This window comes from Bidens hawaiensis, unplaced genomic scaffold (genome assembly GCF_021521415.1).
Source record: "Bidens hawaiensis isolate Kalapana, Puna unplaced genomic scaffold, B.hawaiensis_p1.1 tig00029381_1, whole genome shotgun sequence".
NCBI lineage: Eukaryota > Viridiplantae > Streptophyta > Magnoliopsida > Asterales > Asteraceae > Bidens > Bidens hawaiensis.
In genome coordinates, this window is record NW_027494871.1 from 67708 (window position 1) to 139796 (window position 72089).

Genomic DNA, 72089 nt, shown 5'->3' on the forward strand with positions numbered 1-72089 from the left:
AGACTTTTTACATTCACGGGACCGAAGAGATCCATGTGAAGTAGTTCTAGAGTACCGGCAATAGAGTTGACCTTCTTGGTGAGATGGGATTTCTTGTGTTGCTTTCCCTTCTTGCATGCTATACATTTGTCTTCAAAGTTAAAACTTTTTAAGGGAACGCCCATCACAAGCCCATTCTTGACAATGAAGTTCATCTTCCGAAGATGAATGTGCCCCATTCTCCTGTGCCACAATTCAGATTCTGATTCGCTTGCTTTCGTCATTAAACAAGATTCTCCCGTGGCCATTTCAGTAGACCTCATATCCATCACATATGTATTTGTTTCACGTGGAGCTTTCATTACTATCCACTCGTCTGGTATCTGGAAACCAGGCTTCAACACGATCGCTTCATTCTTCGTGAAATGGACAGTGTAATCTTTATCACAAATCTGCGACACACTCAGCAGATTGTGCTTCAATTCCTCCACAAAATTCACATTCTCAAGTGTCATCCTTCCATTTGACACTGTACCTCTACCAGTAATTCTTCCTCCGCTTTCACCAGCAAAACTAACTCTCGCTCCCTGAACAGGTTTCAAGTCTTGCAACAAGTGTTTGTTGCCCGTCATGTGCCGGGAACAGCCGCTATCTACAATCCAAAGACTGTGGGCAGCCCTGTTCAACTGTTCCTGCTCAATAAAACAGAGAATTAGAATCTTGGGACCCAAGACCAATTGGTCTTGGATCGATACGTCCCGTACCCTGGCTTTCCAAAGTTAGCATCAGGATAATTCCTGTAAGTCCTGTTAGGAAATCTCCTTGAAGATTGAGTGTGATGCCTTCCAAACCTATGTGAATTGAAAGTGTTATATCTTTTGGTTTGGTTGAAAAACTGAGGTTTGTTTTTATGAAAACTTGAATTAGTTACATTTTGGCATTTTGAAAAGTTTTCATTTTTAGCAGTATCAAACTGATGCTTATTCTCAGTTTTATTTGGCCTCACACCTCTGTATCTCGGCGTCAGAGGGCAATCTGCAACAAGATGTCCTAATTTATTACATCTAAAGCAACACCTACTCTCCATTTTCTTTTCAAATGTTGGTTTGGATGTAGAGGCAGTGTTACCAGCCGTTCGTCTCACATAAGGTGGGACATACGGGTTGAGTGGAGTACTTTTTTTAGAAGATTTATTTTTATCTCCACCAGTGGGTAACACTACCTTCTCTTTCGTCTTACCTGATTCGGACAGCTTATCCGAATCCGATGAGACTGGACTCGTAACAGAAATATTTACACTAGAAACAGGCGAACTCGTTTCGCCATTACTAACAGTTGGTTCTTTACATGTAACCTTGATTGGAACTGTCTGAGGAACTTCGAAATCCACAGATTTCTGAATACTAGGGTTGAAAGTGTAGTTGTGGTTATAAGGTGGTGGCACCTCGTGATAACCAATTCCTCCCCTCTTTGCAGAGGTACCTTGATCACTAACGAGGTGATCTAGAATAGCTGAGGAATTTCGGAACTGCTCGAGTTTTCGGTTCAGTTCCACCACTTTCACCTGGTGGTCAGCAATCTGCTTTTCTCGTTCAGCAATAAGTTTAGTCTTTTCTTCTAAAACCTCATAACTTAGGTCAATTACATCAATTTTTTCAGCAAGTTTAGTTTTTAAGCTTTTGACATCTTTTTCACATGCTTTTATTTTAACTTTGTAACTGTTTTCTCTTGCCTTAGTAAAATGATGATCTTCTTTAAGTGTTTTAAATTCAGCATCTAAACGAACATACTGATCAGTTATGGTAGCAAGTTGCTCAGACAAATTCTCACATTTTGTACAAACAGGTTTAGAACTTACCTCGGAGGGTTGACCATCGTTATCTGCCATGAAAGCTTTCTCCTTACCAGTAGCTTTCTCCTCTCCAGTCATCTTCTCACAATCTTCATTTTCTACCTTAGCCATATTCGCCTGCTCACCAGTTTCATTCGCATGCAGGTTCCAGTTGTATTCACCGGCTTCTCTAGACAACATGGCATTGACTTCTTTACTAATCCCAGTAGGCTGTGCAGACCGGCCTTGACCCCGTTCAACTCTCTCGTTTCTGCATTCTTTAGCAAAGTGCCCATACTGTTGACAGTTATAGCACCTCACTTTAGACTTGTCGAATCCGGGCCTACCACCAACAAACTTTCTCCCCGTCTTATTCATGAAACGCTTGACTCGCCTCACTATCATGGCCATTTGCCATTGCAAATCCATCTCCTCCAGATCATCAGCATCGATCTGGTCATAATCCTCATCCAAAACAACAGGGTCCACAATCTTCCCTTGTATGTAGTTCTCATATGAAGCAATAAAAGATGCATAGACTGCAAACTGCTCTTCAGCAGATTTGACACTCATTGGCATCTTGGAATAGTTATTGCTTGAGGCACTGGGAGAGAAACTACTGTTGGATGTTTGAGGTTTCGAAGCACTTGAACCTCCAGCAGCAAAGCAAACATCACCGTTCATGTTTACTGAAACGTTTCCTTCATGAGAAGAGTTTGAACCTGACTCTCCTTTGGAGTAGTAAGCAGCAGATTCAGGCTTCGAACTTGAGCCTGAGTTAACTTTGGCACCATACATACCAGGGTCTTGAATCTGATCTGTTGATGTCTCTTTACGAACCATATTAAGCTCAAAGGTTCTGAGCTTGTTTACTGCTGTCTCCAAATCACAATTAGGAAAGTCTCTGTCTTCCCTCATCAGAACTGTGTACATTTCCCACTTCGGTGGGAGAGCATCGAGAAGCTTTTCAACTATCTCCTCTTCTCTGTAAGCAATCGAATAGTTGTTTAGCTCTGTCATTAGATGATAATATCGAGTGATAATATCATCCAGAGATTCGTTCTTCAAATATTTGAAGACAGAGAACTGAGTCTTCAACAGTTTAATCTTCGAGGCACGAATACCCACGTTCCCTTCGAATCTATTTTCAAGAGCATCCCAAAGCTCTCGAGCCGATGTATACTTTCTGTAAGTATGAAGGATCTCCTGTGGAAGAGCCATAGTGATAGCTGCGTGAGCCTTGCTTTCGGCTTCGTACATCTTCTTCTCCTCTTCCTCCATCTTGCTGTACTTCTTTATCACATCCCGACCTTCGTATTCCATGGTCGGTGGAATATATCCATCCTGGATGCACACCCACATCTTTGCATCCTGGTATTTAATATACTGAATAAACCGATCCTTCCATGCAACAAAGTCGGTTCCTTTTAACAGCCTTGGGGCCTTAGTGGCTGACCCCGCTTCGACCTCCATTTTCACCAATTCAGAGATGTTAATTTGCGACATCTTCTCAAAAACCCGAAAAATTCATAAATTTGTCCAAACAGTACTAAAGGCGAAGTTAAGAATAACTTCGCTTAAGTGTTAACTTCGCTGGAAAAATTCTTAAATTCGTGTGACTCGGCGAAGTTGAGAATAACTTCGCTTACGGTAAGCGAACTTAGCAGGTAAGCGAAGTTGAGGATAACTTCGCTTAGGCGAACTTATGAGGCAGGCGAAGTTGTGAATAACTTCGCTTAACCTTATATCTTCGCCGAAACCCTACTTTCAGTGACGGCAACTTCGCCTGAAGAACAGTAACTTCGCCCGATGAACACTGAAAATATTCAGATCTGTTGTCGACGATTCTGCAGTTTCCGGTCGTTGTAAAGGCTTGAAAATGACTGTATATAGTGATTAGAACTCAATACGAACAAAAACTCGTCCCGTGAATAGGTCAAACGAGACGTTTTCTACACCCGCGTGAAATCCCGAACCTCACAGTCGAGCCGATGGCTCTGATACCAATTGTAGGTTCCTGGACGGATCGTACACGGGATGTCGCTATCTGCGCAGGTGCGGAATCCCTGCGTAGGTAGATACGAGCGTAGAATACGTATAAAACAAACACACGAGCAATAACCGAAACACGTTATATTGATAACCCGAACACGTGACACGAGGTCACTATTACAGACTCTGACTTGTAAACACGTAACTCTCGAACTAATCAACTGAAACGAAACCTAACCAACCTCACGAACTCACTACAACTGTTACGGTGAACAGTATATATAAACACGACAACTTCGCCTCAGGCGAAGTTGTCCATAACTTCGCTTGTTCAACAAGTTCGCCTGAGCGAACTTGTTAACAACTTCGCTTGTTCAACAAGTTCGCCTGAGCGAACTTGTTAACAACTTCGCTTGTTCAACAAGTTCGCCTAAGCGAACTTGTTGACAACTTCGCTCGTTACATAAACATAAACATAATCAAAAACATAATTACATTACAGACTCGATTACAAACGTTAGACTATGAACTACTGACATACATGTACCAACACCATTCAAAACATTTCATCAAGTAAGAAAAACACTTAGGTGTGCATGCTAGCCCAAAATTTAAAAAGAGTTAAACGGGGCTTCAAGAACTCACCTGAGATCGATCGAATACTTGCAACGAGCTAGGAAGTTCCTAAGGGCACAATCACAAGTAAGGGCCTGTAAATTATACATAACGCGTTACTAAACTAGACTGTAGGAACACTCTAGCCTAATGGGCCGTACAAGCCCAACACTTTGGCCCAGGGCCCAACAACTTGGCCCAAGGCCCAACACTTGGCCCAAGGCCCAACAACTTGGCCCAAGACCCAACAACTTGGCCCAAGGCCCAAAGATAGTCAAATCGGGTCGAATGCGCGTGAAAAAATCTTTAAAACCATTTGTTAACCGAATCAGCCCCGAATGGACCAAATTCCGTCTTAAACCTTTTCATTCATCATAAATATGTCACCCGAGTTGATAGGGTTGACGGTTCCTTTTTACAACACTTACTTTAACATTTAAACGAAAATTCGCGCACCGCCGACTCGATTGACGAAGCACTAACCCCGACAGCCCCGAGCACCAAAAAAATAATTTTTCCACAGCCCTTAAACCTCCCTAGGGCTGCACAAACTGAATCGTTCGGTCATCCGATCAACTAACGCATCAAGCTCAACAATTTGCAATTCTACACCCGGTAAACCCTAGTTTTCGAACTAAAATCGATTGACCGACCTAAACACCTCCAATGACCACGAAATTTTAATATGATGTAAATGCCATACCTGGGGATCTTTCTACACCGGAAACTCTAATTTTTATCCACGGGAAGTGGGTCAATTGCACTCTAGCCGAAATCTGCCCAACGAAAAGTTTCGGCAAAATTGAGCATCAAAACGATTAGGGGTGAGCAAAAAGAGTGTAGGGGATTGTAGTACATACCTTGAACTACCTCTAGGAACTTGGAATCGATCAAAAAGTCGAAGCAATGAAGGGGGGGCTGGAGTAGTCCGATCGCAGGCAGCAGCAGAAGCTAGGGTTTTTTTTTATGTTATAATATCAAACATTTTCATTCTAGCCCCCGAAATTTAATAATAATGCAACTTGGAAGAAAAGTTAAGCGATTAGGCGTACCGTGACGACGTAAAGGCTTCGGAGAAACGTCGGATGAATCCCGAGAATTATACATACTCAACAATCTTTAATTCTTGAAATCGGAATCAACGGGCGTTACAATTGATTACAAATCGTTTGATATGAACCACCGACTATGAAGTTGATTTTGATTTTAGTCGAATTGTTATGATACGTTTTTGGGCTCACCTACGAATAATTGTTTTGATATTGGATTTCATAACATGTTTTGACACGTTTTGCGTTTATCAATTTCGTTATTTTTCTCATGAGAAACGTGAGTGAGTTGAGGCGTATAGATGGATCACGGGAAAAATACATTGTCTTACTACTAAGTGTTTACGGATTGGTCATAAGAATATTGAATTTTTGGAGACGTGTGTATCAATCCTCTGAGAAAAAATATCATCTTAACCATAGTCAAATAACAATTGATTTGTTATGTACTATCAATTATACAAAATGTAGCATATATAATTAGTCAAAAATAAGTAAACTAATATAATGGAATGCGTTGTAACCATCCTTTTAAATGTTGATTGACAACATATTTTTAATATATTTAACACTTAATGCCGTAATGCAACTTTAATTGTTTTTGTTAGCTTGTTATAAATAAAAATGTAGCATAAGATATAATAATGTCACCAACCTAAATCCAATTAAATTATTATGTTTATTTTAAGTGATATGTGATGAATAGTAACTATTATTAAAATATTAAAGTATATTGTTTAGATATTCCTATTGAAATTGTGAATTTTTAGAAATATAATATTTTCTAAAGATATTAACTCTGCATTACTTTAACATTTATTTGTGATATATATATATATGTGTGTGTGTGTGTGTGTTGTGTGTGTGTGTGTTTAGAGGTTTTTTCATGTTTCTATGATTTTACTTTACATTTATTTGTATATTTAAGCTACGTATACAAGAAATATCATGTTGTCGTCTCAAAAATATATACTACAAATTATCTTGTTATTTAAAATTACATGCATTTGTTAGACGATTTCTATATTTCCACTCGTGTCGTACACAGGTTAATAACCTAGTTAAGTAATATATTTACAACATATCTAATCGTAATTTGCAAACAAAACAAAAGGAATAACAAACACAACATGAATGCCACTAACATTTTGAGTTAGATGCGAGTTTCGTCCTGGTCAATATAAGGGCTTCAATCTAATCTTTTCTTGCCTGAGGTCACGGTTTCAATTTTTTGTCATATTAGTTCAGTTGATTAACGTCGTCCCATTGCTTTGATCAATATCTATGTGATTTGAAAAAGAAATGGATTGAAATCGTTATACTTATTTTTGACCAAACCACGTGAACAAAATTTGGGTTACCCCTGAAAAATTCTTCTAGACCCGTACACTGCTTTAAGGCCATGAAGTAGAACACCTTTAGGGTCAACATTACACAATTGACTTTTTGCTCGTTGACCAGAAAGTCAACCATACTCATAAGGGAAGCTATTTATTTTCATTTATTTGATTAAGTAATTTACTTTTGTTATATTTATTTTTAAAAGACAAAACAGAAAGCATAATTATAAACAAGCTTGAAGCACCTTTTTTTCTTCAAAATGCATATTTCATCAAAACAAAAAGAAAATCACATTAACAAACCCCAAACAGCAAAAGTACATAATTTTACTTAATCCATCAAGTAAAATTACGGTGATACATCCAAAGTAAAAACAAACACATTCCCAGGTATGTTCTTGATCTCGGCTATCTGTGCTTGCTGTAGTGCTCACGGTCCCGAACTGGAGACGACTCATATCTCGAACGCCGCCTCTTGAAATGCCTATCATCATCATCATCACTAGACTCGTAATCTACACTAGCGGCAGAGGCAGTCTTGGTGCTGCTCTTCCTGGACACTGCCATGGACCCGCCTGCAGCCGCCTCCGACGAACTTGATGTGACCTTATGTTTCTTGGAAGCTGCTGCAGCGGCTTCTTCCTCAGGGAAGCTGATGCGAGAGAAGACACTCGGCTTGTGTTTCCCATCACTGGTGGCGGTTGCAGAAGCTGATGCTGCAATCGGTTTGGAATCTGAGCTTGGTGGTGCCTGGGAAGGTCTTCTAGTGGAAGACGATTCTGACCGACGGTGACTTTTATGTGACGACTGGTGGTGACGGTCTTCATAGTCATCATAATCATAACGATCACTGGAAGATTTCCTCTTTGAGGATGGGTGTGGAGGAACGTCAACGTCCCGGGAACGGCGGCGATCAGGCGGTGATGGTCTCTCAGTTTTGTGATGGTGACCGTCACTGCTCGGCAGCGGTAATGGTCTCTGAAACCCAACAAGAAAGCAGAAACATATTATCAGTTGTAGAAAGTTCAAACAAAATAAATAGCAGTCAATAATATATTACAAACAATGCATACAGTTTTCGACTTCATCGGAGGACCATCCTCATTGTGGCGCACCTCTCGGTTGAACTCCTTGTCTTTTGGCATTTCTCTGCTGCTGCAACGAGATGAAAGCTAAATTTATTAGTTCTAATTCAAATTATTATTTTAATAATATGGCTTTTCTAATATTATTCAACTTAAATCATGCAATTAGATGAAATTACCTTCCGGTTCCACCACGTTTCTCAAAATCCCGCTTCCGCTTCAACTCGGCTCTCCGGGCTTCAAACTCTTCCCGACTCATGGAGGGGCCACCGCCATTCACGCCCATTCCCAACTCTGCAAGATCCCTGTTACAACATATTTTATGAAAATTAAATACTCCTATTTTATGAAAATTAAATACTCCAGCTATGTCAACAAGAACAAAATAATTAAATCAGACCAAAAATAAATAAATAAATACCTTTGAGGTGGAATAAAAGGAGGCATCATTGGATTCATTGGTACACCAAATGGATCTTGGGGAAACATGCCTCCAAAAGGAACATCCATTGGCCCAGGCCCGTAACCACCCATGTACGGCATGCCACCACCATACGGGCCCATAAATGGGTCCATACCGGGCTGCATCCCGTTCCAATAAGGATTGTAAAGGTTAGGACCTTGAGGCATCATATAGTTCATAGGGCCACCAAACTCCTGTGAGGCCCTCCACTGCATCTCTGCTGCTGCAATAATAATCACAAAAGATTAATGTTACTCAATCTAATTTATAATTGATCATTATAAAACCATTATTATTAGGTATAATCAGAACTCTTACCACCCATAGGCATGCTGTTAACTTTCTTCTTTTTCTTCTTTTTTACTTCAGTAGGAACTTGTTTCTGTTGCACTTCATCATCCACAGGCCGACCACTACCCTGTGATGCAGCTGGTTCCATCATACTTTTAGACTCGTATGTAGCTTCAGAAACATCAGGGGCTTTATTGACTTTTCCTGTCGTCTGCTGAACAGCCTGAACTACAGGAGCCACATTATCTTCAGTGGGGCCCGGTTGTACCTTTGTATCATCTGCGTTTTGTGGTGGCGGTTGCTCCCCCTTGGACTTGGAGGTTGCAGATGGTGATGGGGATGGAGCCTTTAGTTGTGTTGGTGGTGCAAATCTAGCAGATTCCATATCTGAAAGAATAATATAATTAAATAAATATTTGATAACTATTTGTAATTTATTAAAATAATAATTTGGTTGTAACTATAGACCTTGAGCATGATAAGCACTGCCACCATTTTCAGCACTGCTATTATTTGATTCCAGTATTCGATTTATCGTATCACGTAATGTCTTGTTGGGTAAAAGATCATCCGCTAGCACATTTGTTGCACCACACACACAGACTGATTTATCGATAATGTGATCTCGTATACCTAATAAAGATTAAAGCTTCATCATGATTAAAGAAAATAGAGAATTGAGTGTAAAAAACAGAAAATTTAAGGACCAAAAAAACTCACATTTGTCACAAAAACTTTTGAAACAGCATTTGCTTGTTAAAACAGCATCTTTCATAACTTCTTTGCATAAAGGGCAGTGAAGCTCTAGCGGGAGATCACCAACTGTACGGGTAGAAGGCATACCTTCAATCTCCTTCTCAAAAGCAGCTCTGTTACAATAATATTTATAATATATAAAAACATAATTAGCTTATGCATATAAAGTTTACAAAACATGAGGAAAAAACAAAAACAAACATACTCATTTGGTTTCAAAACCGCCACTGCACCACTGGGTAATGCATATGAATCATCTGGTGTAGCCATTAACATAGATTTTGGAATGCCAGTTGGAGGTTTCACTCTCTTGATGTCAAAATTTGGGTCACCGTTTGTAGGACAATGCTGAATGAAATGACCTGTGAAATGAGAATTATATCATCTCATACATTAATAAAAAGCTATGATCCAATATTGAAAATCGCTCAATATAATTGATCAATCTACCTGGTGTTTTGCATCTGTGGCATACATAGCCTGGTGGTGGTGTTTTTCGCTCAAAACCACCGCCCAGACCTGACAAGTTAAGAAATGCATATCAGTTTCCAAATAAATTGCTTTTAAATTTAATGAAAACATAATGAAAAATGTTAGATTGCTTTTAAATCTAAACAATATTACCAAAACCACGAGCCCCCATTCGACCAGCCATTCCACGCCCAAAGCCTCTACCAGCACCAAAGCCATCAAAAGTTTGCCTGCATGTCAACAAGTCAACATCAGTCCCACTTCATGAAATTTAATCATCATATAAAAGAAGCTAAAACACAAAGAAATCTCACTGTTGCCAGTCCAATGCTGGTGTGTCAATTAAAGCCTGAATCTTGCTATCCTCGTCAGCTTTACTAGGAGCAGGAGCTTCCTGAACTTGATTGTTAGACATAACCGGAACAACCTCCGGAATTTCATACAAATCGTTTCCAAATTCATCATATTCTGAACCATCAAGCTACAAAATCCCAAAAAAAAAAATGAATGGGTTATCATCCTTATGTGCTAAATGTATAGTCTTAAATCTGAATAAGTGATCAAGTTCCTAAAATATTACTGCTAATCGAAACTTACATAGTTAGTAACAGAAAACGCAGCCCCCGAAAAGTTACTTTTTGCCTGTTGTGCACTCTCCGTCTCATTAACCGTTTTTGTCCTGCAGTTCAAATCACAAACAATAATTCAACCAATGTTCTTAAACTTGAGTCACATAACATGACCATTAACCATGTGCAGGGTTGATAAACCATGGTTTGGTTCGCGTGACCAAAAGAAGTGGTTGAAGCCAAGCAGTCAAGCCTAAGCCACCAGCAAGTAAGATATATCCAAATCCAATCCAAGTAACAAAAATATTAACTAATTAATTTAAATTTAAAGGTTTTGAAACTATACTCGGCAGGTTCAGTAATTGGTGCTGCAACTATAGGCTTTCGAGGCTGTCCAGGAATTCGACGGATTAAAACAGAGGTATTTTTTGGTATCAACATGTCTTCATCAAGATATTCTGAAATTGCAAAAAAATAGCACTTTTGTGAAATACCATAAATAGATTATAGATCCATTTCACACTACAGTATCATACTAAATTTCACCCAATATGACAGCTCATATCTGCACACTTTATAACATAAATACTACCTAAATTAACACCCTTTACAATTTACATGGACTAATGTGAATCCACTAAATCCAATCCAAACTAAATATTAAAACTACAGATTATCATTTAGCAAAAGTTGACCACTCCTTAACCAATATATTCATCAATTCAGTTAAAAATAAATGTAAATTAACCAACACATAATCTTAAACCTTCGCCCTGCTTGCGGTGCGCGCATATAATGTATATATGTGTGAACCCTCGGGTGGGCAAAAGTAAAATTGCACTAATTTTAACGTTATTTTACTAATCTCGTGAAAATAACGTTAAAAGTGGCAGAAGGTTAATCAGGCATCATGTGGTGGCGTTGATAGCCGAAAGACAATGGTACATGCACCAATCAGCCGGTGTCCCGATGATTGAGTGCTATGTGCCTTATGTCCAAGGCTTGATGCAAAACTACTATCGAGCCGGGGGTCTCATCGGAAGCAGCCTCTCTATCCCTATGGGGTAGGGGTAAGGCTGTCTACATCTTACCCTCCTCAGACCCTACCATAGCTTGGCTATTGGTGGGATATACTGAGTACGACGATGATGATAATCTTAAACCTGTAGGCTACTAAAAAATGCACATTATTAACAAATTTTATTAAAAAAAGACATGTCAACTCAAATAATGATTGTTATTAAACCCTTTAGATGCCACATAACTTAAAATTCACTGTAAATTTCCCAAAAAAACTGTTGAATGAATTCAAGAACATAAAATCGACAAAACCCAGAACTTAAAACAATCACACCTTCATTCGTCTGGGCGTTGGTGATGACCAGATCATAATCAGTGCCCCTGCCCAACTGCTTTGATTCATATATTTTTTCCTTCAAAGAGGCAACTGTTATAAAATGTCCATCTATCGGAATCGAGTCATAATCTTTTGCACTTTTAAACTTGTAATATACTGCCATAATTAATATCAAAAAATTCTTTTTCTTTTTCCTCCAAAAAACTTATCAGTAACAACCAAAAATGCAATACCACTAGTATCAATTTAGGCGTCTTAATATAAACCAAAAATATCAAACGCCTCAATTGAACTCCTAAACACAATAATAATATTATAACAGTACAAAATCAAACTATTTTTTTTGTTTTTCCACTGCAAATCTGCATAAAGCTTCAATCAATCTTCGATTCGTCGGTTTTTCGATCCGACACAACTCTCGGAGACCCTCTGTATCCGATATCGATGAATAATTGAATGATTTCACGAGCTAAAACCTCCAATTCCACGTAGATTCTTCAATTCATCGAATTATTGCAATCAAACAGCTCATCAGAAACCCTAGCTTTCCGATATTAACGAAAAACTGAACGGCTTCACAAACTATCATCCTCTGATGCCACGTAGACTCTTCAATTCATCCTCCTGCACTTGATTCTTCACACACAGCAACAAATCAGCTTCCAATTTCTCAGATCTGGTTTCAAATCGTCAGTTTCCGCAAATTTCGAGAATATTCGTCGCTTAATGTTGTCAATCGCCTTCAATAAGTCACCAATTGAAGATTCGTTGATATTATTTCAATTAATTTCAACGATTACTAGCTTCGATGAAAAATTAGGGCAAAATCGCCGTAACGATGTAATCACAATAGATCTGCTTCCAATTTGTTAGATCTGGTCTCAAATCGTCATATTTCGACCAATTTTCGCGAGTTTTGAGTAAACTGTCCGGATATTCGTCAAAACACGAAATTGAAGTCGGTTTTTAGCGATTGGTGTTGTGGATTGGCTTTGTTGAGTCGTTGATTGGATTGCTGAAGGTAAGCTGAAGGATTACGAGCTTTATGAGGGAAAATTAGGGCAAAATCGCCGTGACGGTGGGATGAGATGAGAATACGCGTAAAAGTTGCCGACTTTGGAAATAAAGAGGGGTGTGCGTACTTTTGGTCCTTTAATAGTGGTAATGTTTACACTTTAACCCCCTATGCTCTTCCAAAATGTACTTTTGCGGTATCTGCATTTCCAGACGAGTATTTCGGTACTCGGTACCCATTTAATATTATGGTTTATTGGTTTTGGTTTTATAGTTTATTGAATATTGGTACCGTACCCGTACCAGTTTAGCCAATTTAGCACCGGTTGTGTACCGGCGCCCGGACTTTGTTTCTCGTACCGGTAACGATACCAAGTTTGGTGAAGATTTGCAAAAAAGAAAAAAAAAGCCATAGTGGAATCGGGCACCATACCGAAATATCTATACCTATACTCGCACCATAAAATTCGTTACGATACTCGGCACCCGATTTTACTGATTTTCGATACGGGTACCGAACCAATCTCATCTCGAAACCCTAATATGATGTACTTGTATTTTTTATTTTATTGTTGTGAATTTTATTTTGAACTAAATTTCTTTAATTTTTTTAACAACATTTGTAACTACCTCAATACCCAAGTGAGTTATCATGAGACAAAATGTCAACCGTCCATACTGATTTTGACGCTACAGGCCTGACGCATTCAGGAACACCTTCAAGGACACCCGTCATTATGAGAAAACCCCTTGAGTAAGATTTCAAACTCGTGACCATAAAGATCCAAAGCATTAACTATCACCCATACCAATGAATGAATCAAACTTATCATCATATTATATGATTTGCTTAAATCATCATTTGTGGCAAATATTCTACAATTTGCGATTAAATAATGGATTATCTTTCCGGTCAATTCTACTTATGGTCATCCTAAATTTCTATTAAGCAGTGATGATTTTGATACACAGTCACTTACAATACTTCATTCATTCTGGTAAAAGGCAAGCGGACAACGAGATCTTACATATAGTATTGAGCCATGAAGGCATCAAATTTGAATTATATTATAACATAAGCAACTAAAGGTGGAATTTCACCATCTAGAACTACACTTTTTCATAATTCTATTCATCAATTGATACCTGGGTTTCTCTTGTATTATGATTAAATCTTGATTTGTTCTTAATCGTATTGTGGCCTTGTGGGCAATTTATAATCACATCTTTAATTGATGAACATACCTTCAATTATGTGTTCATGGCATGATACTCTTCTACATACAATGACTAGAAAAGATTGCATTCGCATAAGCGTAGTATCAAACAAACAAATAAAAAGTAGATGGAAAACTGATAAATTGTATAATGTCTCGGGTCAGCTTTGTTAAACGAGTCTTTGTTCACTGGTTCGAGAAGCAAAGAACCGAACATGTTTTCAAACTAGTTTTTTTTCTCTCTTTTTACCTTAACTCAACCCGGTTTTTGGCGCTACATAGGGTTTTCACCAGCTCAGTTGACTAGGCCCTGGTCGGGTTGTAAAACTTGAACTTAACAAGAGAGAGAAAACTAAAAGAATCATATGTCTGTCAAGATTAAAGACGAAACAACCACAACGTAAGCGAGAAAGAAGAATATGGCTATCTGCATGAACAACTTTGGGTTCTCTCTCATGTTTGGTGATGTCACCGCCCTGTAAAACGAAAAATTCACTCTTGAGTTCACTTTTAAAGGTTAGAAAAAACTCGCCTGCTTTTATTTGTGTTAAACATGATTATTGACACCAACTTACTACAATAATAAGCTAATTTCTTTTATTTAAATTATAATTTTGCATCTGATAGGAATATAAGAATTACCTAGCGATGCGCTGAGAAAACCGAGGGAATGGCATGCTCTGAATAAAGACGATGCCGGGTCCCGTTATGTAAGGCCCCGTTACCGGAAGCCCTACTTTCGCGTCGGATTTACTCATAAACACAGTTCTTCAAATCAGAGTTTATTAAAACTTTTCGCGGAATATAAAACATCAATCATTTGTTACAAATCATTCAATCTTTTCTTTGATACCATAACACAAAACTTTATATTTAAAACATCTTTACTTCTTTCTTCAGATGCCAGCCGTTCAATCCATGCCGTGTGTCATCCTCATGCTAACTCTATAATCAGCTCACCTGCGTGCATACTAAAAGTCAGCTACGCTGAGTGAGTTCTAGTTAATCAAGCAACTTATCATACAACCACTTCATACAATATATATATACGTATCCGAAGACACATAGTCCACTGTCTAACATGCCACTGTTTAACCACTTAATTACCCCTACAGCTTAGCCACTTAATTACAACGGCACGTATAGGCTTTCCCTATCACGCACTCACGCTATGCCACTTAATAACGAAGGCACGTATAGGCTTTCCCTATCACGCACTCACGCTATGCCACTTAATAGCGAAGGCACGTATAGGCTTTCCCTATCACGCACTCACGCTATGCCACTTAATAACGAAGGCACGTATAGGCTTTCCCTATCACGCACTCACGCTATGCCACTTAATAACGAAGGCACGTATAGGCTTTCCCTATCACGCACTCACGCTATGCCACTAACACCCTTACTAGACTCCTGCTACCTCTAACACACTCTACCTCAACCTGCCTTGGTCACACTCATATTAGTTTAGTATTTACGTAGTGAACAAGTCACATCACATCATTCATACACACTATCAACCACTTGGCAATCGCTATCCTTGGCGATACGTGCAATATCCGAAGATCGTTCACGTACCGACAAGCATTATAAATATATACCTCATATAACATCTATAGCATACACTTACCACTTAAAGTAAGTGGATTCACACTTCACATCGAGTATGCACACAGCCCCGAAAACATAACAAGGAAATGGGGCTAGAAACTCACCTGAATACGGTTACGTTCTCCGTTGATTGTAATTCCTTTCTTTAACTGGGCTCGGCTAACTGTATAATATTTACACATATCAATTAACTACTACTACTCGTTTTCGATAACTGCCTTAACACATTTTCCAGTAGGTTATTAATTCATTTTATAAACGAACTTCGCTTCAGGCGAAGTTAAACCTTAGGCGAACTCGGAAACAGCTTGGTTCTGGCTTGATTCGATCGAATAGGAACACGTTCGATCGAATAGGAACACGTTCGATCGAATAGGAACACGTTCGATCGAATAGGAACACGTTCGATCAAACAGGAACACGTTCGATCGAATAGGAACACGTTCGATCAAACAGGAACACGTTCGATCGAATACAACACTCATTCGATCGAATACAAAACTCATTCGATCGAATGAGTTGGAGACTATTCGGTTGCTTCCCTATTCGGTCGACTGGACTTGTTCGATCTACGCATTCGATCGAATGGACTGATTCGATCGACTGGTTCGATCGAATGAGTCTGATTCGACTCCTTCAAGCTGGGCGACGGAGAAACCCACGGGTTTTCCAGATTTTCCAGATTTTTGACCCAAAATCGAAGTTTTTGACATGGAAATGCTCGGGATTGAAAGGGCTATCGATTCCTTGTACTTTTAAACACAAAAGCTTGCATTTTGACATCAAAACAAGGCGGTTTTTGACCCGAAAACTCAAGTTACGAAAATAGGGAGTTTTTGCTCGATTTGAGCTCGAAAATGGTTATGAAAACGGATGATTTTCGAGAGGGACTTACCAAAAACGATTAGGAACTAGATTGTGGACTCGGATTTGTGATTTGAGAACTTTCTCTCTCTAGCTTCTCTCTCTAGAAATGAGAGTGTTTGGGTGGGTGTAAGTGAAGGAAGATGGTGAAAATGGTGGAAGCGTCAAGAACTTTCGTTTATATACTACGAGTTTGGTTAGGCTCGGGTTGGCTTCCTACGGGTCGAGACAGGCCGAGTTCATAAAATAACTAAGCCCAAGACCCGTTCCTTACTCGACATTAAATAACTAAAACGTGAAATTACTAAACATAACTTTCTTTTATTTATCAAAATAAAAAATTTCGGGATGTTACAAGTCTTCCCTCCTTAAAGAGGTTTCGCCCCCGAAACCTAACTTATTCCCTATAAACGGAAAACTTCTTATATTTACACGCTTTACCATCACACAACTATTTATTATAACCAACATGCATTCAAGTTAAATTCATAGATCGTTCATACTAAAGCACAAGAAGTCACAAGTATTTCATAACATAAAAGGAAATCATTCAAGCTTGCTAAACAACATAGGTTCAACTGTAACATAAAACACTCTTTAACTACTAAACATAAAACAACTGTGACATGCCACTTATTCTCCTGCAACCTCCTCAGCAGCTAATAGACCATCCCTTCACGCGTTTCCTCTTCCTTCCCTCACTGCCACGGCTTCTCTACACTCCCTAGCTATGTGACCTGACTTACCACACCTATAACACTTCTGGTCCTCGGTGCATTCACGGGAGAGGTGCCCCTCCCTCCCACATCGGTAGCACTGGTTTGGACCAGCCTTGCATTCCCCCAAGTGCATCTTTCCACACACCTTACATGCTCCACTCCCTGCCATCTTCTGTGTCCTTCTCCCTGCATGTTCCACGATATCCCCAGCTCTTTTAGTTCCTTTCCCTTTTCCCTCATCTTCCACTCCCACATCATCCGCCGCCAGATCATCATAGACTATCTCCGCCAACTCGACCGCAGACTCAAAGGTAACAGGTTTGTTGGCCCTGACCAACATGCGGACCTTCTGGGGAAGTCCTCTAACGTAGCACTTGATCCGTTTCGCCTCGGTGTTCACCATGTCAGGTACCAACCTAGACATGCGGTTGAATTCAGTGGTGTACTCACGATGTGTCATCTTGTCCGCCTTTAGATTCAGAAACTTCATCTCGGCCCTCTCAACCTCAGCATCAGCACAGAACCTTTTCATCACTAACTCCTTAAGGTCATCCCACCTCATGGCCTTAATCTCCTCTCGGGTCTTCCTTTGTTCGACCGTTTCCCACCAGTACATGGCCTCATCTTCAAATGACTGAGTGGCATAACCCACTGCTTGGTCAGGACGACACTCGCTAATGCGGATAACCTTATCCATGGCGGTTATCCACTGAAGGGTAGCGATTGCGTCTCCCAAACCAGTCAACTTAGGCGGGTCACAACCTTTGAAGGACTTATAGTTGCAACCGCCTCGGCCCCTCTTCCTTTCATCATCTTTCACAGACTTTACCTCACTCGAGTTATCCCTTTCCCTCTCGTCATTCTTTCTATTATTACCACCTGCCCCTTCAACGGTTCGTTCACGGCTTCCAGCAGACCCTTCGGGATTCAGGTTCTTCACAGCAGCAACTACAGCTTGAACAATGGCTGCTTGAACTGCAGGGCTAAGTTGAACTTCTTCGTTGTTGTTCTGGTCTCCTCCAGCTGCGCTTCCTTCATCTTCGGTGTGGGAAGCTTCTTCCACCGAGGGTTGCCGGACAAGACGAGGCCTGCCACGACGCCCAGTGCGACCCCCAGTTTCAACAAATTCTCCAGCTCCAGCCATCGTAATCTAAAAGGGAAAACACAAACATCATCACTCAAGGATCTATCTAGTACAAGGATAGTAAGGCTAACAGGTAATAACAGTGGCCAGTTGCGATTAGCTGATCACGTTACTTTCCGTGTCATATACACTTCCCTTTATGAGTCTATTTGTGCTGGTTCTACTTAAGCAGTTTGTCAATTTAAACAGTCAATTATTCCTATCCCTATCGTTCACATATCTTTCTTTTCTCATTAACATATATCATTTAATCATACACCTTACCTTTACTGATCTTGCTTGAGCGACACATGGCATTCTTGAACTGGCATCTTCTTTCCTTTCTTACTTAAATCCCATTTTCTGTTCGAGTCTAAGCATGTAGGATGCTTAAATCTCTCGAACTTATGCTCTGATACCAACTTGTAAGGCCCCGTTACCGGAAGCCCTACTTTCGCGTCGGATTTACTCATAAACACAGTTCTTCAAATCAGAGTTTATTAAAACTTTTCGCGGAATATAAAACATCAATCATTTGTTACAAATCATTCAATCTTTTCTTTGATACCATAACACAAAACTTTATATTTAAAACATCTTTACTTCTTTCTTCAGATGCCAGCCGTTCAATCCATGCCGTGTGTCATCCTCATGCTAACTCTATAATCAGCTCACCTGCGTGCATACTAAAAGTCAGCTACGCTGAGTGAGTTCTAGTTAATCAAGCAACTTATCATACAACCACTTCATACAATATATATATACGTATCCGAAGACACATAGTCCACTGTCTAACATGCCACTGTTTAACCACTTAATTACCCCTACAGCTTAGCCACTTAATTACAACGGCACGTATAGGCTTTCCCTATCACGCACTCACGCTATGCCACTTAATAACGAAGGCACGTATAGGCTTTCCCTATCACGCACTCACGCTATGCCACTTAATAGCGAAGGCACGTATAGGCTTTCCCTATCACGCACTCACGCTATGCCACTTAATAACGAAGGCACGTATAGGCTTTCCCTATCACGCACTCACGCTATGCCACTTAATAACGAAGGCACGTATAGGCTTTCCCTATCACGCACTCACGCTATGCCACTAACACCCTTACTAGACTCCTGCTACCTCTAACACACTCTACCTCAACCTGCCTTGGTCACACTCATATTAGTTTAGTATTTACGTAGTGAACAAGTCACATCACATCATTCATACACACTATCAACCACTTGGCAATCGCTATCCTTGGCGATACGTGCAATATCCGAAGATCGTTCACGTACCGACAAGCATTATAAATATATACCTCATATAACATCTATAGCATACACTTACCACTTAAAGTAAGTGGATTCACACTTCACATCGAGTATGCACACAGCCCCGAAAACATAACAAGGAAATGGGGCTAGAAACTCACCTGAATACGGTTACGTTCTCCGTTGATTGTAATTCCTTTCTTTAACTGGGCTCGGCTAACTGTATAATATTTACACATATCAATTAACTACTACTACTCGTTTTCGATAACTGCCTTAACACATTTTCCAGTAGGTTATTAATTCATTTTATAAACGAACTTCGCTTCAGGCGAAGTTAAACCTTAGGCGAACTCGGAAACAGCTTGGTTCTGGCTTGATTCGATCGAATAGGAACACGTTCGATCGAATAGGAACACGTTCGATCGAATAGGAACACGTTCGATCAAACAGGAACACGTTCGATCGAATAGGAACACGTTCGATCAAACAGGAACACGTTCGATCGAATACAACACTCATTCGATCGAATACAAAACTCATTCGATCGAATGAGTTGGAGACTATTCGGTTGCTTCCCTATTCGGTCGACTGGACTTGTTCGATCTACGCATTCGATCGAATGGACTGATTCGATCGACTGGTTCGATCGAATGAGTCTGATTCGACTCCTTCAAGCTGGGCGACGGAGAAACCCACGGGTTTTCCAGATTTTCCAGATTTTTGACCCAAAATCGAAGTTTTTGACATGGAAATGCTCGGGATTGAAAGGGCTATCGATTCCTTGTACTTTTAAACACAAAAGCTTGCATTTTGACATCAAAACAAGGCGGTTTTTGACCCGAAAACTCAAGTTACGAAAATAGGGAGTTTTTGCTCGATTTGAGCTCGAAAATGGTTATGAAAACGGATGATTTTCGAGAGGGACTTACCAAAAACGATTAGGAACTAGATTGTGGACTCGGATTTGTGATTTGAGAACTTTCTCTCTCTAGCTTCTCTCTCTAGAAATGAGAGTGTTTGGGTGGGTGTAAGTGAAGGAAGATGGTGAAAATGGTGGAAGCGTCAAGAACTTTCGTTTATATACTACGAGTTTGGTTAGGCTCGGGTTGGCTTCCTACGGGTCGAGACAGGCCGAGTTCATAAAATAACTAAGCCCAAGACCCGTTCCTTACTCGACATTAAATAACTAAAACGTGAAATTACTAAACATAACTTTCTTTTATTTATCAAAATAAAAAAATTTCGGGATGTTACACGTTAACATTGCTGTTACTAGATTCTCTCCCTATAAAAAATCAGTATTAAATAACAATTTTAGAAAGCAATAAAAATTAAGTAAAAATAATTTATCATGCCACCAAATAATAAGAAAGTTACCCCAAAGACCACTCTTCTCATTGGACCGTTATATTTTACTTGCACGTTAACTGTAGATGGCACGGCAATAATGCTAGACATGTCAACCGAAAGTGTCTCACCCACCTCAAGATTTTTCTGCACCACTAAAGAAAGATAAAAAAAAGTTAAATAGACCCAATTAAGCAGTAGCGTTTGAAAAAAAGAAACAAAACAGTAAGTCATAAACAGCATACCGGATCCACCCCCGATTATGAATGCCAAGCCTTGGCCAGATAGCTTTTGTCTCAAGAAACCCTACATGCACCATTTGGATTATCATCACTTGTCTGGCAAGAAAACATTGCTTAGGGAACAAAATCAAGATGCTACCTCTATCCCGGGTATAACATTACGGGCTCTTTTATCAAAAGTATTGCTGACCTTCACATCACCCATGGAGCAAAGGAATGCATCTGGCTACAATATATAGTATCAAAAGAGTCATAGAGAGAAATAAAATATGTTATCAATAAAGGGAAAAAAGTGATGAACTAAATACCTGACACAAAATTTCACCACCAAACTTGGCTAAGTCAATCTGCAGCATTTAAAGTAAAATTGAAGTATGTAACATGCCAACTTAATTAACTAACAAAAGAATAATACAAACCGGTAGAATCCTTGCTAGAGACGGTGCAGCAATGCCAACAAATCCATCAGCAGAACTGGTATTTAGAAAAAGCGTGCTGGTTACATTCTTGCCAAAAAGCCACTGCCACATTCCCGCCTCATTTTCTGGGGCATAAACATTTTCCATTTGGGTGGAACCCGACATGTAGCACATGCAACCTGCAAAGAATTCACACAATATTAGAGTTTGTATTCTAATAATATTAGAATTCATTGATTTACCTGGCCTTGCACTGACTTTCTCTTCTGGCTTCAGCATTATCTGGCATGGACAATCAAAATCAAAGGGTTGTTATGACTTGGGAGGGGGGTTGTTTTGGTAAAAGTAAAAGTTCTTTGGAAAGATATAAATCTATAATTGCACAATAAATACCTGAACAATCTGAGCCTCACCGCCAAATATCTGGAAAGGCGTTACATCTTCTTGCTGACTCTATTTAAAGTTAACTCCATTAATCAAGTTATTAACAAAAAAAAAATAATATATAGTTGTTACTTGCTAGAAGTTTCAAATGCTAAAACTGTATTCTAGTAAACATATATACAAGCAAAAACTAGAAGCAGTCACCCTACATTAATATTTGACCAATAGTTTACAACCCTTACTTTACGGGTAAAAGTCTCCTTGAAGACACCAATATATCGGTTATAGGAAATACCATGAAGAAAAGTTATTTCCATTGCATATTCTTAACTGAGAGTTGCAACCCTACATTTGGATATCACTATCTAACATAATGCTTAAAACTCTTTCTTAATATATCAAAACTGAAACAGAAAACAAACCATTTATGAGAAATACATTGTTTCAATCCCTTTTAGACTCTTACTTCCATGGCTGTGAAAAAATATCTTTTTTTCAACTAGTATGCCGGAAAATGATAACTATTCTAACAGCCAATCATATAAAAGGCAAATCAATGAAGCCAACAGTAAAGTATTTTAGGACGATCTTCACTTTGCTAATGCATCATTACCATACTAAGTTATAGCCTCATCGAATTCTTCCACATACCATAGAAAATAGAAATGTTATCATTATTCTGATGGCATGATTGAATGTCTTTAAGGAAAGACAGTTACACTAAACAACATAAAGAAAAAAAATTCTCTTCATCCTTTCACTTCAAGGAAACACATTTACAGTAACTACTAACTAGCACAACATAGAAACTCTTTCATGATTCAAATTCAAATAAGAATAAAGAAAAGAGAATAACTGAAATGAACTGAAATATCCTTACTTATGTGACTATAAAAGTAAGATTCATTCAAACTTGTTTACATAAGAAACTGATGCATACACTCGCAGACCACATTCCACACCAAGTACTGAATAATTATCAGAAGCCAACAGTCAAGTAGTAAATTAATTCAACATAGCTCAGCTTTTGATAATACAAGCTACTGATATGGCCTCCTTAGAAGCCTACTTAGCATTATGAATACACAAAATCTCAAAGCTACCACTTCTTAGGAAATTAGTTCGCATTATGTCATTTGAAAATATCACTTGCTGGTGATCAATTGAAGAACAGTTATAAGATGAAATCAACATCTTACATTGTATAGCACTTAATGTTCGGATTGGTGAAGCCTTTTGGGTTTACTTGTGTTCGGGTGGCAAGAAGGGCTATTGGGGCTGATTTGTTATTAGGCCCGTATTTGGTTTTCTTAGCCACCAACTTACAAAACCTAATCCTTGTTTATTTATATTCCTGTATTCTGCAACTGTAATCTTGTACTGAGAAATAACAATGAATAAACCCTAGTTGCAGCTGTGGACATAGGTCACCTTGACCGAACCACGTAGCTTCTTGTGCCGTTTATTTTCTGTTTTCTTTTGTGGTCGGTGTTTGTCTAATCAGTTAATGCGGAAAATATCGGATATCGCTCAAGGACCGATATATGAGATATCGGTTATTGCGGTGAGATATCGGTGGGTTATCGGCAATTTTAATATCATGTAAAATTAATATATATACCAATTTACCACTAACAATTTAGTATACTCTCCTACCACTTAACAACTTAACCTTTTGCAACTTGCCAAACACTAACAATCATAGCAAGTAGGAATTGATTAAGACTTAAAAAGACTAACATTGAACACTAAAAATTGATAATTAAGACTTAAAACACTGATATCGGAATATCGGTGATATATTGGTCCAATATCGGTCAATATCACCAATATTATCGGTACTAATACTCTGACCGATATTTTACTAAGGGACTGATAACCGACATATATCGACTGCATAGGTGTTTGTGTTTCCACTGTGTATCGACTCTGATCGATACCTAACAACACTTCGACCTAGCTTCCCTCAATTTTCTTTCTATAGCTCGGCTTTAGCTAACTAATTGAGGACTCAAGTTCATGGCTCATGACCTGATGAGTGAAAACCTACGGCTATCAGGCATCAGTCTCCAAATCAAGTACAATTATTCAACTAATGACCTAAAAATCACGGCGATTGAGTTGTGAAATTCGAATTAATCAGGTTTTCATCCAATTCAGATGCGTAAATACACATATAAGCTAAATAATAAGCTCACAGCAAATCAAAATCAAAACAAAGCGTTGGAGCTGAAATTAGGTAGGTAGGTATACCTGATAAACAAACGGCTGAAACGGCGTTGAAAAGAACGGAGCTGCCATGATCAAATAATACCAGTGAAATCAAAACCCTAGGGAATAATAATCAATCTCAGATTGTTGACTGTTGGATCGATTGATCAATTATTATTGTCATTATTTTGGATTTGATCAATTCCTGAAACTATGAGAGAGGGTGTTTAAAGCTTATATAAGCTAATTTGAATTTAATCATGCTTATAGCTAGTTTTTTTTATAAAATAAGCTTAGAGAGTGTTTGGGATTGAGTTTGAAAAATGCTTATTTGCTTATTGGTTTTTTTAATAAGCCAATAAGTAAAAAAGGTGTTTGGCAAATGTAAAAGCATTTTTTGTTTTGGCTTTTTGATAGGCTTGAAAAAGCATTTTTCCAAAAGCTCTAATTTGGGGCTTTTCAAAAATGCTTTTGGTTTTTTGATTGGATTTTTACTAATCTATCTACCCTTTACCCTTTTTGATCATTTTATGTAAATAAGCTAAGCCAAACATTTTTTAAAAAGCGCTTATGGTTTTTCCAACCACATAAGCTAATCCAAACACTTTTTTAAAAACTGTTTTTCAAAAAGCCATAAACCAATAAGCACTTTTGACAAAAAACACTTTTAGAGTTAAATAAGCAATCCCAAACATCCTCTTAGTTTGGTGTTTGTTATAGCTTTTTAAGCTTATGCTTATAAACTTATATAAGCTAATTTGAATATGGTTTTTTAGCTTATTTGAAGAAGCTTATTTGTGTTAGGGTGTAAATTACTCATTTGTCCTCAAATTATGGTAGATTAATAATTATTAAAACAACTTACTACTATAACAAATTAAAGAATGGTGGATTTAACAACTTATTATCAACTTGTAGAATATAAGCTAATCCAAACACTTAAAAGAAGCTTACCAAATAATAGAAAATAAGCTATAAGCCACTTTAAAATATAAACATAAGCCAAAAAATAAAAGCTAGGCCAAACACCCCGTGAAACACTTCACTTGGGTGTTAGTTGAAAGGTATTACTGTCATTTTACTTTCTTGTGAAGTTCCAACTTGGAGACTACTACAACTATGGCCGGCAGTTCGTGTCTTGACGCGTTTAAAAGGTTAGAGTCACAGTGGCGGATCCAAAAGTTTAACTCAGTGGGGGGCAAAAAATAATCAGTAAAATTAAACTACATGAAAATGTAAATACATACTTCATTAAATATTGCGTCGCAAAATACCTATTACAATTGTCCTCTACGTGATCTTTTAAAAACGATCAATTGCAGCTTTATTCGTAACACTTTTGAATACTTTTTTTGATGCTACAAATTACACAAGCTTCGTATTGAAAATTGCACACAATATCATTAACTTCAACGAATAAAACTTAAACAATAAGTCATGCCGAATGAAAGCCGTCATGTTTTGAAATAACTTTGTGTTAATCTCGTTTAAACGCTCACCAAACTCTTGAATTAGCATATTGACAATTCTATTAGAACTATTAAAATTATACTAATGTTGATTGTTGATATTATATCTTTGCCTTTTACATGTGACCTCTATCATTGATACAACTTTCTTTTGGAACAATATTCACTTTAAAAAACTCAAATCTCATAAATAAAAAAATAAAATGACATAAATATAAATAATCGTGTTCTTTGTTTCATCAAGCATTAGTTTTTTGTTCTCTTTCTTTTAATCGATCATTAACAAACCGGAATACACGTGGCTAGGCTTTTAAATCTTGTTCATTGGGTTGAAACTTGAAAGGTTGTAGAGCATGAGTGCCTAATAAAAATAAAAGAAAGGGGGCCTAAATTGGTTTTAACCAACTTTACACTATAAAATTCTATTAAATACACTGACTCATAAGAATCTGAGTGGGGGCTAATACCCCCCCCCCCCCCTTCTTTGAAGATAACCTCCATCCGCCACTGGTTAAAGACGGCGTGATGAACACAAGTACCAAAAATGAAAACGACCACTTTGGTGGTTTAAGCGTGGCATTTATATGTTTTATGTACCAAGAAGAATAAATGATGTTTTGTAGCTTCCTAATTTTAAATATTTTTACAGAGTATAGAATTGCATAACGTATTTTTTTTTTTTTGGCTAAACAGGTCTTATTGTGTCTAAACTAGTGCTCAATTTGCCAGCCCTTGCTGCAACTTCAGTCGGGTTTATTTTTGGTTGATTCTTTTAACGAAAAACAAGAAAAGAAAATGTAGTACCCATGTGCATGGTTGTAAAAATCGCGCGTAGTCGCTTATTAATCCCTGATGAATCATTAGTCAGTATTCCACTGAATAGTTACCGACTAATTGCTATTTGGTCAAGATCAGTCATATTATATAAATTCCAATCCGATTAATTCACTACTGATCCTGATTTATCGTTATTCCCTCTCCAACTGTTTAACTAGCATATAGTGAGTTTACTCAACAAAAAATAAGAGCTTTAGTTTCGGCTCATCGGGATAGGGATAGGAAAAAAAATCACTTTTCGTCGTTTGTGGATCACTCGAATAGATGCAGCAATTCGTGAAAGGAGGGCATGCTACAACACGAACTTATAACTGGTATATGAGGGATTGCTATCCTGTTTACACCAAATATAAGCCAACCCATACATAATAAGCTCCACAATATTACAACAGATAAGAGATACTCTGCGTAATTATATAACTTTTTTTAACAACGTTTGGAACTAAATTCAATATCCAGTGAACCTTCCTGAAACGAGATGTCAACTGTCGATACTAATTTTGTCGCTCCATTTCTGACTAACCTAGGAACACCAATCCCACTACTGTGGGAAAACTCCACTGAGTCAGATTTCGAACCTAAAACCATAAATATTTCGAACTTTAACCATTACCCACACGTCGTTAGACCAGAAAGCCAATTTTCTAACGCACCCAAGGGACAATTAATTTTTCTTTTTTATTGTTAATTTTTTTTGGGAACACCACATACCTGCCTAGCCCACCATCATCACCCTGGTGCCGTTAAACCTAGATCACATGAAGCACCAAGTCTCTTTCTAACCACTCTACCACCTCTTATCGCCTAAACAAATAAAAAATTTAGGTAACGTTTGGTATGCATGAATGAGAGTCGGAATGGAATAGACTATTATGATGGAATGAGAAAAAATGTGTTTGGTTGGTTAATGGAATGGAATCACTCATTACCATGTCCATTCCATTCCCTCCTAAAACACATCAAATTCATTCCATCCACCCCCTTGTTTTTTTCATTATATCCTTCTTTCACACTATATCACCATCACCACTCTCCCACCACCATTACCTATTGCACTCTCACCACCCACCACCACCGCCTGTCCACCACCACCACCACTCGCCTCCGCCGCCGCCACCACCCACCCACCTACCAGTGCCGCCCACCACCGCTACCACCAACCATCGATCTTGCCCATCACTACCACCGCTGGCCAGACGCTGCTTAGCACCGCCACCACCACCCGCTATTACCACCACCTACCACCACAAACAATCGCTCCCGCCCATCGCCACCATCCACCACCACCATTACTACTCACTGCCCACCACCACCTTCCCACCGCCACTCACAACCATTTTTATTTTATTCCGGTTTTCCAGCTTACCATAAAATAAAGACTAATAATTCATTTAATTGACACATGGTAACCAAACATGTTAATGGAATGATAATTATTCATTTCATTACCTCGTCCTTTTCATTCCCTTGCTCATTCCATTTCAACGCACATTTCATTTCTCCATACCAAACATATTAATTAATTAATTAGTTAGTTCATAAATAAATAATTAAATTTCCCTGTATTCCTTAATTTAGTGGGTGTTTGGGATTCCTTATTTTAACTTCGTATAAATTTTCATTAAGTTAATAAGTTATAAAAGTGTAACTTATTAACTTTTCACTCTCACATCAAAAGCAATCCCAAACAACTTATTCTTTTTCATACTGTGACTTTGTGAGCTGTATAAAACACGACGCCGACGAATAAACCGTTAGTCCACCTCTCTTTCTTTCGCCGGATTTAATTTAATTAAACCGACATATTTCAGGCTCCACTTTACCTGAGGTTTGATAATCTCGATCTCAATTTTACTGTACGCATTTGCTTTAAATAATATGATTAGTTAATCTGTAGCGTATTATGTGATTTCATAACTAGTGTTCTGTTAATATATCATGTTGTAATGAATTCACATATCAATTGATGCAAAACAGTAAAACCTATTCCACATGGATTTAGATTGAAGTTAGATCTATGATGGCATGTCAGTTACGTTATATAATTCACTTTCTTTCACCGGATATAACATATTATTATTATTATTATATTTGAAACCTAATAGAGCTGGATTATTTGATAATAATATTAATACTATATACAACAGAAGTGTAATTACAATACAGTAGTGCAATTATATATACAAGTATACAACATAGTGTAATTATAGTGTACTGATTACACTACGATGTAATTACATAATTACACTACGATGTAATTACATAATTACACTACTTGTACGTATAATTACACTACTTGATTCATAGCGTTAGCACGCTGTTTTAGTTTGTACGTTAACTTTTAACTTTCCCCATTATTATTATTATTATTATCAATCTCAGATTTGAAACCTAATAAGGCTGGATTATTTGGTAATAATAATATATTAAAATTGGATTAATAAAGTTATTTTATACACCTTTAGGTCTAGCATTTTCCAGTGTTTAGGGGAAGATTTTGAGAAAGGAGTTCATTATATTGTTTCTTAATATGTGGAGTAAACGAACCGAACGAACACAAACGAGGGCATGTTCGTATTCGTTCATTTAACTTTAACCAAACATGTCCACGAAAATTAAACGAATGGAATTTATTGTTCATGCTCGTTTATTAAGAAAATGAACATGTTTGTGTTTGTTCGTTAAGAATCTATAAACGAACAGTTCATGAACATGAATGAACAATCATAAATGAACACTAATTGAAGTCTAATACATGTTTAATTATTTTAAAAATTATAAAGGTACATAGTTAAAGGGGTTAAAGGAACATAAACACATGGACTCAAACGAAACAGCATAAACAAACGTTCACGAACATAAATGAGTGAACAGAACATGTGTTCATGCCCGTTTGTTTAATTAAACGGACACAAAATTTTGTTCATGTTTGTTCGTTTATTAAATAAACGAACTTCCTGCCGAACGATTCACAAACAGTTCATTGAACGTTTGGTTGGTTTACAAGCCTAGAGCTACTAATAGTATTATAATCATTACGGAAGTTATTTTCATCAGATTAATATATCAAGGAACTATCATAAGCAATGCCACATTTTATTTACAGTTTTCCCTGTCCTGGTTATGGCTTAAATTTGCTCTCTCAGTCATGCATTTATATATCCCCTTCTTAACAAAGATGGACATTTTAAGTTGACATATCATCTTGGTTTCAACCTATATATATTGTGAAAACATGACAACTGATAATCTGTTTTTACAGAAATGTTGCAACTTGTCAGCCGTTGGAATATGCTAAAGACAAAAGTTATGTTGTTGATTTCCCTGAGGAAGACTAGCTTTATGAAGAGGAATTTGAAGGAGTGGTGAATTTGAAGGAGATGAATAAATTAGTGCACTCTATCGTCGTTTTCTTAATATTCAAAATTGACTGGAAGAAGTTACTCCCTATTGGAGCCATTATCACAATAACCTTTGCTCTTTTTCAGTTGAAAACACTTCCTTATCAACTTACGACACCGGATTCATCTCTCCCTGATACAAGTCACTTTGATATTAACTTGAAAAGTCAAATCACTCCTCCTTTGACCAGAGATAAACAGCATGAGGCTATTAAAACAGACCCCGAGACCGCTATGCTTAAGTCTTCTAGTCAGTTAGTTCGGTCAGTTGCAGTTGTGCAAGAGAAAGTGAAAGTTAATGAAACAAGGAAGCAGGTGGGCAACACTAAACCTAATAAATCAGTACTACCTTTATCATTTTCCTCTGCTTCTGAAAGAAGACGTAAACGCTATCTGGTAAGATTACTAAGCTTCTAATGACAATGAAATTTTCTTTTTCCTTAATTTATTATTATTATTGTTATTGTTATTATTCTAGTTTTTGATAAGCTGAATTTGCAGAGAGATTTAAAGGGATTATCACCATATGAAGCATTCGTGTATGCCAAAAAGGAGCTTGACACTATCTCAGTTGGTGTTGATTACCATGACCCAAATCTATATGTCCCTTTATTCAGAAATATAACCGTTTTTGAAAGGTAAATTTGAGGTCCTTGCAAAACTATTACCTGACTTAATTCAATCATAGATGTGACCGTGAAAGATCATACTGAGGGGGTGTTTGGGATTCCTTATTTTACCTCCTTATAACTTTTCCCATAAGTTAATAAGTTACAACTTTGTAACTTATTAACTTATTCCCTCACAATAACACACAATACCAAACACCTTTTAACTTTTCCAAAAGCTAATAAGCCATAAGTTGCTTAAAGTAAGCAATCCCAAACACCCCCTGATTTGTATTCTTCCTACACCATCTTCTACCAATATGCACCACATATTTAATAATGCACACGTATGAGCTTCAATATGAATCATGACTTATAAACTTCAGAGTTCAGATTGTGCTTTTTGTCTCAAAAAGGGTATCACTTGAATGGATTCATGCATACCCTACCAACTATTGTTTTTTTTTTCTGATGTAGTGATGTTTGTGTTATTAGCATTTGTATAAATAAACCTTAATAGAGAAAAGGTGGTAGTGATTAGTGAACATTATTTTGTGGAGTTTAAGGATCTGAACAGTTATGTTTGGTCATTGTGTGGTTTCAGTTTGGACAATTAATGGGAATGATGCAAGTCATGCTTCAAGTATACAGACTGAAGCAAAACCATAGGCTTCTCAGATAGAGATTCATGAAAAGAAACTGTGGAATAGGTATAGTTTAATCATTCTGCATTGCACGTGATCACAACATAATATTTGGTGAATAAGTTTGTAAAACATAGGACTTCTTGCACTAGTTCTTAAAGTTAATTCTGCTCTTTGTGTGCACTAAGGTTAAAATATGAAAAATAAATCATAACTGCACCACAAATTGTTTTTCCTTTTATAAGTTGATCTGCATGAATCATTACGCTAATTTGCTGACTGCGTTTAACAGGAGCTATGAGTTGATGGAGTTAATATTGAAGGTGTTTGTATACCAAGATGGAAAGAGGCCTATTTTCCATACTCCTTATCTGAGAGGAATTTATTCTTCAGAAGGTTGGTTTATGAAGTTTATGGAGTCAAGCAAACAGTTTGTTACACGGGACCCACAAAAGGCCCACTTATTCTATCTACCATACAGTGCACGCCAACTTCAACGTGCTCTTTATGTTCCCGACTTGCATAACATCAAACCACTATCAATCTTCTTAAGAGATTATGTCAACAAGATTGCTTCAAAATATCCTTTTTGGAATCGGACTCACGGTTCAGATCATTTTTTAGTTGCTTGCCATGACTGGGTATGATACTAGTTACAACTAAAAATCGTATATAAACATTTTAATGGGCATATGACTCTTACACAGTTTCTAGTAAAGGAACACTTTAAACACATTAGCGCTTACTGTTTACACCAAAATATTTGGTTTTGAACATTTTGCCCTTACACCAGTTAAAACTCTTTTTTTAACCTTTTGGTATAGCGTAAAATGGTCAAATTTCAATTTTTTGGTGGTCTAAGACTCTTTTAAGTATATCTAAATAAATGACCATTTTTCGCTTATACCAGTTTAGCTTTTCTTTATGGTATAGCTCAAAATGGTCAAATTTAATATTTTGGTGGTCTAAGTAGTGCATCCAAATTAATGACCATTTTGCCCTTACGCCAGTTAACTCTTTTTTTACCTTATCGTATAGCACAAAATGGTCAAATTTCAATTTTTTGGTGGTCTAATAGTATCTAAAAGATGACCATTTTGCCCTTACACCAGTTCAACTCTTTTAGTTTATCTTATGGTAAGCGCAAAATGTTCAAACTTAATATTTTGGTGGTCTAAGTACTGTATTTAAATAATGACCCTTTTGCCCTTTCACCAGCTTAACTCTTTCTTTTACCTTATGGTATAGCGTTGCGCAAAATGGTCAAATTTGATATTTTGGTGGTCTAAGTATGACCATTTTGCCCTTACACTGGTCTCACTCTCCCACTTTGGTTTACATTCAGGGTCCATACGCATTAAAAGAACACGAGGAACTAACAAAAAATACCATTAAAGCCCTCTGCAATGCCGACACTTCCGAAGGTGTTTTCATAGCCGGAAGGACGTCTCACTACCGGAAACCACCATAGGAAACCCTAGAAGACCACTTAGAAACATGGGCGGTAAAAAAATCTCACAACGTCCTATACTCGCTTTCTTTGCTGGAGGAATGCACGGTAGGGTCCGCCCGACCCTCATTAAACACTGGGCTAACAAAGACAGGAAAATGATAATATCCGGGCCCATGTCCTACAAAACAAATTCCTACTCTCTTCACATGAAATCCAGCAAATACTGCATATGCCCAATGGGCTTTGAAGTTAACAGCCCGAGAATCGTGGAAGCCATATATTATGAATGCGTTCCTGTTATTATTGCTGACAATTTCGTCCCTCCGTTGAATGAAGTATTGAATTGGAGTGCTTTTTCTGTTGTTGTGGCTGAAAATGATATTCCTAAACTGAAAGATATTCTAGAAGCTATACCTATGAAGCGGTATCGTACGATGCAAAATAATGTGAAAATGTTGCAGCGGCATTTTTACTGGAACCGTACGCCTGTAAAGTATGATATGTTTCATATGATTCTGCATTCAATCTGGTTGAGTAGGCTTAACCATATTCAAGATTTAACAGGTACACATTAGTTTCTTTTTGTATTACTTGGTATATGAGTTTTGCTTATTTGTTGTGTGATTATGTATGGCTCTTGAAACCTCACTATAGATGAACAACACCCTGATCTGGTTACTTATTGTGTGATATGTATGCATACGTGTATATATGTACGTATTTATCGTGTGAATACATTTAATTTTTTATTTATTTGTTGTATGTATTTGTGTATATATGTATGTATTTTCTCATTTATTGGTTTGGGACTGCTTAAGCAGATGCTATATTTTGGATTCACAATTCATTAATAAGCTCTGTTAACAAACATTCATATTATTTTTGAATTATGCATTTATGATTTTATGGCCCAAATTTTAGGCTTGAACTGATTAACAACTTTTAAGCTTAAGAGTTTTAGATCTAAATTCATTTTGTTGAGCAAAAAAGTTAAAACATGATCTAAATTCAATATGTTGAGCAAAGAATTTAAAACAATTCAAGCGTAAATGTAAAACTGAAAACTAGCTCATAATCAAACCAAACTCATACGTAAAAAAGATACCGGACGTTTCAAACTGACATTTGTGATGGCAACTGGAATGATATTAACTCCTATTTATTTACTATCTATGCCGTGTCAAATGTTCTATGGATACAAATTATTTACTACTCCAAACTCTTTTTATTCTGGACCGCGTGAGTTATTTGTTTCCATCTCTATTTTTCTACCAGATTTTTGGCAGTGATTTTTTATTATTCTTTTTTTTTCATTATTTCTATTTAATTTATGATTGTGTTTCTTTAATCAATTCTATGTTTCATTTCTTCTTCTGCCTGTGAATAATTTGTGAAACCTGTAGATCGATTTTGACTAAGTCATTTCGGTTTGAATCCAAATTAACCCAAACCCATCCATGCACACCTTTAGTCCACTTTATGCATATCGGTTTGGGTTCGGGTTCGGGTTCGGGTTCGGTTTGAATCCAAAATCAACTTAAACTGACCCGTACACACCCCTCCACTTTATGCATATCCGCATGTCAAAAAGTGAATCGAGCAACATCGACAGCTGGATCATGCCCCCTTTGTTGAACAATGTTGTTACTTTGTAAATTATATGGACAAATGATGCAACTACAGTATACAAGCTTTGTTAGATTGAACACGTGTATGAACAAATAAAACATTAATAGATTCCCAAATCTATGAAAATGACAGACAAAATAGACGGCAGAAAAAGCAAAGCATACCAGGTAAAAAGTTTTTTTTTTCTTAATGAACTAATAATCGAACCGCCAACTATATCGGTCTGCTAGTTGGATCGGTTTAAAACGGATGATGTCATAAATAATTTAAGAGTTAGCAAATACCTAATTTAAAACAAATTATGGAACCGCTTTATTTTTTGATGTGGATTTGCAATACTAACAAAATACGAGAAATACTAACTTGGGATTTTAGAAGAAAAAAAATTTAAAATTAAGTCCAGTTCGTCATTTCAACCAGTCTAAATGGTGACCGAGCTATTCGAATGAAGTGGTTTTAACTGGACATAACCAAACTGGTTTTGTAGTCTGTTCCCGGTCTTTTCATTGTGGTTATAAACACGCGCATACATTGCAGAATTAACTATGATAAGAAGTGTGTGTTGTGGTCCTTCACACGTGACTATATTGGAATAACACATGCTTCAAAACTTTACTAACGTTGTCCTATACCACAACCACGTAAAAAGAATCATACCACTTTAGCTCTTCGTTTTGTTCTTAACTATCACATATGCTTTGTATTTTAGTAATTAATTAATTATAATCAAGGCTGTAATTATTAATACGAATATTATAACAGTGGTGAACACAAGAGATTTCATAAGAATGTGTGTTCTCAAATACCGCATATGTGTTTTGGGCGCTTAGTTTGTTGGCAAGAGGAGAATTCGACAATTGTTTTTTATTTTATTTTATGTTGAGAACTGTGTGAACCGCATAATGTACTTGTAACTCTTATTTTAAATGTCACACATGCTACAGTTACATGACCGCCTACCCACTATCACATTTAATCTTTAACGCACAACGACCAACGTACATGTGTTTTATGCGTTTCTTACAGTTTTCAATATAAAACTATTTTTGAAAGAACGTCCTTGTATATATATGTGCTTGTATCTATATCTATCTATATATATGTGTGTGTGTGTGTTGTGTGTGGAAGGTTTGCTAATAGTCTAGTACATCAAGGTTATAAATAAGCATAAATGTTGAGAACTATGTGAACTTCATAATGCACTTATAAATCTTGGTTAAGTGTTACACATGCTACGATTACATGACTGCCTACCCACTATCTCATTTAATCATTAATGCACAACGTACATGCGTTATATGCGCTTCTCACAGTTTTCAATATAAAACTATTTATGAAAGAACGTCCCTGTATATATGTATGTGTGTGTGATTGTGTGGAAGGTATGCTAATAGTCTAGTACATCAAGGTTATAAATAATCATAAATGTTTTGGTACCAAAATTGAATAACTACGTGAATATAGCTAAACGAGGAATCTTACAAGGAATTATGGTGTGGTTGGTTTGCATATTGAATGCCAATTAGCAATTATTGCCAAAAGAAGACAAAGACGGTTTCCTTGGATGGACATAAATAAATTAGTCGTGGTCCTATTCTCTCATCCTCAACCGTTTCTTTGCTCTCTTTTTCAACATTAGTGAGATTTTAAAGCCTTGAAATGACATCTATTAACTCAAATTTATATTAAAACGTGTTTGTTACATTATATGGACTCTATAAGACCATACGATGCATATGGCTTTTGCAAACCAAATATTTGTAATATCATGCGTGTGGTGTAAAGAAAACTTATATGCATATAACCCACATGACTCCTGACTCAGCAGACCATTATTACATCAGTCATTTTTAGTAAAGTTATACCACGTATAACAACCTTATACTTGCCCGTATTACCATTTTTGGCATGTCATACGAGTTATATAGTGTAAACGGCCCGTATGATTTGATGGAAAATTCATACAATCAGGATAACTTGTCAATGGTGTATATATATGTTAGTGGTTTGCGTCATATGTTAGTGGTTTGCGTATGATGTTGCCATATAAAAGATGGTTAGAGAGATGATGACGCATTTGAGAGACAATACAGAGAAATGATAGGATTCCTTGTTGTAGCACCCCGACTTTAAGCGGAATACGCCTGGGTGTAACGTACAGATTACTCATAAGCTTTTAACACTATTAATATATAGTGACAATATTTTTATTTTATTCCATAATTTCGCAAGTACGCAAGTAGTTTGATAATGAGACAAACAACATTACATCTAAATGAAACAAATATTATTCATTGAAATAAGCCTAAGTTATAACTAGTTTTCTCGTCCTGCCACTTCATCGTATCAACCTGCAGCACGCTTAAAATAACATATTTTATCAACAACACATGTTGGTGAGTTTTCATAAGTTTTTGCGTATATATATATATATATATAATGCACGATTCAATGATCGTTATGCAATAAATATTCAAACATAATGTAAATGAAATCAAATAGTGTCGTCCTCCTGTTCATTTAGCCGAAGCTGTAGAAGTGGGGGAAATGAGAACCACCTTACGTAAACAACCGAAGTCGTAACGTTAGACGGCGAAGGTACGTCCCGTCGGACCCTCCCGATATGTGTATGTGTTTGCGTTTGCGTAACTTCCACCGTAAAAACAGTAAGCACGTTGCACGTAATTCATGCATAATCATAAACAAGATGCGAGAATAATATTAACACGAACGATATGTGTGAATTGGTTTGTAAATAATTTCATAACTAACGAGATAAAAATTTGTAACATGCTACACCCCAAAAATATTAAAAGCGTTAAAAAGGGGTTATGAAAAACTCACATGTTAAATAAGCAAAAAATGAGTAAATAAGCGAAGATGCCTTTAAGCGAGTGAACCGACAGGGTTCGGTTCAACAAGTGACTCTAGATAAATAAATAACCATGATCAAAAGAAGGTTGAGGAAAGATAAAAAATAGATGGCCGACAAGCTCGGTTTATAATTTTTAAACGAAATGTTTGTTAAAAATATATTTTTATTCTATTTTTATAAGTTAAATGAAATATGTTAGTTATTTAATTTTTAATCAATTTATTTTAGTTTTAGAAAAAAAATAAAGGTTATAATAATTATTAGTTAATTTTAATTATTTCGGTTCGTTTCCGTGCCGAATATTATTTAATAAAACAAGTTTAACGAGTGGTTAATGTTTTTGGTCTGACATGAACTCGGTTTTGATTCGGGCTTATGTTACCATGCATGAAATAATAAGATGGTGTGACATCTTGGAAAATCTTAGTCTTGTTTATTAATTTTGCAAAAGTTAGTTTTTAACGGAACATTAACGTGCCGACGGGCGATAGTGAAAACACAACCACGGTTGTTAATTTAGTGTGACAACATGATCAGTGGTGGCCCAAGGTTGGCCTCAAGCTAACCATCAAGTTGGGGGCTCTTTTTCAAACTTTTTTTTAATATAAACCCTCCTCCTTTATCTGGGCTTGGGACCGGCAATAATAAACCAAAATCGTTTATAGCTGGCAGAGTTAATTTTTCTTTTAAAGTTAAATCATGTCGGTGGAAAACAATGTTTACATGAAATTTATTTTTCTAGCTTTAGTAGATGCAAATTGTTTAATTAAATAGTCATTTGTAAATTCATTGTTTATAGGATGATCGTCATTTGTAGGTTCATTATTGTAGTGGATGTGAAAAACTTAAAGGTGTCTCCTTTTTGTGATTCAATTAAAGTTTCCCTTATAAGTCTTTTTTGTTTTTTTGCATAACCAGATTCGTAAGTTCAATGTCGATTTGATATTAAAACAAGTAGCAAATAACAGTGGGCAAAAGGGCAAAAATTCAATGAAGGCAGATCTAAATTTCTAAACTCTAATGCAATTGGGCAAAAATTCAATTAGGACAGATTCTAAATTTCTATACAATTGGGCAAGAATTCAATTTGGGCAAATTATAAACTACCAAATCAGTATGTAGACAAATACATAAAGTGATAACAATAAACTAACCCCAAATTGACAGATTCTAATAGCACTTTAGTAAATCCACTTGAACCAGAAATCGAAATTAAAAACTGCACATCTGAACGGATGCTGGCACTAACAGTCAGTAAGTCAGCGCAACCTCAGAGTAGACCTGAACCAAAAATTTAAAGCAAAATTTGCAATTGCAATTCAATCACAAATTAAATATCGAAGAATATAAGAGCCAGAAATCAGAATGCTATTGCTGAGGTTAAGCAAATATATGATACTTACATGGTATATAAAGAAAATGAACATGACCATTTACCGTTAGCGATTAAAGATGATTTCCACTTTCCAAGTTTCCATTCCATAAATTTCGTGAAAACCTATGCCTGGAAAGTACCAAAATAGTCGCTTGAGTTCTTCCAATTTGGCGTCCATTCTTCTTGCCTCCAGTCTTCCATCGATGGCAAGAAAAAACCCTAATATATTAATTTTTTTTTTAAATCTGGAGGTCTCTATATTTTTGGGGCCTAAAGCCCTAGCTTGGCCCAACCAAGCTATTGAATATCAATATGTTGATCGGTTTGAATTTCTTGGTCAAACTTGGATTGAATATCAAAGAAGAAAGACAATATATGTTGCACAGAAATAAGACAATAATTACCCGAGGATTGAATATCAAAGAAGAAAGAACTTGATCGGTTTGAATTTCTTGGTCAAACTTGGATTTTAGCACTATTTTAAAAGCAAAAATACAATTGAGAGTGTAAAGTATTGTGGTAAATAATTTGAATAAGTTTGAGAGACTTTAGCAATAGTAATAACAAGGTTGAAGTGATTAATTGCATAAGCTAGTCATAAGACTAGTCTTAAGCAATAATAATCATCAAATTAATGAGTTTTGACCCAATTTGGTGAAAGGAGGGAATTATCAACAAAAAAAATAGTCTAGGTTCATCCAAGACTCGCAAAAACGAGTCAAAGGGCGGGAATTTAGAGAGGATGAGAAGAAGGCGGTTGACCCGTCTTGAAGAACACCAATAATATAAACAATTAAATAACACAATCAGATATTTAATAAATGCGGAGATTTTATTAACAATTGATGATCTGAAAGTATCAAAATTTTAAAACAGGTCGGGTTTCGGTTTTTTTTAAAATGACGAATGTCAACCTCGTATCTTTCTTTTGTTCAAAACTGTGTGAGCAACTTTGATCTCAAACAGAAATTTTTTAGCTTCTTTTAATTTCATGGGGAAATAAACAAGCATCACATTCTAATCATTAACTTATGTTTAAACAATGTTAAAAGATTGAAAAATGAATAATTTATTTATTTTGATTGCTCTTACAATATACAAGGTTCTACTGTATCTGTGTGTCTATATATATATATATAATAGTTAAAGCGTTTGTGTTATGGATATTCAATTCTATACTTATCACAACATGAAATATATCTCCACCTCAAGTACAATTAAACAAACATTTTCACACATGTGAGTTTTACCTAAACAAACAAAACACTAACGATTCCAAAATCTCATGGCTAAATGGAAACAATAAAGAGAGAGTGACTAATGAATCATGTCAATGTATGACAAAAATGGTCCCAAATGGAATTGTCACGTTTCCTTTTCAAGTGTTGAGAACATGTCTTGATTTTGAAGGGTCCTACATATTATGTCGTGGCCAAAATTTAGGAAATGAAGCTAATGCCACTTATAAACGGGGCCAGCTAACCGGTGAGTTAGGAAAATAACTGCTAAAAGTTGCGCGCTCGTTTCACAGAATGAAATGGAATTTGAATTGGAATTTGCATAGGATTTGGAATTTGAAGGAATTAGATTTGGAATCTGTGGAAGGAATTGAAATCCAATTACATTCTTGATGTTTTCGTTTGACAAATGAATTGTAATATATCACCAGAAACAAATTGAAATGTTTTTTTACGAGGATAACATCGGAAACATTTTAGTCTTTTTAGACTTTTTGTTTTTTATTTATATTTTGCGTTATGATTTTATTTATTATTATTTTTTTGATTTTTTAGGGGTTTTCTATTAAGATTATAAACCCCTCAAAAAAATATTCAAAAATATTAAAAAAAAATCATAATTCAAAATATAAAATAAAAACAAAAAAAAGTAAAAAAAAAGTATAATGTTTTATTCGTTATCCTCGTTGAAAAAAAATCTTTGGCCATTTTTGGCATTTTTGGCATGTCATACGAGTTATATAGTGTAAACGGCCCGTATGATTTGATGGAAAATTCATACGATCAGGATAACTTGTCAATGGTGTATATATATGTTAGTGGTTTGCGTCATATGTTAGTGGTTTGCGTATGATGTTGCCATATAAAAGATGGTTAGAGAGATGATGACGCATTTGAGAGACAATACAGAGAAATGATAGGATTCCTTGTTGTAGCACCCCGACTTTAAGCGGAATACGCCTGGGTGTAACGTACAGATTACTCATAAGCTTTTAACACTATTAATATATAGTGACAATATTTTTATTTTATTCCATAATTTCGCAAGTACGCAAGTAGTTTGATAATGAGACAAACAACATTACATCTAAATGAAACAAATATTATTCATTGAAATAAGCCTAAGTTATAACTAGTTTTCTCGTCCTGCCACTTCATCGTATCAACCTGCAGCACGCTTAAAATAACATATTTTATCAACAACACATGTTGGTGAGTTTTCATAAGTTTTTGCGTATATATATATATATATATATATAATGCACGATTCAATGATCGTTATGCAATAAATATTCAAACATAATGTAAATGAAATCAAATAGTGTCGTCCTCCTGTTCATTTAGCCGAAGCTGTAGAAGTGGGGGAAATGAGAACCACCTTACGTAAACAACCGAAGTCGTAACGTTAGACGGCGAAGGTACGTCCCGTCGGACCCTCCCGATATGTGTATGTGTTTGCGTTTGCGTAACTTCCACCGTAAAAACAGTAAGCACGTTGCACGTAATTCATGCATAATCATAAACAAGATGCGAGAATAATATTAACACGAACGATATGTGTGAATTGGTTTGTAAATAATTTCATAACTAACGAGATAAAAATTTGTAACATGCTACACCCCAAAAATATTAAAAGCGTTAAAAAGGGGTTATGAAAAACTCACATGTTAAATAAGCAAAAAATGAGTAAATAAGCGAAGATGCCTTTAAGCGAGTGAACCGACAGGGTTCGGTTCAACAAGTGACTCTAGATAAATAAATAACCATGATCAAAAGAAGGTTGAGGAAAGATAAAAAATAGATGGCCGACAAGCTCGGTTTATAATTTTTAAACGAAATGTTTGTTAAAAATATATTTTTATTCTATTTTTATAAGTTAAATGAAATATGTTAGTTATTTAATTTTTAATCAATTTATTTTAGTTTTAGAAAAAAAATAAAGGTTATAATAATTATTAGTTAATTTTAATTATTTCGGTTCGTTTCCGTGCCGAATATTATTTAATAAAACAAGTTTAACGAGTGGTTAATGTTTTTGGTCTGACATGAACTCGGTTTTGATTCGGGCTTATGTTACCATGCATGAAATAATAAGATGGTGTGACATCTTGGAAAATCTTAGTCTTGTTTATTAATTTTGCAAAAGTTAGTTTTTAACGGAACATTAACGTGCCGACGGGCGATAGTGAAAACACAACCACGGTTGTTAATTTAGTGTGACAACATGATCAGTGGTGGCCCAAGGTTGGCCTCAAGCTAACCATCAAGTTGGGGGCTCTTTTTCAAACTTTTTTTTAATATAAACCCTCCTCCTTTATCTGGGCTTGGGACCGGCAATAATAAACCAAAATCGTTTATAGCTGGCAGAGTTAATTTTTCTTTTAAAGTTAAATCATGTCGGTGGAAAACAATGTTTACATGAAATTTATTTTTCTAGCTTTAGTAGATGCAAATTGTTTAATTAAATAGTCATTTGTAAATTCATTGTTTATAGGATGATCGTCATTTGTAGGTTCATTATTGTAGTGGATGTGAAAAACTTAAAGGTGTCTCCTTTTTGTGATTCAATTAAAGTTTCCCTTATAAGTCTTTTTTGTTTTTTTGCATAACCAGATTCGTAAGTTCAATGTCGATTTGATATTAAAACAAGTAGCAAATAACAGTGGGCAAAAGGGCAAAAATTCAATGAAGGCAGATCTAAATTTCTAAACTCTAATGCAATTGGGCAAAAATTCAATTAGGACAGATTCTAAATTTCTATACAATTGGGCAAGAATTCAATTTGGGCAAATTATAAACTACCAAATCAGTATGTAGACAAATACATAAAGTGATAACAATAAACTAACCCCAAATTGACAGATTCTAATAGCACTTTAGTAAATCCACTTGAACCAGAAATCGAAATTAAAAACTGCACATCTGAACGGATGCTGGCACTAACAGTCAGTAAGTCAGCGCAACCTCAGAGTAGACCTGAACCAAAAATTTAAAGCAAAATTTGCAATTGCAATTCAATCACAAATTAAATATCGAAGAATATAAGAGCCAGAAATCAGAATGCTATTGCTGAGGTTAAGCAAATATATGATACTTACATGGTATATAAAGAAAATGAACATGACCATTTACCGTTAGCGATTAAAGATGATTTCCACTTTCCAAGTTTCCATTCCATAAATTTCGTGAAAACCTATGCCTGGAAAGTACCAAAATAGTCGCTTGAGTTCTTCCAATTTGGCGTCCATTCTTCTTGCCTCCAGTCTTCCATCGATGGCAAGAAAAAACCCTAATATATTAAATTTTTTTTTTAAATCTGGAGGTCTCTATATTTTTGGGGCCTAAAGCCCTAGCTTGGCCCAACCAAGCTATTGAATATCAATATGTTGATCGGTTTGAATTTCTTGGTCAAACTTGGATTGAATATCAAAGAAGAAAGACAATATATGTTGCACAGAAATAAGACAATAATTACCCGAGGATTGAATATCAAAGAAGAAAGAACTTGATCGGTTTGAATTTCTTGGTCAAACTTGGATTTTAGCACTATTTTAAAAGCAAAAATACAATTGAGAGTGTAAAGTATTGTGGTAAATAATTTGAATAAGTTTGAGAGACTTTAGCAATAGTAATAACAAGGTTGAAGTGATTAATTGCATAAGCTAGTCATAAGACTAGTCTTAAGCAATAATAATCATCAAATTAATGAGTTTTGACCCAATTTGGTGAAAGGAGGGAATTATCAACAAAAAAAATAGTCTAGGTTCATCCAAGACTTGCAAAAACGAGTCAAAGGGCGGGAATTTAGAGAGGATGAGAAGAAGGCGGTTGACCCGTCTTGAAGAACACCAATAATATAAACAATTAAATAACACAATCAGATATTTAATAAATGCGGAGATTTTATTAACAATTGATGATCTGAAAGTATCAAAATTTTAAAACAGGTCGGGTTTCGGTTTTTTTTAAAATGACGAATGTCAACCTCGTATCTTTCTTTTGTTCAAAACTGTGTGAGCAACTTTGATCTCAAACAGAAATTTTTTAGCTTCTTTTAATTTCATGGGGAAATAAACAAGCATCACATTCTAATCATTAACTTATGTTTAAACAATGTTAAAAGATTGAAAATTGAATAATTTATTTATTTTGATTGCTCTTACAATATACAAGGTTCTACTGTATCTGTGTGTCTATATATATATATATAATAGTTAAAGCGTTTGTGTTATGGATATTCAATTCTATACTTATCACAACATGAAATATATCTCCACCTCAAGTACAATTAAACAAACATTTTCACACATGTGAGTTTTACCTAAACAAACAAAACACTAACGATTCCAAAATCTCATGGCTAAATGGAAACAATAAAGAGAGAGTGACTAATGAATCATGTCAATGTATGACAAAAATGGTCCCAAATGGAATTGTCACGTTTCCTTTTCAAGTGTTGAGAACATGTCTTGATTTTGAAGGGTCCTACATATTATGTCGTGGCCAAAATTTAGGAAATGAAGCTAATGCCACTTATAAACGGGGCCAGCTAACCGGTGAGTTAGGAAAATAACTGCTAAAAGTTGCGCGCTCGTTTCACAGAATGAAATGGAATTTGAATTGGAATTTGCATAGGATTTGGAATTTGAAGGAATTAGATTTGGAATCCGTGGAAGGAATTGAAATCCAATTACATTCTTGATGTGTTCGTTTGACAAATGAATTGTAATATATCACCAGAAACAAATTGAAATGTTTTTTTACGAGGATAACATCGGAAACATTTTAGTCTTTTTAGACTTTTTGTTTTTTATTTATATTTTGCGTTATGATTTTATTTATTATTATTTTTTTGATTTTTTAGGGGTTTTCTATTAAGATCATAAACCCCTCAAAAAAATATTCAAAAATATTAAAAAAAAAATCATAATTCAAAATATAAAATAAAAACAAAAAAAAGTAAAAAAAAAGTATAATGTTTTATTCGTTATCCTCGTTGAAAAAAAATCTTTGGCCATTTTTGGCATTTTTGGCATGTCATACGAGTTATATAGTGTAAACGGCCCGTATGATTTGATGGAAAATTCATACAATCAGGATAACTTGTCAATGGTGTATATATATGTTAGTGGTTTGCGTCATATGTTAGTGGTTTGCGTATGATGTTGCCATATAAAAGATGGTTAGAGAGATGATGACGCATTTGAGAGACAATACAGAGAAATGATAGGATTCCTTGTTGTAGCACCCCGACTTTAAGCGGAATACGCCTGGGTGTAACGTACAGATTACTCATAAGCTTTTAACACTATTAATATATAGTGACAATATTTTTATTTTATTCCATAATTTCGCAAGTACGCAAGTAGTTTGATAATGAGACAAACAACATTACATCTAAATGAAACAAATATTATTCATTGAAATAAGCCTAAGTTATAACTAGTTTTCTCGTCCTGCCACTTCATCGTATCAACCTGCAGCACGCTTAAAATAACATATTTTATCAACAACACATGTTGGTGAGTTTTCATAAGTTTTTGCGTATATATATATATATATATATATATATATATATATAATGCACGATTCAATGATCGTTATGCAATAAATATTCAAACATAATGTAAATGAAATCAAATAGTGTCGTCCTCCTGTTCATTTAGCCGAAGCTGTAGAAGTGGGGGAAATGAGAACCACCTTACGTAAACAACCGAAGTCGTAACGTTAGACGGCGAAGGTACGTCCCGTCGGACCCTCCCGATATGTGTATGTGTTTGCGTTTGCGTAACTTCCACCGTAAAAACAGTAAGCACGTTGCACATAATTCATGCATAATCATAAACAAGATGCGAGAATAATATTAACACGAACGATATGTGTGAATTGGTTTGTAAATAATTTCATAACTAACGAGATAAAAATTTGTAACATGCTACACCCCAAAAATATTAAAAGCGTTAAAAAGGGGTTATGAAAAACTCACATGTTAAATAAGCAAAAAATGAGTAAATAAGCGAAGATGCCTTTAAGCGAGTGAACCGACAGGGTTCGGTTCAACAAGTGACTCTAGATAAATAAATAACCATGATCAAAAGAAGGTTGAGGAAAGATAAAAAATAGATGGCCGACAAGCTCGGTTTATAATTTTTAAACGAAATGTTTGTTAAAAATATATTTTTATTCTATTTTTATAAGTTAAATGAAATATGTTAGTTATTTAATTTTTAATCAATTTATTTTAGTTTTAGAAAGAAAAATTAAGGTTATAATGATTATTAGTTAATTTTAATTATTTCGGTTCGTTTCCGTGCCGAATATTATTTAATAAAACAAGTTTAACGAGTGGTTAATGTTTTTGGTCTGACATGAACTCGGTTTTGATTCGGGCTTATGTTACCATGCTTGAAATAATAAGATGGTGTGACATCTTGGAAAATCTTAGTCTTGTTTATTAATTTTGCAAAAGTTAGTTTTTAACATAAAACTTTTTTTTAACGGAACATTAACGCGCCGACGGGCGATAGTGAAAACACAACCACGGTTGTTAATTTAGTGTGACAACATGATCAGTGGTGGCCCAAGGTTGGCCTCAAGCTAACCATCAAGTTGGGGGCTCTTTTTCAAACTTTTTTTTAATATAAACCCTCCTCCTTTATCTGGGCTTGGGACCGGCAATAATAAACCAAAATCGTTTATAGCTGGCAGAGTTAATTTTTCTTTTAAAGTTAAATCATGTCGGTGGAAAACAATGTTTACATGAAATTTATTTTTCTAGCTTTAGTAGATGCAAATTGTTTAATGAAATAGTCATTTGTAAATTCATTGTTTATAGGATGATCGTCATTTGTAGGTTCATTATTGTAGTGGATGTGAAAAACTTAAAGGTGTCTCCTTTTTGTGATTCAATTAAAGTTTCCATTTTAAGTCTTTTTTGTTTTTTTGCATAACCAGATTCGTAAGTTCAATGTCGATTTGATATTAAAACAAGTAGCAAATAACAGTGGGCAAAAGGGCAAAAATTCAATGAAGGCAGATCTAAATTTCTAAACTCTAATGCAATTGGGCAAAAATTCAATTAGGACAGATTCTAAATTTCTAATACAATTGGGTAAGAATTCAATTTGGGCAAATTATAAACTACCAAATCAGTATGTAGACAAAAACATAAAGTGATAACAATAAACTAACCCCAAATTGACAGATTCTAATAGCACTTTAGTAAATCCACTTGAACCAGAAATCGAAATTAAAAACTGCACATCTGAACGGATGCTGGCACTAACAGTCAGTAAGTCAGCGCAACCTCAGAGTAGACCTTAACCAAAAATGTAAAGCAAAATTTGCAATTGCAATTCAATCACAAATTAAATATCGAAGAATATAAGAGCCAGAAATCAGAATGCTATTGCTGAGGTTAAGCAAATATATGATACTTACATGGTATATAAAGAAAATGAACATGACCATTTACCGTTAGCGATTAAAGATGATTTCCACTTTCCAAGTTTCCATTCCATAAATTTCGTGAAAACCTATGCCTGGAAAGTACCAAAATAGTCGCTTGAGTTCTTCCAATTTGGCGTCCATTCTTCTTGCCTCCAGTCTTCCATCGATGGCAAGAAAAAACCCTAATATATTAAATTTTTTTTTTAAATCTGGAGGTCTCTATATTTTTGGGGCCTAAAGCCCTAGCTTGGCCCAACCAAGCTATTGAATATCAATATGTTGATCGGTTTGAATTTCTTGGTCAAACTTGGATTGAATATCAAAGAAGAAAGACAATATATGTTGCACAGAAATAAGACAATAATTACCCGAGGATTGAATATCAAAGAAGAAAGAACTTGATCGGTTTGAATTTCTTGGTCAAACTTGGATTTTAGCACTATTTTAAAAGCAAAAATACAATTGAGAGTGTAAAGTATTGTGGTAAATAATTTGAATAAGTTTGAGAGCTTTAGCAATAGTAATAACAAGGTTGAAGTGATTAATTGCATAAGTTAGTCATAAGACTAGTCTTAAGCAATAGTAATCATCAAATTAATGAGTTTTGACCCAATTTGGTGAAAGGAGGGAATTATCAACAAAAATAATAGTCTAGGTTCATCCAAGACTTGCAAAAACGAGTCAAAGGGCGGGAATTTAGAGAGGATGAGAAGAAGGCGGTTGACCCGTCTTGAAGAACACCAATAATATAAACAATTAAATAACACAATCAGATATTTAATAAATGCGGAGATTTTATTAACAATTGATGATCTGAAAGTATCAAAATTTTAAAACAGGTCGGGTTTCGGTTTTTTTTAAAATGACGAATGTCAACCTCGTATCTTTCTTTTGTTCAAAACTGTGTGAGCAACTTTGATCTCAAACAGAAATTTTTTAGCTTCTTTTAATTTCATGGGGAAATAAACAAGCATCACATTCTAATCATTAACTTATGTTTAAACAATGTTAAAAGATTGAAAAATGAATAATTTATTTATTTTGATTGCTCATACAATATACAAGGTTCTACTGTATCTGTGTGTCTATATATATATATATATAATAGTTAAAGCGTTTGCGTTATGGATATTCAATTCTATACTTATCACAACATGAAATATATCTCCACCTCAAGTACAATTAAACAAACATTTTCACACATGTGAGTTTTACCTAAACAAACAAAACACTAACGATTCCAAAATCTCATGGCTAAATGGAAACAATAAAGAGAGAGTGACTAATGAATCATGTCAATGTATGACAAAAATGGTCCCAAATGGAATTGTCACGTTTCCTTTTCAAGTGTTGAGAACATGTCTTGATTTTGAAGGGTCCTACATATTATGTCGTGGCCAAAATTTAGGAAATGAAGCTAATGCCACTTATAAACGGGGCCAGCTAACCGGTGAGTTAGGAAAATAACTGCTAAAAGTTGCGCGCTCGTTTCACAGAATGAAATGGAATTTGAATTGGAATTTGCATAGGATTTGGAATTTGAAGGAATTAGATTTGGAATCTGTGGAAGGAATTGAAATCCAATTACATTCTTGATGTGTTCGTTTGACAAATGAATTGTAATATATCACCAGAAACAAATTGAAATGTTTTTTTACGAGGATAACATCGGAAACATTTTAGTCTTTTTAGACTTTTTGTTTTTTATTTATATTTTGCGTTATGATTTTATTTATTATTAGTTTTTTGATTTTTTAGGGGTTTTCTATTAAGATCATAAACCCCTCAAAAAAATATTCAAAAATATTAAAAAAAAAATCATAATTCAAAATATAAAATAAAAACAAAAAAATGTAAAAAAAAAGTATAATGTTTTATTCGTTATCCTCGTTGAAAAAAAATCTTGAGAAAATTCCAATGAATTCACTTGAAATCCTTTACATTTTGGATGGATTTGGAATCCTTTAATTTAAAGAAATTTGAGGGAATTGAATTCCAATTTCAATTCATCGACAACCGAACACACCAAAATGGAATTAAAATTCCAATTCTAACGAAACGAACACGCCATGTCATGGGATTTTAATTCCAATTCCTTTGAATTCCCAAGAATTCTATGAAACGAACGCGCCCTAAGAGTATTGGTGATCGTGGTGGTGGCAATAGAGTCCCCGACTGATATGGTGGAGGTGGTGACCATGGTGATGGAGATGGAGGCGACACACGTGGTGTTGGCGACAGTTTCATTGGTCTTGGCTGCACGATAATGGAAAGGGAGGCGGCAGCCGTGTCAGTAACAACGAGTAGGTGGTGGAGACAAGCAATGATCTTGAGTGGTACTGCTAACCCTTTTGAACCTGCTTTATGATAGTTTAAAAGAGTCGTATGTTTTGACCCATTATATGATTTAAGAAGACCTAATAGATCTGTCTTATTGTTTGAGCTAACCGACCCAAATCTACCTTATGCAAATATTTTTTTATTTTTATTTTTGTTCAAATCAACTCATTATTTGAAGAATGGGTCATGATTGTTACATATAACGCTAACAGGCGGCATCATGTAAATTGTAGTTTATGGCTTTATGCTGGACAAGTGGCCTTTAAGAGACTATGATGAAAAAACTATGATGAAAAAACTAATAGAAATAATATTCGAACCTGAAACCTTTGCTAGAGAAGAGTCATATGCTTATCATTATACCACTCTTAAAGGTTAATTTGGTTATAATAGGATTATATCATCACCTATAATTATTAAATTCCGTAATCATTTAATTAATAACCAGTTGAAATCCCTCGTGCGATGAGGTGGATATTTAGTTTCGGTTGGTATCAGTTCGTTACGGTACCAATACCGTACTGTCGCTAGACATATCAACTGATTTTTTTAAATAAATGTAGTTGTGATATGTTCAAAAGGATATCGATACGTATTTACATCGATCGGAAATCACAGAAACGAATAAATGTGGCATTCGCCAAAATTCGGATTAATATTTTTATTCGTTTTAATCAGATCCTTGTATTTAACAAAACAACGAATTCTTATTAGTTTTATTATGTTTACTTGCATTTAAAGTATCTATCATGTGCATTTTAGCCCCTACAATATGGTTTTTGCAACTTTAGAATTTAGATCACCAAGTAATAATTAAGAGACCTTTCTGCAATTAACCCAAAATCCCCCCCCCCCCTCCTTTTTCCCCTCCCTGTCACCACCGACGACCCCCCTCCTTTTCCTGTTCAATTTGATTCATAAATCGTGGGATTTGATTGATACGTAACCAACATGATATCATAACATGGTAGACGTTGAGCAATTGCCAGCTAATTGAATCAATTCAATCAATTTCTCATAAACTATGAACGTGGACTAAAATTGAACTTGTTAACCTACAAATACTAATCCAAAATCCAATTAACGAGCACTATACATTCCTCTCACCCTCACGAAGCAAAATCCCATATCAATTTCATCCCATAAGCTGTTTTTAATCGTTTTGAGTCCGTGTTCAAGCCGCAAGCCTTAACCCATCATTCTTTTTCAATTCGTGTTCAATCCAGGTAATTGAAACATAATTCTTGGACGAAATTTGGTGCTTAACAAAATCTCTCTGTCAATTTCGATTGACGGAGGGCATGCACGTTTCAATTTGGGTTTTGAATGGATTACGGTTATTTTTGAAATTGGGGATAATTGCAACTGATGTTTAAGTAGTTGAGGTGTTGTTGCATTCACAGGTTGTAGCACCAGCCCGTTGGCTGGTGCTTGCTCAGTTAAGTGTCAAGACCTGGGGGGGGGGGGGGGGACTCGGGTTCGAGTCCCTCCCCTGGCTGGTTTTGTTTTTGTTTTTTCTTTTTAATTATATATACTTTAATTTATTCTATTATAATTATATTAAAAACTAATACCGTTTATCACTTTTTTAACTAAACTGAACCCCCGTTATACTTCTAAAATAGATTTCATAAAACATTTTTGTGTGTATATATATATGTATACATATATAATTCGGTATTTATATTTTAAATGGTTAAACCTATAAATTTCATTTAATAATCAAATATGATTGTTTAAGAATAATTAAAACTACAGTTTCATTAATATTTTTAATACTCTAATGATACCAAATCCATTATAAACCCATTAAATCGTGTTTTATTTCTTTCCTCTCGTTAAAATATGTTGTTTATATTTTAAAACTAAGGCAAATTGTAGGGACTTCTCGTGGAATCAACTAGTTGCTTTAATCATTATCGTCTTCTTTTTTCTGTATTCTTTATTACACGTGAGTTTTTTATAACCCCTTTTTAATGTTTTTAATATTTTTGGTGTGTAGCATATTACAAGTTTTATTTTGTTAAGTTATGCGCTTGCTTACAAACCGATTCACATTTATCGTACATGATAATATTACTCTTGCATATTGTTTATGATTATACGTGACCTTGCATTCAACGTGTAACATCTCGAATTTTTCGTATTTGTATTCGTTTAAGTTTAAACCGATTCGGGAACGCAATTCGGATCTTTCGAACTATTTAAAACTTGTATTTATTGGTATTTAACTTGGTTTAACTTATTTTATAATTTCATAACTTTCAATTATGCCAAATAGCCCTTAGAAACCTTTAAAATCGGTAAAACGGCTAAAAATCGCATTTTCGGGAACTACAGAGACTAATTTTGCCAATTATTTCCTATTTTCGATTAAATTAACGAAACTTAAAGTCCAAGAAATGATATTACAGATCCCAATTTCGTTTTCTTGGTGCCCAAGCCAAATTTTGTTAGTTATTGTACTAGATTTTCTCATTAAATAGCTTATTTTGTTTCCTAATTTGTTTTTAGCATCCAAATCGCTTATTTTGGACTATATCGAGTGATTTAAGCCCCAAGAAAACTAATATGCATTAAATACTTGTCCACATACATTACCTCTTCCTCAAGATTGATTTATGGCTGTATTTTATATTGATTTGGTCATTAAAACTTGATTCGGTTTCCTAAACGAGTAAACTAGCTATATTTAGTTCGTTTTTGCGTTTCCTATATAAACAAGGCATATTATATACATGCCACAAACTTCTCTAAACCCTAAATAATCATTCTCAGCCGTAACCTATCTTTAATCCTCATAAACTTCTTCGGTTTGGCCATTGTTCTTGAAGAAACAAGCTTTATCGGTTGACTTTGCTTATACATCGACCTTTGACTCATCTTCTTGGTTGATCCTTTCACTTTCCGGGTAAGTTGTAAACTAAGAAATTGTTCATACATATTCCCTAGTCAATAAACTTCAATCAATTTCTGAGATTGAAGGGTGTTGACTGGTCAATCGCTTTAAAACTCGATAAAGGGCAAAATAGTCAACAAGTTTGACTTAATGTTTTCTCATACTTCTGGTTGGATTCAATGTTCGGTCCAGAAGACTTTTATTCTCGTAACGAAATATTAAGGCTACTGACCAAAACCCGACTCCCGACTCGCTGTTCGGATTCTGGTCAGTACCAGCTCGCTTAAATATTAAATATAACATTTACTTGAGTTTTAAACGTCCGTTTGGATTGATTCCAGCGGCCACGAGTTCTTTTTTAATTGTATTATAATATCTCACAGATTCATATTCTGATCATTTATAACATTTGACCTGTAGTGGACGACTCGCTTATTCCATAGCTCGTTTAATTGCATTTATTAATCGCTTATCATTGATCTAAGGTGAGTTTGATCATTCCCCTTTTTATACATTGTTTTCAAACGTCTTGGGGACATATGCGTACTTATTCATATTTTCTATCATATATATATATATCTCAAACAATCGCAAACATGATCATTGTGTGTTGTATCAATTAAATCCTATTTGCTAATTGCTACTTCTTTAAGTGTGATTGTATTCTATCAAGTCTTGGATTCTCATTAGTATGATCATACGAGAGTCTTAGTAACCAGAGCCCGATTCTCTTGGCGAAGGTAAACCGACAATTTTAGTCATTGTAATCATTGCCCGATTCGCTTGGCAACGATTCATTGGCACACTAGTACGATTTGGTTATATACATGTTTTGTCATGATTTGATTGATGTACTATCACATGGTTGGTTTGCGCATTTATCACTTATCATTTATCAATTATCTATCATATATATATATATATATATATATATATATATTATTTGTTGTGTCAAAATTGGTGATCATCTCACTCAACATGTGTTGTTAACAAACTCCATTTTCTACGTATATGTAGGTTGCTTGAAGTTGAAGTATGGACACTTAGAAAGACCTTAGGGTTATAACGAAGACAAACATGGATTTAAACTTGTTATATATATTTACTTGATTAGTTTTGTTGTATTTGAATATTGTGTGTATTCTTGAATAAAATAATTTATTAGATATTGTCACCTTTTATATACGATAGTATCTTCGAGCTGTGAGCAATCGGATCACGCCCCGGCATTTCCGCCTTAGGTTGGGGTGTGACACAACGTGTTTACTGTTTTTATGGTGGAAGTTACGCAAAGAAAGAAGTCTGCATAACTTCATCACCTCCACTAAAATATCATTTTATGTAGGTAAGTGGCTTATAATAAGCATTTATAAGATAACTTAGTTTAAAGATAAGACAGTTCGTTAAATTACTAAGTGAATTGTTCTTGATATTTTAGTAAAAAACCTTTGTATTATACTTAAAATACCAATTAAAATTAGTTAATTTGTAAAGGATTAACCTTGAATTATCAGTTATTAACGCACAAAACTTTTGAATAATTATAGAACTCATGTAATAACCACCCAAGAGTTGTTAAAGTAGGTTATATTACACACTCACTTGACAAGTAATTTACCGATTTTAGTGGAAGAACATCGACAATCAATTTTCACAACATTGCCAATCATTCCCCGTTTTAAGATGATAAATTTCCACTAATACTTCACATGATCCATGTCAATATTAGGATTTATGTTATTTTCTCAACCAATCCCTTACAAGAGTGGCAATTTCTCGGCTTATCGTCAAGCTCGGAACTGGTGTCTATTTTAAAGTAATCCAAGGCCTCACAGGAATAGCAATTTCTCGGCTTATCATCAAGCTTGGCATTTGGGGTATCTTTTAAGAGTATTTTAACATTCCTCATCAGGTGATAATTGCAACATAGCCTTTCCTTGTTAAAAACCAATCACATGTTTAACCAATATTATTAAAATTCAATTAATATTCATTATAAACCAAGATATTACTATGAAAGTTTAGCCAACACTAAACATGATGCTATCCATCAAAGTAATAGATACATACATGATCAAATTAAATTAATCTAACCAATTTGGATGATTAATCTTTGATGCTAATGACTTCTTCCACAAGCTTAATCTCCTTAATCTTTAAAGGTTGGATGAATTGGATAATTCCCTTATTAATGGTATAGAAAGGAGGTGGCTAGAGAGAATTTAATGGTGTTATAAGGTGTGTTAAATGTGGAAGATGAGCGTTCAATTTATAGGTTGATCCGGGTGCCAACACATGACCGTGTTTAGCAAAACACGACCATGGTGACCTTTTTTGTCATGCTGTATTTAATGCTCATTTTCAGGTCGTACAACAAGAGTGATCACAACCGTGGTGAGTTGGGCACGACTGTGGTGAGTCCAAAACAGTCCAAATTTGTCTTTTTCTCTTATACTTTCAACATGGGACGTGTTTTGGTAAAGCACGGCCATGTTACACTTCAGAATCTTCAATTTTGTCTTTTCCTCTTGTTCTTGTTAACATGAGTGTGTTGAGGTTAATATGGCTATGTTTTGTCTTCCTAAATTTTGTCTTTGCTTCGTCTGCTCTAGATATGGTCATGCCTTGATTCACCATGGAGTGTGTTTAGTTTGTTTTCACCGTTTTCTCAATTTTTCTTCGTATATCATCTCGTTTTATTCTCTAGGGCTATATTTTCCTATAGAAATTATAAACATTAATGGTTATTTATTCTAATATAATTGCCGATATTACGCTTATTTGGAGGCATTTTGGTGATGAAAAAATGCATAAATTATTATACATCAATATTTATTGCATGACGATTGATGAATCATGCTTTTTTATATATATTTATATACGCAAAAACTTATGAAAACTCACCAACTTAATTGTTGACAAATATATTATTTTAAACGTGCTGCATGCTGAGTACGATGAAGTGCCAGGAAAAGAAAATTAGTTTTACCTTAGGACTATCCAAACGAATAATATTTGTTTTCTTTTCGTTGTAATGTTACATGCTTTATTTATCGAACTATTTGTGTACTTGCGAAGTTTATGAAATATACTAATTATATTGTTACCATTAATAGCGTTACGAGCATATGAGTTATCTGTACGTTGCACCGAGGTGTATTCCGCTTAAAGGCGGGGTGTTACAGATAAAATTGTGATATACCCAAAAGGATAATGACTTGCACTTTACATCGATCGAAAACCACAAAAACGAATACTGATACCGATATCGATATTAGTTAAGTTCCTTTAAAAAACAAAGAGAAAATTAAATAATAATATTTACGTATTTAGCTTTTCCTTTAAAAAAGAGAAAATTAAATAATAATATTATGGAATGCTGGCCTCATATAATCCAAACTATGACCCATTGGCAAATATAAGGACCAACTATCGAAATGGCAAAATATAATCCAAACTACGCATGTGGGTGGAAAATTAACGGGAAGTTAACCTTCCGTTAGTTTTTGTGACGTGGCGGCTTAGCTGTCATGTAACCTGCTGACGGGGATGCTGACTAGGATATTAATTAAAAAAAACTTTCTTAAAACCAAAATAATAATAATAATAATAATAGAAACCTGCAAAATATGTGTCTATCTCTTAAACTCATCTCCGACCTAGCTAGTACCACCACATCGGCCCCAACCACCATTAGCCTCTGTCACTACCACCACCACCACCGGCATCCGTCACTACCACCACCGCCAATCAATCAATTAACGATATTGGTAAGAAGAAGGTGTATCGATGGTATGGTGGCAGCTCCGGCGAGTACAAAAGTTAGCTTCCTGAACAACTCACCGTCCCCTAATTAACACACTAGTTAAGCTAAGGTAGGTTACCTGCCTGAACTTCTTCACCGGCGGTGCGTTCACCGAAACCTGAGAGAATTTCCAGTCCACCGGTGGCGGCGATGGACTCGATATGTGAGGTGGTTGTTGGCCGATCATCGGAATCGATAAGTGGTGGTGGTAGGTGGATTAGGTGGAGAGAGTTTAGAGAGAGAGAGAGAGGATAGAGTTTACAACAGTGGTTGGCGGCCAGTGACGATTGGCAGTGGTAGTGTCGTCGGCTGATGGTGGTTTGGGGCTTGGTGCAGATGTGTGGTATGAATCTTGAAGATAGCAAAGTTGAATTATTATTATTATTAAATTCACTGATGGTTTTAATTTAAGATTTTTTTTAATTAATATCCTAGTCAGCATCCCCGTCAGCAGGTTACAAGACAGCTAAGCCGCCACGTCACAAAAACTAACGGAAGGTTAACTTTCCGTTAATTTTCCACCCACATGCGTAGTTGGGATTATATTTTGCCATTTCGATAGTTGGTCCTTATATTTGCCAATGAGCCATAATTGAAATTATATGAGACCAATATTCCTAATATTATTGTGTGGCTAAATTTCAATATACAAAAGTTTGTGGTTTGGTTGTATGTAAAACATCATCTTCAATTCTTTCATTGGTTATGGGGCATCAAGCTATAGCTTGATAAAGAAAAATGGACCCATCCCGTTTTTAGTAAAAACTAAGAATCTAGAAAACACTTTATATTAAATTTATATTTATATAAGAAGATAGTATTTATAAAATACATAATAAGTAATAACTGTTTCTTTCGAGTAAAATGTCATGTTCGTCCTTGTGGTTTGACAAATAATACGAATTTAGTTCAAAAAGTTTATTTTTTGCATATGGACCATCCACGTTTTCAATTCTTGCCAATTGCATCCAAATCACTAACGCTGTTAAATTTAATCGTTAAGTCAAGGGTAGACATGTGTTTTCACTATTTCTTTATTATGTGAGTAAAGTGCCAAAATCGTCCCCAATGTTTGGTCACATTTGCGAATTTTGTCCAAAAATATTTTTTTTTTTCGCAATTAGACCCTCGATGTTTTCCAACCGTTGCCAATTTCGTCCAAATTGTTAACCGGTCTAAATTCAATGTTAACTCAAGGGTGCTACTATCCTTTTATATGTTCGTTACACTACTACTACTACTACTGCTACTACTGCTACTGCTGCTACTGCTACTACTGCTACTGCTACTGCTGCTACTGCTACTGCTACTGCTACTTCTACTGCTACTACTACTGCTACTACTACTGCTACTACTGCTCCTGCTACTACTGCTCCTGCTGCTGCTGCTCCTGCTGCTGCTGCTGCTACTGCTGCTGCTGCTACTGCTGCTAACGAACCACGTCTTGATCTTCTCCTCCGGTTGCTTGAGACCTGCAATGGTTTTTCGAGGGTGTGGAGGTGACTGCTAAGAAATCTCAAAAGATCTCTTGTTTACAGACACAAAAAGTGGTGGTGGCTCTTATTGAGCATGACCCTTGAATAAGGAGGTGGAGACCTCCTTATATAGAGAGCCTCATGGCCACCATCATGCTGCTACTACTGCTACTGCTACTGCTGCTGCTGCTGCTGCTGCTACTGCTGCTACTGCTACTGCTACTACTACTGCTACTGCTACTGCTACTGCTACTGCTACTGCTACTGCTACTGCTACTGCTACTACCTACTGCTGCTGCTGCTGCTGCTCCTGCTGCTCCTGCTGCTGCTCCTGCTGCTTCTGCTACTTTTGCTTCTACTTCTACTTCTACTGCTACTTCTACTTCTACTGCTACTTCTACTACTACTACTGCTACTGCTGCTGCTGCTGCTGCTGCTGCTGCTTCTGCTGCTGCTGCTGCTGCTGCTGCTGCTCCTGCTGCTCCTGCTGCTACTGCTACTTCTACTGCTACTACTACTACTACTGCTACTACTGCTGCTGCTGCTGCTGCTGCTGCTTCTGCTGCTGCTGCTGCTGCTGCTCCTGCTGCTCCTGCAGCAGGACCTACTACCTACTACCTACTACCTACTACCTACTACCACTACCTACTACCACTACCTACTACCACTACTACTACCACTACTACTACCACTACGACTACCACCACCACCACCACCACCACCACCACCACCACCACCACCACCACCACCTACTACTACTACCACCTACTACTACTACCACCTACTACTACCACCACCTACTACTACTACCACCACTACTACTACCACCACTACTACTACCACCACTACTACTACTACTGCTACTACTACTGCTACTACTACTGCTACTACTACACTGAGCTAAACCCTTTATATGACTAAAAATAAAGAAGAATAAACTAACGCATACTATATTGGATTCAAACATAGGAATCGTGAGATGTTATATATGTCATCGAACAAAAACATAATAATAATAATAATAATAATAATAATAATAATAATAATAATAATGCTAACAAACATGTAAAAGGACTGTAACACCCATGGATTAACGTTGAATTTAGATTGAGCTAACAATTTGGACGAAATTGGCAACGGTTGAGAAACATCGAGGGTCTAGTTGTGAAAAAAAATATTTTGGGACGAAATTCGCAAATGTGACTAAACCTCAGGGATGATTTTGGCACTTTACTCATATAATAAAGAAGGAGTGAAAAAACATGTCTATCTCTGACTTAACGGTTAAATTTAACGGGGTTGGTGATTTAGATGTAATTGGCAAGAATTGAGAAATATGGATGGTCATATGTAAAAATAAATTTTCTGAACTAAATTTGTATTATTTGGCAAACCATAAAAACGAAAATGACACTTTACTCGTTTATTTCTCATAAATTACAGTGTATACTGTATAGTGTATACAACTATACAAGGTTTTATAAACAACTTAAAACGAAATACAAATACTATTATTATTTATGCAAACGTATGATGCTGACAGAATATCAAGACTCTTATACACAAAACATGGAGTCTGATTTATTAAATAAATATGTGAAAAATAAACTTTTTAGACTAAATTCGCATTATTTGCTAAACCACAAGGACGAAAATAGCACTTTACTCGTTTCCTTCTCGTAAATTACGGTGTATCATCATCATCATCATCATCATCATCGTACTCAGTGAATCCCACCAATAGCAAAGCTATAGTAGGGTCTGAGGAGGGTAAGATGTAGACAGCCTTACCTCTACCCCATAAGGATAGAGAGGCTGCTTCCGGTGAGACCCCCGGCTCGATAAAATACAACTATACAAGGTTTTATAAACAACTTAAAACGAAATACGAAACATTATTACTATTTATGCAAACGTATGATGCTTACAGAATATCAAGACTCTTATACACAAAACATGGAGTCTGATTTATTAAATAAATAAGCAATTGAGCTTTAACTAATAAAAATTAAAATTTGAAATCCACTTCTATAATATTGGCCGTTTAACCCCGTTGTAACTGACAAACCAAATAAAAGACGGTTTAAGAGTACTTACTTGAGAACCCAATTTAAATGATACTAACATATTAACATAATAATTTACTTATGAACAATAACTCCCTAAGACATGCTCTTCCGGCCATAATTCACCGTCACCGGTCTCAACTCCGACTATATACTCCGGCAACGAATACAAAACCCGATCAATTCGATCCCCGAGATCCGGTAAATCAAGAAATATATCATCATAAGACGTTGGCATGCATCCAGTCCTGGATTCAAGCTCCGCTTGCATGTTATTGGAGTCTTGGCTTCTTGGACTAACTTCAGCCGTGGCTGAAGCTGCGGCTTTGAGGGCAGCGGCTCGGATATCTGTTGGTGACTTGGAAGCCGGCTTGGGCAGCTCATGAGCCAAGTCAGGGAAGTTGAGGATAGCCGAGTGACCCTTGATTGCTATTGCTGCTACATCATGGGCTCGAGCCGCCATCTCGGGGTTGTCGAATGAGCCGAGCCATATTCTTGATTTTTTCCTCGGCTCACGGATTTCAGATACCCATTTGCCCCAACTCCGTTGACGGACACCGTGGTAGACGGTGGTTTCGCCATTGGTGTTGTTGCTCCTCTTGGGCATGCTAGTGGAGGAGGTGGCTGTTAGGATATATCTTACACACACGAAAGCAATTAAAGACACGGGGATTAAACGTGGTTTGGTGTAGAATCCTCAAGAATGACGTATGTCCACATATTGCAACTAGAGTGATAATGATTATAAGTACATAACAATAACAATAATAAATACGGGGACTAGACTAGGATTTGTAACTTAGTGAACCAGAAAACTCAAATGGGCCGAGTTTAGGGCCAACCGCCCCGCACCCGTCTCTTTTTTTTGACTTCTAACTAGAAAAACCGGACTAAATGGTGGTTGTGGAGAGGAGGAGGTGATGGTGGTTGGGGATTTGAGAGCATGAATATGAGGAGCTTATGATACATGTGTCTAATCTTTATATGCAAGGTATCTTGTCTTTTTGTTTCATTTGTGTACCCCATATAATAAGTTAATAAGTGAGAGCATAAACTTTTTAAGTATAATAACTTATAAATATATGTGGTTAGTTATATATTTAAACGTTTTCAATAAAGGAGACAGTGAACCAACACCTAAAATGAATATGCATATTGTGAACACATTTATACTAACTTAAGATATTTCAAATTCTTCTAGATTATATATTTATATAAATAAGTATATATATAGAAAAATGGAATTGATTCTTTGCTATGCCCAATTTTGGTAGGCGAAAACATGACCAGCTTTATTATTGATCAACTAGAACACTTCTTCTTTCTTGATCAAGCTTATTATTGTTAACTTGTTATATCTCAACGGAATTAGCATTCGTACTTGCTTGAGCAGCAGTGGAGACTAGAGAGTGACACTTCCAATTTGAAGTAGTCTCCGATGGTTGTATCATGTTGTATCTCATCATCTCAAGTAGAACAAAGTAATGAACATCATGGTAACTCGTTACAGGGTTTCGAGGCTAGAGCCTTGTGGATACCCAAATAATGGGGATCAAATCAACATAAACATATCACATGTACTAAACATAACTGACATATAATACATGTGTATAACAAATATAAGATGCGTATTAATTAACATAACATGTACATTACACTATTAGGCATGGGTATTAGTTAAGCATGCAACATTTGATAGTTACATAAGAACTATAATTTTCTAAGCAGACCCGGTAATATAATAAAACCAAGTTTTTTAGTTATATGATCGCTCTCACAAATATTTAAATATTGTATGAAGTTTGTAATAAGTCTTTTCTATTTATTTTTCTATTGACACCGAACACAAATGTTTTAAAATCTAGAGAACTATTAAAATTATCATCTACATTTATAAACACTCACAAAATATAAAACACTCAGTGAGTTAATTAAACAATTCTGATTTTATATCAATTATATTTTAATTAATTAAGAATAATGAAAATGAAGTCATAAACCAAAACACGTTGAGAGTATACAAAATAAAAATTATATTCACGTCTATATTACTGAAGAATTATTATTATATTTAATTAGGATGACGTTTTCTTAAGCATTATGCAATGACGTGAGAGAAGCATTACCACACTTGATTTGTTTAATTACTGTATATTTGGTATTCATTCTATACTATGTTATTATAAATATAAATAGTCGGAGAATACAACCTTCAAGGTCAGAATCTATTTTTTATTGTTTTTCTGCTTCTCCAAATTAGAGTTGCAAGTGTGACACACAGGCCAAATTATATACCGGGTCTTCTCTTAAATTTTGAGTACCCGCACTAAAAATAAAATGGTGCTTATATAAAAGTTTTTTCCCTAGAAGGTTGACCATAATTGTAACATTGGTAAACAAATCAAAGTCACTGTTAGGCCCAGCCTCTATTGTTAGATTATACTTACAAGTCCATTAGTGATTTACCTCATTATTAGGCCCAATAATATTAAATTAGATTGTTTAATGTTTAACAAACTTATTCCGATTTTTGGGCCTTTTTCAGCGGTTTACCAAATAAGATTAATTAAAATAAATCGGGGCCTTACCGAGATTGTGTTCTGAACGGCAGTGGAGCCTTGTATAGGGTCTGGGGTGCCCCTGAATATACACATTGAAAAGACAACATTTTAACATGTTTAGAGGTGTTTATGTACAAAGCAGATTTGCTGTTTACAAAACAAACTTTTTTAGAATTATGTCACTGCCTGCTGCTTGAAAAAGAAAACATAGAAATTAATTTATTAAACAGCTATTAACATTATTTATTTAACCATGTCCATCGTACAAACGCCACAAAAAGACAACATAATCAAACTACAAAATCTTCAAATCAATACCAAACAAAGACCATAAGTTAAGAATCGTCACAAATAATATTCCTATTATATAAAATGTCGGGATTTCAATTTCCAAAACAATTAGGGGTAGCGGCGCAGCTTGTTGCCCGCTTGCCTTCTGTTTCGATGTAATCCAATAAACAATTTATAATTGAGAAAAAAAAAATAATTAGTAAGTCTCCTGAAAATAATTATTATTTCATAGCAGCCAATGTGATTAAGCTCTGAAAATTATTTATAAACAATGTACCACCAATGAAATGTTTATTAGTTTATTTTTCTTGATTGTACGTCTGATTATAAATATATTTTGGGAAAATTCCCTAAATGAATCATTTGAAGAGAGAGAAAATAAAAATGATCCACTAATTTTTAATATTCCCAAAATAGATCAAGAAATTTAGACGAGGTCAACAAGATTAAAAAAGATTTAAATCTCGTCTACTCCGTCCAAATTTAAAGTGAATCCTATCTTTCCTGTCCAAATTTTAAGTAATTTCGTCTTTCCGGTCTATACTTTAAGAAATTTTTGTTGTCCTTTCCCCAAACACTTTTTCTCTCTCTTTCAACCTCTCTTTTTTATTCATCATCATCTTATTCATCATCTCCGGCGAGTTTTGGTTTTCGACGGGTCCGAGGAGAAAGATTTCGATGAAAACAGAGTGGCTTCATCGTCAATTTCGTCATCTTCATCATTGCTACAGAAATCATAGTAATAGTTATCGGTCACTGATGAGAAATCTTGGAATTTGATCGTTTTCCGGTGATGGGTTTTCTTTTTCTTGCCGGTGATGATGATGATGAAGAAAAAAAGAAGAGAGAGGTTGAAGAAAAGAGAAAAAGTGTTAGAAAAGAGGACAATTTTTTTTTTCTCAAAATTTGGATTGGAAAGGCGAAATAATTTAACATTTGAACGGAAAAGACGAGATTCAATTTAAATTTGAACGGAGCAAGCGATATTCAATTCTTTTTGAATCCCATCGTCCAGTCCAAATTTCTTGGTCCATTTTAAAAATATTGAAAATTAGTGGGCCATTTCATTTTCTCTCTCTTTTCAAATGATCAATTTAGAGAATTTCCCGTATATTTTACTCTTTTCAAATGACATGTGAGGTGCGAGCAATAAAGACCACTTGCAACGAAGAATTAAGGATGAAGAAAAAATAAGGTGGTGCGTTCTTCGTAAGAAGATCGCACATGAAAATCTCAGTTCGAGGAGAATACCCAATAGCTATGAGACCATATATATATAATTGATTAAAAAATTCACAGCTTCCGGTACGACCCATATACAACGAATATTATGTTGGGTATAACAAACAGTTTTAAAATCATGTATGAGGCTCGAATTTCTTAAATATACCTCATCATATCCCTAAATATATATTGCACAGGTGGCCCCTAGAAAAAGTGTATGGTTTTGGTTCTTATGCAAGAACGCGACAAGTGTATCCACAAGGTTAATGAGGGTCCACTCACTCATGGACTATGAATAGTTTACACATCTCACTGTTCCACGTGGGTTTACTAGTGATTTACGAAATATAAAGTTACAACTCATACAACCACGTATTTATCACTCATCCTCTCAGAGTTTGAATCCCTCATCAAAGAGGCAACGATTTCACACGACGATCCAAACCCAACGAGAAAAATGAATCACAATCAGAAAGAAAAAAAACTGTATAATAAAGCATTCTATATCCAAGTGAAAACATATGTTTAGTCTATATGTGATTGCATAATGAAGCATTTCTATATCTAATTAAAAATCATAAAACATATTTACAGCACCTTATTTGTTATATTATTACAATTAAACCGACTCCAAACCTATGAAAGTATTTAGGTAGCATCACAGGAGTAGGGATATTCATGAATATGAAACACAGTTTTACGATCAAGTATGAGACTAAGATTTTTAATATCCATCCCAAACTCTCACATTGTCATTCCCAAATCACCTAGGATATTATATATGTGATTTGGACTACAAGCGTAACAAATGGGCCAAATATAAGCCCAATTTCAAAATTGTAAAGCAAAACACTCAAAAGAGTCTGAGGCTTGTACCGTCGTGATCCCTCTATTGGGGCAGCCTCTATCTACTCTCTGATGAAGCGAGGCCTAAGGAACAGAACTTCATGTCACCTAAACGGATTACTTCGACCGTTGTCCGCTTTGATGAGAGTTAAAGCAAGTGAATGATTTGAAATTCGGGCCATGACAAATAGGGCTGTAAGCCCTAAGCTAACAAGTATATATGTAGTCGAAAAGCATTCCACAAAGTAATTGATACGCTACGTTTGTTAGCTTTCAGTCATCTAGCTAGCAACTTATTTTGCGCTAAACATTTAGGTTACATTTCAATTTTATTCATTGTGAAAACACGGAATGGGATGAGTATAAAACTAGTTAATCATTGGCCAAGATATGGTAAACTAGTAAAATAGGTTGGAAATGAAACCTGTTGTGCAGTGATGGCTGACTCCGTGGAGGTGAAGTGGAGACTTGCAGTGTGATACTAACTCGTTTTGATGAACAGCAAACCTACAAAATTTCATAAACAAGTTCATGCATTTTCATGTGAACCGTTTCATTTTAATGTGGTACAAACTATCCAAAGTCATAGACATCGGATTTCCAATTTTTTTTTTTTGAATAATACATTATTTTAACATCTAAAATTCTACCATAGCTTGTAAGGATTTGAACGTACTATCACTAGACCCCTAGGTCATGGTTGTTACTATTGGAAAACATAACCATTAACGGTTTCCCTCCAAAGAGTTCATACAAATATAATATTTAAAATATGTAACTCTCATTTATATTTGGATAGTTTGAATAGGTTTGATTAGTTTTTATTCTGTATTTATTATTCCATATTTGTATTTTGTAACCGATTTCATTCTTGTATTTATACCTTACTATTATCAATAACAAAATCAAGTTGGTTTGACAAACTTATTATGGTATCAGAGCCTAAAGTGCTCCCATGAGCTCTTTCCGATCCCAACTTCCGGCAACGACTTTCACCACCTGCTGAAATTATTAACTTGTTGCCGCCTCAAATCTCTCCATCAAACTTACGTCCACCAATTTCCCTGTGTGACGGCGTCAAGTTCTTGCTACTCTCATCGGGTTCGATCTCGACAGCTCAATCGAACCTCCATCCCAATTTCTCAACGGCGACGCACTGTTCCGTCGATCCAAGGTTCCCCTCCACCACGAAATTAATTTCCGACGACACACTATTCCGTCAACCCACTGTTCCCCTCCACAACTAAAATATATTCCGGCGATGCACTCTTCCGTCAACCCACCGTTCCCCTCCACAAATAAAATATTTTTCGACGACGCACTGTTCCGTCGACCCACCGTTGTCTCCACAAATAAAATATTTTCCGGCGACGCACTGTTCCGTCGACCCACTGATCCCTTCCACCACTAAAATATTCCGTCGACCCACTGATCCCTTCCACCACTAAAATATTCCGTCGACCACTGATCCCTTCCACCACTAAAATATTTTCCAGCGACGCACTGTTTCGTTGGTCCACTGTTCCCTTCTACCAATAAAATATTTTCTGGCGACGCACTGTTCCGTCAGCCTGCGGTTCCTTTCCATCACTAAAATGTTCCGCAGTCCCTTTTTGGGGTGATCCACTCTTCAACATGTTAATAAACTGCTATCCTCTTTCTCATGACAACATAAATTCTTTCTACACCTCAATCATCCTCCCATTCTCCATTTCAACTCCACCAAACCAAACCAATAACCATTAATTGGTTTTCCTCCAAAGACCTACACACACAACTCTACCAAAATCTTCTTTTTAAGATTGGTCTCCTCTCACGATCGTCCATCTTGCGGGGGCATATTAGAAAACATAACCATTAACGGTTCCCTCCAAAGAGTTAATACAAATATAATATTTAAAATATGTAACTCTCATTTATATTTGGATAGTTTGAATAGGTTTGATTAGTTTTTATTATGTATTTATTATTCCATATTTGTATTTTGTAACCAATTTTATTATTGTATTTATATCTTACTATTACCAATAAAAAATCAAGTTGGTTTGAAAAACTTATTAGTTACTTATTTATTCATTCATGGGTGTTATATGAATATCAAAAATACAACAAAGAAGCCAAAGATACCAAAAAACACAGAGAGAAATATGATCATTCCCCAACGTGAAATCTTTCCATAATCGGAAATAACACCATCTTGACGCACAACACTATTGATATGTTCGGCTCCAAAAGACAAACCAGACATGATCAGACTAGTTATGGTGACCATGATGGCTAGCGGGTGTGTCTTGAAAGGAAAACCGTCTTCTCCTTGAGTCTTATACCCAACAAAATTGTAACTAAAAACAATAATAATAAAGGTAATTAAGAGACGAACCAGGAAAAGCCGCACTTTCGTCAAAAACTCCTCTAGGATAGTTGCTAGACCATAGGAGATTAAGAGTTGTTATCTCCCGCCATTTAGTTATTCTGTTGAGGTATGTAGTGGGTTCGTTGTTTGTGTCTTCGGCTAGAGGTCCGACGGTGGTTCCATCTTCAATCATTTGTGGATCTGTCAGGGTATCCATTAAGGTTTTGTGTGGTTTTGATTGTATACACCAACAATAGTTTTTCATGATCACCTCAAAATTATCAGCGGGATCGACTTTGTGGTTTTGATATACACGATGGTATCTTGTCTGCATTTAGACTTTGCCTTGCATACTTTCATAGATCACATCAATGTCAAATACGTAGTAATATTTTGAATTTGGTCTAATTTTGTATTAATAGTAGTTCTGATTTTTAAACCAGGGATATGCCTAAGTATGATAATGCCTTTTGTTTGATTATTATCTTAAATCTGTATGTTATGTAATAACTAATAACTATATAGAGAGCAAATTTAAAATTATAAAATCTTTTAAATCACAAATAAAAGAGTTAAAGCGTTATTTTAGTATCTGTGTTTTGTGCAATTACGCAACTTTAGTAACGTTCTTGAATTTATTGCAAATGACTACTTCACTTTTCTAAAATTTGTAATTTTAGTATTTTTTCTAACTTTATCTATTTATGTCCGTTAAATCAGGGGTATTTTGGTAACTTTCTTATTTTCTTTGTTTTCTTCTTTTATTTTAACCAAATTCCCCCCTTCTAATATCTAACCCTAAAATCCCTAACACAAATATCTCCCACATCTTGTCATCATTGATCATCAACGGGAAAAACTTAATATATAAAATCAAAGAAGCAACATCGTCTTCAATCCCTTTTCATCACATTCACAAAATCCTAAACTATCAACCTAGTATTTTTCAATAATCGTATTGTTAGTCGCATTTTGTTTTAGTCTTTTGTATTGTAATTACATTTTTGGGCTTTAGCTATTAGTTTTGAATGTAATAGGCCTAAGAGAAATAATGTTGTAAAGCCCATTGGGCATTTGATGTGACTTCTCATGCATGCTTCTCTATAAATAGGAAGCATGCCATGAGAAGTAGAGAAGTAGAGAAGTGGTTGTTGATATCAAAGAAAAACCTTTTGTAAACACACTCTCTCACTTTCTCTCTACTCGAAATAACATCTCAAGATCCGAGACCGCTTAGGTGGCTTAGTGTGATTTCCGCTAGCACTAAGCTTGGTTGATCCAAGACTATTGTTAGATCCACCCACGTCGGGACCTACAATTGGTATCAGAGTTTCAGCTCACTAGTTGAGGGGTTTTGGATCACAACCTTGGGTTTTGATCTTGAGTAGAAGAAAACAAGTGTTCTTGAAAAGAAAGTTCACAAAAACCACAAAAAATAAGAAAAATACAAAAAGGAAATCGGACAAGATGTCTTAGAAAGTGTTCTTGGTGAAGATAACAAGTGTTCAAGTTCTAGATCTAAAAAGTCTTAGGCTAAAAGGTGATAAAATTTGGTGTTACGGGTTGTTGAAAAGTGTTAAAATTAACAAGTTAAGAATTTCACTTCTTATGGCATCAAAATCAGTGTACCAACCTTTGACCTTTGTACTGACAAGTTAGGTGGAACAGATCCCGAGAAAGATTGCTTCTGGAAGCTTAAAACTTTTTCGCTTCGCTTGAACATTTTTTCGCTTCGCATAGGTTTTTTCTCTTCGCATCACTGTTCACTTTTTCACTTTGCTTGTCACCTTTTCGCTTCACATCACTGTTCACTTTTTCGCTTCGCTTGAACCTTTTTCGCTTCGCATAAGAATTTTTCGCTTCGCATCACTGTTCACTTTTTCGCTTCGCTTGAACATTTTTCGCTTCGCATAAGAATTTTTCGCTTCACTTTACTGTTCACAAATTTTTTCTTTTTTTTCGCTTCGCTTGCTTAACTTTTTCGCTTCGCTTGAAACATCTTTTTCGCTTCGCTTGAAAGCTGTTTCGCGCGAAAAAGGTAACTGTTTTAAAACTTAAGTTTTCTTAAGGTTGGTTAAGTGTTTGAGACTACTGAAATCATGACGAGCACTGATTCTGAGCTGTTAAAGGGATATTTGTTGTTGGAAAACCAAGCGGGAACCCCTCAGAAGCCTCCTAAGTTTATGACCTTAGATGACAACTTTGCCAACTTCAAATGGAGGTTCATGAACTACATCTCATTGACTGAAACTGACCTAATGAGATGTTTTGAACAAGGTCCTCATATTCCTGTCACTTGCACTGATGCTGGGAACAACTTAAGACTGTGAAAACTATGATCAAGCAGACAGAGACTTATTAGCACAAGACAAGAAAGCATATTTCATTTTAACTGTTTGTCTTTCAAATGAGATCACTGAAACTCTTCGTGAACACACAAGTGCCAAGGGTTTGTGGGAAGCACTTGTTGAAAAGGTTGAAGGCAATGCTGAAATTAGGGAAAACAAGAAGGCTCTATTGAAGGAAGGGTTCAATATGTTCAACCATCGACAAGGTGAATCTGTGTTAGATTTGGTAAAGAGATTTGAGAAGCTGATGGTTAGAGTCAGAGCTGCCAGTGTCAACATAACCAGCTCTGAGGTCAATCACAAGTTGATGAATTCATTGCCCTATAGTTGGAGTACAAACACAATCACGATCAAGAGAACAACCAATCTGAATGCCATGACAAACAGTGATTTGATTTCCACTATCAAGTCATTTGAAATGGATAAGCAGATAAGAATGAACAATCATCTAAGTTCCTTGAATCAAGCTGGAGTGAGTAGTGCTTCCTCAATGCCAACTGCTTTCATAAGCAAGACTCAACAGAACGTGTATCCTGTAACCACTCCTAAGTACTCCCCAAGTGTGCCATCACAACCATCTGCTTTCATCTCAACCAGCAATCAATCAGACTCTTCAAGTACAAGCTCATTTCAGAAGGAAGTCGACAGTGCGGTTGCCCAAGCATTGAAAGCTCAAGGGATTTCCTCAGCTTCAAAACCTCAACCAAGCAACCTTCAAGTTACTGTGAAGCTCTTTCGTTGTTGAATGACTCAAACGTCTCAATAGTTCATGCCTTTCTGTCATGTCATGAAGAATTATTGCAGGGAAACTTATTGCCACCACCATTTGAGACTGGGGATTTGAAAGATATCAATCAGAAGGATCTCGAAAAGATGGATATCAAGTACCAAATGGCGATGGCTGTGCAACGAGCCACAAACTTCATGAAGACGTATGGAAAGGACAGCTTCAACGACTCTGACAGGAAAAGAATTGGATTTGACAAGTCGAAGCTACGATGCTACAACTGCGGTGAGATGGGTCACTTTTCACGAGAGTGCACGAATCCCTCAAAGCCAGCAAATGATATTCGTGTGACTAAAGTAACAGAGGAAGAAAACAGCAAAGTTGCTGGAAAGATGCATGAAATGCCGAAGCCAAGTAGCTCAGCTCAAAGAGTTGGAAATCATCCACACATGGGTAACTCAAGTACAAACTCAAAGGCCCTTGTCTCCCAATCGGAGGTCCAAACAGGTATGGATTGGGATGACCAATTCCAAGAGCTGCAGAATCCTCTCAACATGGCTGGCATGGCTTTCACGACAAATGATGAAGCATCCTCATCCACTACTGCAAGTTCTGATGAGTCACCCACTGAAAAGGTAAACAAAAATCTTTGCTCTCAAGCTTGCGTGAATAAAGTTACATATTATAGATATATTCAGGACGAAATTTTGAAAGAAAATGCAAAACTTCGTCAACTAAATACCGAATATGTAAAGGCTGATAAGATCTATGTTGAAAAGATCAAAACTCATCACGATGATGTTGCGAATCTCAAACTTAAAATTTTTCAAGAAGAACACAATGTCATCTATTACAAGAACATAATTAACAACTTAAAAGATGAGATTGAAAAGTTGAAACTTGATCTTTCTGATAAATGAGAAAAAGAAAAACAATTTGAAAGATTTGAAGCATCATCTGAGCAATTAGATGATCTTATTGGAGCTTAGAGAAGTACTAAAGTTAAATCGGGACTAGGTTATGATTATTCAGCAGTGCCTCCACCAATGAATAATAATTACATTTGCCTACCCCATTTTAGCTAATACTTCTCCTGATGAAGAGATGGCCTATGGGATTGGTAAGGTACCAAAACCAGTGAATTTCGTTCCTGCCGCCTCTTCATCAAAAGCTCAAATTCCGTCATCTGATAAGTCTAACGTCAATGTGTCTTGTGTAGCAGGTGATGTAAGTGGTGATTGTGGAAAGGTTAACCAGGGTTGTAAACCAAAAGGAGAATTAGAACCACGTTTTGAATCTTGTGTAGGTCTAACAAAAACGATTAACAATCCTGTCTGTAATAAAGTGTGTTGAGTCTATGTTAGGAAGTTTAATGTCTATATTGAAGGATGTATTTTGTGAATCATCTAGTGATGACAGTTGTAAAATTGCTTGTAATGAAAGTGAATGTTCTTCATCCGATTCAGAATGTGAGACTATTTTTGATGAAACAACCGAAGCTAAGGTTGATGAGAAGAAAAGTCCTAGTTGTTCATCAACTGATCATCATGTTGAGAACTTAACTAAAGAGAAATCAAGTTTTGTAAATGAAAAACCTAGCACTTTCTGTAAATATGTGCCACCAAAGAAAAACTCTTTTTCTCAAAATACAAATTACAACAATAGTTCTCAATATTATTATCAGTGTGATAATGCCTATTATTTTTCTCAACAGAAACCTAGGCATTCAAATTATTTTGCTTCAAAATTTTCAAATGTTCATCATTATCAGACAGATACAAGTTACAAACAAGTTAACCCAACCACATCACCTTATCCCACATATTTCAGTGATCAAGATATTCATAATTGCATTAAAAGAAAATGTTGATTTGTTTGTGGCAATCCGTCTCATCTTGCAAGACATTGCAAGAATTGGCATAAGCAACAAAGAGACTTCAACAGTAAGTTTGGTC

General features: G+C 35.8%; 2 protein-coding genes and 2 pseudogenes across 3 annotated transcripts; 1 reads left to right on the plus strand and 3 right to left on the minus strand.

Moving 5' to 3' along the window:
• Positions 1–7054: 7054 nt before the first annotated feature.
• LOC143578867 (E3 ubiquitin ligase PARAQUAT TOLERANCE 3-like) lies at positions 7055–12746 on the minus strand. Its single transcript, XM_077062332.1, has 14 exons — positions 11796–12746; positions 10788–10899; positions 10470–10551; positions 10187–10353; positions 10026–10102; positions 9852–9920; positions 9607–9763; positions 9366–9514; positions 9114–9278; positions 8673–9032; positions 8313–8577; positions 8071–8196; positions 7880–7961; positions 7055–7784 (listed from the first exon to the last, which is right to left on the minus strand). The coding sequence occupies exons 1-14, from the start codon at positions 11959–11961 to the stop codon at positions 7215–7217; spliced, it is 2547 nt and encodes an 848-aa protein (XP_076918447.1). The 5' UTR covers positions 11962–12746; the 3' UTR covers positions 7055–7214.
• A 1534-nt stretch (positions 12747–14280) lies between these two features.
• On the minus strand, positions 14281–24344 carry LOC143578871 (uncharacterized). The gene is made up of 11 exons (XM_077062335.1): positions 24264–24344; positions 22020–22079; positions 21869–21908; positions 21627–21805; positions 21516–21554; positions 21347–21433; positions 21211–21271; positions 20996–21120; positions 20879–20903; positions 14672–14738; positions 14281–14505 (listed from the first exon to the last, which is right to left on the minus strand). Exons 1-11 carry the CDS (start codon positions 24309–24311, stop codon positions 14391–14393), a joined length of 846 nt encoding a protein of 281 aa, XP_076918450.1. The 5' UTR covers positions 24312–24344; the 3' UTR covers positions 14281–14390.
• A 3919-nt stretch (positions 24345–28263) lies between these two features.
• LOC143578872 (putative glycosyltransferase At5g03795) lies at positions 28264–33494 on the plus strand (annotated as a pseudogene). The gene is made up of 5 exons (XR_013143349.1): positions 28264–28355; positions 29790–30324; positions 30430–30566; positions 31473–31821; positions 32526–33494. The product of XR_013143349.1 is annotated as a putative glycosyltransferase At5g03795 (transcript).
• Positions 33495–59863: 26369 nt separating this feature from the next.
• Positions 59864–60412, minus strand: LOC143578862 (ethylene-responsive transcription factor ERF039 pseudogene; annotated as a pseudogene).
• Between the last annotated feature and the right edge of the window lie 11677 nt (positions 60413–72089).

What these genes read in the sequence shown, in the direction of transcription:
- LOC143578871 (XM_077062335.1), bottom strand. Translation starts at nt 24,311, where the DNA reads ATGGCAGCTCCGTTCTTTTCAACGCCGTTTCAGCCGTTTGTTTATCAG. An exon ending in CTCTAGCAAGGATTCTACCG is followed by an intron (nt 21,555 to 21,626) that starts GTTTGTATTATT and finishes TAAATGCTGCAG; the next exon opens with ATTGACTTAGCCAAGTTTGG. An exon ending in CATAATCGGGGGTGGATCCG is followed by an intron (nt 21,121 to 21,210) that starts GTATGCTGTTTA and finishes ATCTTTCTTTAG; the next exon opens with TGGTGCAGAAAAATCTTGAG.
- LOC143578867 (XM_077062332.1), bottom strand. Translation starts at nt 11,961, where the DNA reads ATGGCAGTATATTACAAGTTTAAAAGTGCAAAAGATTATGACTCGATT. An exon ending in CGTTTTCTGTTACTAACTAT is followed by an intron (nt 10,354 to 10,469) that starts GTAAGTTTCGAT and finishes GGGATTTTGTAG; the next exon opens with CTTGATGGTTCAGAATATGA. An exon ending in CCTTTTATTCCACCTCAAAG is followed by an intron (nt 8,197 to 8,312) that starts GTATTTATTTAT and finishes ATGTTGTAACAG; the next exon opens with GGATCTTGCAGAGTTGGGAA.